This window comes from Malaya genurostris, chromosome 2 (genome assembly GCF_030247185.1).
Source record: "Malaya genurostris strain Urasoe2022 chromosome 2, Malgen_1.1, whole genome shotgun sequence".
Taxonomy (NCBI): domain Eukaryota; kingdom Metazoa; phylum Arthropoda; class Insecta; order Diptera; family Culicidae; genus Malaya; species Malaya genurostris.
In genome coordinates, this window is record NC_080571.1 from 314,956,015 (window position 1) to 315,028,103 (window position 72,089).

Genomic DNA, 72,089 nt, shown 5'->3' on the forward strand with positions numbered 1-72,089 from the left:
TTTCGCAACCGCAAGTCGGAACCAGACAAAATTCTACACTTACTTATGAGAACAACCGTTTCTGAGAAATTGGAGGTTCCGGTACTTCCGGAACCGAGAACGAAGAACCGATTTACCCTAAATAAGTATATTTGGTTATAAACTAACTAAACCTGTTTAATTGAAGAAATATACGGCTAGTTGAAAATATTTTGCTTGATTTTTCTGAGTCATGTATAAAAACACGCTCGTGAGAGTAACATGTTTATACTTTTCAGCCCGTAATTCCGTAAAAAAAAACTATCTGGATGAAAATTCGGTAGGGTTGTAGAGGATTGTCAGACCTTTTATTTGCTTGTGAACATGGGATGAGAGGTCTCTGATAAAATCGAGTGAACTTTTTTAATGTTTTTTCCACATTTTAAACACCGTGACTCCTGAACCGAAAGTCGAATTCAGATGGAATTCAATAGCTTGCTATGGGATTATAAAGGCCTTAAATTTGGAATCGAGAGCACTTTTTTCATTTTTTTTGCCAATTGTTCCCCGTTACTCTCCAACCGGAAGATCGATCCGGGTAAAATTCAATAGCAGCCCATTGGACCAAAAGATCTTAAAAGACCTTTCAATTGCTCAGCCCTCTGGGTCTCAGTTCCAAAGTCGGTTTTCACAGTGGTTGCTTAACCTTTCTGTATGACACATTTAACAAAGGGAAAAGAGCAAAATTTTCCGAATTGAATCCAAAGAATTCAGAGTCAATATTATTCAAAAAACTGTAGATACTTTAGTAAAATTGAGCAATTTAATTTGAAATATGGATAAAAATCATGTACCAAATTAAAAAAAGGTTTCGAACTGTGGTATTTCATGACATAAGACAAGAATTTTATACATGGTTTAGTTTTTTCTCGCCACCGGATTCCACAGGAACTGGTTTTGTACGGAGAAATGTAATAAGCACTGCAGATCTCCTTTTGGATCCCAACGAGATGAATACATTCTTTCTATACTAGAGCAAAACACTGTTGTGTTGGGAATCGACAGTAGTCCTAATTGGTTTATTGATTTGCGATTTCTACAAGTCTTATATTCATCACTTTCAGAATTAGAAACAGTATATCCATGCTTAAGTACAATTTCAATGTTTTTCAGTCTGATCTGTTCTCCGTGGGTGAGATACTACAAAATACTGAATACAAAACTACTCTATATTGGTGAAAATTTTAGCATATTTTCCGGTATAAATGGAATACAAAACATAGAGACGATGGTTGAACGAAAAGGTTCTCACAAAATATTCGCGTCATTGCACGTTTACAGTCAATAAGGTGGGTCTAATGAGAGCAACCCATTTGTCCAGTATCCAGAGCTGGTTCGTAATTGAATCCATGCTGTAGTATTATTATGGAAAAAATATAAAAATATTTTGTATAAGCAATTTTTGATGTTCTCATCTGTCAATGATATTATTGAGAACCGCATAGACTCAGGTAAACTTCATTCTAAATACATATTTTTCAATTAAAAAGCATATTATTATTGAACTCAAGTTGTATTGTATTTTAGCTACTCTGAACAAAACATATTACTAAAACATTTCATAATCCGAAGTTTCATCCGTAATTTTTTCACTCATCCCACACTGCACTGCTTCCAAAACGTTCCAGAACATTCACCACCACCCAAACCTCACACCAAATTTCCCTATCGTGCACCACCAAGTGCAAAAAATTATTCACCTCACATACCCACTACCCTGTTGCGCTGCTGTGCACCAACAACCTGGGAGCAGGTGTTCGGAAACAACGTCGCATCATCGAAGCAGGCTTTTACAAAACATATCATTAGACAAACAATAAGGGTTTTCCAACAGATTCGTTGTCGTCCAACGGTGGCGCGCTTTTAGTATTTTCAAACCGAGCTTGATAGGTAGCACGTCACCTCACCCTGGCGTAGTCACTCTGCGTAATCGAACCGGTTTTTTATGTCGTCGGTCGGTGTCCAGGATCAGGACGCTACGTGTCGAGCAACAGTTGAAACCGTTAACCCCTCGTTCGGCGTGTGCGTTATTAGCTATTGTGGCGATCCGCGAAGCCGGTATGGTATCTCACTTGTCGACTGGTTGCTTTCCGTGTCAGTTGATCAAAGCTGAAATCAATCCGATGGTTTTAGCGATTCAGAGCGAGAGAGAACGGGGTGGGGTAGCATATCTTCCGCACTGACGGAAATCGCATTATGCAGAACGAGGAAACGATGCGAAATGAAAACCCTACAAGTCTATTATGATTTCAATTTGTACGCGACGCCGTGGGTACACATAAACATCTCGCACCGCGGGTCGGGATTCAGCCCCTTGAGTTTACTGGATGTGATGTTTTTCTCTACACCAACGAATCAGTGAATAAAATAATTTGCCTCCGGTTGTCGGCTTACGATCGGGACTGGAACGATGTTCGAGAAAAAAATACGTATCTGCATTCGGCGGTGGTGGCGGCGGCGGCGTCGACGGCCACGGTGAAGCTCGTGCCCGACTAGGGAAACGATTCAATCTGCAGCACAAGTTACCCGGAGATTGCAGTGTGTAAATCTGTTTGTTACACTGTGCGAGGGTTGCTATTGCTTGTTGACAGATAACCGAAATGTTGGTTAATTTATGCTGTTGATAAAAAGTAACGGTATTTTACGAGTCTAATAAAAATTCTCGAATAATTTCGGTTAGACAACTTCCCTTGATTTTAAAAAGTAGTTAACAAATTATCATATTGCCAACTTATCGAATAAGGGTAAAATTATGTAGTTTTTGAACAATTTCAGTTATGGAAAATAAGTCATAAAACTTTGGATAAAACTTTACACACATCTTCATTGTTGCAAACCATTGACCAATTCGATTTAAGACTGAATTTTAAAAGGGGCGAATATGTATTTAGAGGAATTTTCTACACATCGAACCAAGAATCACGAAAATCACAAAGTACGTCCGTTGATCGATTGAGCCACAGAAGCACATATGAAAAACTGCATGCAAAAATACATTTGCTCTTGAGAGAACAAAACAACAGAAAAAACTAGCAAAACAAGTAGCTAGCCATACTGAAGGTTAGTGCAAAGCTTTGTCCAAATCTCAGCAATTCAAACAACCAAACCTATGTATTGCCTATGCCAAAAAATTGGGCCGAATTCATTTTGTTTCAAACAAGATATCGAAAATTCTGGTTAAAAACTGCAGTTTGGTTGTTTTAGACAAATGCTGGTTTCGTTCTGTCAGCACGTCAGCATAGACATAGATACAAACTGCTGTGCATATGAGTGGAAGATGAAACATACAATATGAGAAATGTTGGATGTTTAAGAAAAACATTTGTGGCATCAAACTAAAATGGCAATTGTCACTAAATGAACAGAAAACCTTTTTAAATATAATCAGTATCTAACGGGGAGAACAGATCGGAAAATTGACATGAGAATGCTATTATGTACACAGAAAAAATAATGAATTCTACTGGTGACAGAATTCTACAAACGATACAATTCACAACTACTTAACTTTTCATACGACGCAATATTCCACTTGCACAGAAATTTACATGCTCCAAGTGTAATTTGCACTCGGCTACCAAGTGCCGCTGTATGGATTTATATTTATCAATTATTCAATGAACAGATATGTGCTCTGCGATCCCGTCGAGTAACCGATGTGCTTGTGATCTAATGTTTCTCGGTTCAAGTCGCGCTGCTGCTATCGATCTTTTGTGTTTTATTTCATTCAAATTGAAGACATGTAATTTTCAAATCACACAATTTTACATGTTCTTGAATATTAATTTGTATGAAATACGACGCTCAATTTATGTGCGTTTTATAAGATTTTTTCGAACTGTGTAATGAAATTCGCGAAAATGTAGCTATTTACAAAATAAAGTATTTACAAATTAAACTAACCTGCATATAAAAACACATGAAGAGATAGCTGATTTGATTAGAAGAACCAAGCATACTTCGCTATACTTGGTCACCACGGCATTGACTTGCTGCTTTATTTTTCTAATCAATTTTTCTATCTCTTCACGAGTTTGCTATGTGCAGGGTAGTTTAATTGGTAAAACAATTTCACCGGTAAGAAGGTAGCTACGGGTTCGAGTCCCGTCTCTGCGGGATTTTCATTACATAATTGCATTCGCTTATCAAGGCTCTACGTTGTTTTCACTCAGATTTGTTTTGTGTGCAAACAACAGAACAAAATTCAACTTTAATAAAATGTATCAAAACAACTGATTTTTAAATTCAAATCACGGCTATAAATCTACAATATTTTGAAAACATAGTTTCGCAATTTTTATTCAAATCTTTCAGTTGAGTAAACCCTTTCACTAATACATACATAACTATAATGATTTATGCAACTAAGCAAAAAACGATTCAAAATCCTAGAAAATAACCGATTATTAATATTCCTGATAATAGTGCCATGACCCGATGATGATAGAATAGCATTCATCAATGTGCGGTCGCCCGTCAATTGACTAACACATGGATCAATAAGTCCCGAGACTAAAGCCGAGATGGCGCTCGTAGTAAACCAGCAACCACGTGTTTCTAGAGTACTAACCTTTTCTTGAAACGGGTCAAAATTTTAAGTCGATCCGACCAGAAACAGCTGAGTTATCGAGTTGGAGTAAAGTCGTTTTGTAGTTTGTTTAAAAAATGGATAAAACCGAGTTTCGTGTTTTGATAAAACATTGTTTTTTAATGGGTAAAACACCGTGCAAGCGAAACAATGAATTGAAAAATGTTATCCGGACTCTTGTCCATCAAAAGCAACGATTTTTCGGTGGTTCGCCGAGTTTAAGCGTGGTCGTAACGACACAAATGACGAGGAACGCTCGGGTAGACCTGTGGAAGCCGTTACACCGGAAAATGTGAGTGAAGTGACAAAAATTATAATGACAGATCGTAAAGTGAAGCTCCGTGAGATTGCTGAGATGACACAGATATCATATGGAAGTGTATTTACTATCCTTCATGAAAAATTGAGCATGAAAAAGGTTTTTTCCAAGTGGGTGCCGCGATTGCTTTCGATGGAACAAAATGCACCCTGCCACAAGTCGATGAAAACAATGGCGAAATTGAACGAATTAGGCTTTGATCTGCTTCCCCACCCCCCATACGCGCCAGATTTAGCCCCCAGTGACTACTGGCTCTTTGCTGATCTTAAAAAAAATGCTCCAGGGAAAAAGATTTGGCTCAAATGAGGAGGTCATCGCTGAAACTGAAGCTTATTTTGAAGCGAAAGATAAATTTTTTTATAAACATGGTATTGAAAAATTGGAAAATCGTTGGAACCATTGTATCACCCTAAAAGGTGATTATGTTGATGAATAAAAAAAATTTTGCGAAAAAATGTTGTTTCCATTGTTAGTCTCGGGACTTATTGTTCCATGTGTTATTTGTAACCATCAAAATCAATCACACTGTAATTCTTTCAATATAAAATTAATATAATTACTCACACGTGAAAATTGAACGCACCAAGAGTATTGAGTTGATAATTTTGTTCAATTGAATCTCTTGTACTTATTTTATTTATCAATCTTTTCAGATCCGTTTATAGTTGAGTGGTGTTGGATTAGATTATCTAAAGTTTACCAATGAAGATTAAGTCGCTAGTTTTTTTTATTTCTGAAGTTTTTGATCGCTATTTTCCGAACCGGAAAGCGGTAAAGCTGGAAGCAGTTTATGCTGAAACCAACTAACAAGACCATGAAATTGAAACAGTTTAGTGTTAAGAGATGGATCTCGATGAAATTTATAATCCTATATGATCATTTGAATATTTGTGGACATCGGCTTAGTAGTACTTGATAAATCGGTGTAAGTTCCATTTCAAAGTTTTTGATCCTTTTTTCGGGTACTTCCGGAACAGGTATGGCCGAAGTAAATTTGTTTAGCAAATTACTGAATAGTTTTAAAGTATTTGTTTCTCTAGCTCTTTATATCGAATATATTAACACTCATCGCTCTGTGATTCCGGAACCGATAGTCGATTCTGGACCAAATTTAATAGCAATGTATGAGACTTCGTGATATGAGGAAGAAAATTATATCGCTTTCCTTTCAATATAGCTTTTTGCTTCAATCCCTCACAGTCCTATCCAAAATATGTGACTATTTACTTAGATAGCTAATTATTTGCTATACAAGCTCAGAAATTGTTTAGTATTTGTTGTGTGCATTAGAATCTGCGTTCTCGCTTAAAATAAACGTTAAACAATCCACCTACCAGTGAAGTAAAACCAATATTTCAATCAATCCGAATGTGTTTTTTGCATGCATATTGTTCGGTGTATTTAGTTTTCATGACATTATTTTAATGACCGTCGTTTAAAGTGATGGTTAAAAATTTCAATCATTCATTTCCCGGTATTTTCGGAACTGCAAAGGGAAATTGTATGAAACAATAAAACTATTCTTCTGAATCTGAACGTGTGACAATCGATTGAGCATTCCATGAAACGCAGACACGTACCTACAGGGGGGTCCGTTTTCCCCTTCCGAAATCAGGAACGGAATTTTAAAAACATTATTGAATATTAACACATGGATCAATAAGTCCCGAGACTAAAGCAGAGATGGCGCTGGTAGTAAACCAGTAACCACGTCTTTCTTGAGTACTAATCTTTGCTTGAAACGGGTCAAAATTTTAATTCGATCCGACCAGAAACAGCTGAGTTATCGAGGTTGGAGTAAAGTCGTTTTGTAGTTTGTTTAAAAAATGGAAAAAACCGAGTTTCGTGTTTTGATAAAACATTGTTTTTTAATGGGTAAAAACAGATATCATATGGAAGTGTATTTACTATCCTTCATGAAAAATTTAACATGAAAAAGGTTTTTTCCAAGTGGGTGCCGCGATTGCTTTCGATGGAACAAAAACACCCTGCCACAAGTCGATAAAAACAATGGCGAAATTGAACGAATTGGGCTTTGATCTGCCTCCCCACCCCCCATACTCGCCAGATTTAGCCCCTAGTGACTACTGGCTCTTTGCTGATCTTAAAAAAAAATGCTCCAGGGAAAAAGATTTGGCTCAAATGAGAAGGTCATCGCTGAAACTGAAGCTTATTTTGAAGCGAAAGATAAATTTTTTTATAAACATGGTATTGAAAAATTGGAAAAACGTTGGAACCATTGTATCACCCTAAAAGGTGATTATGTTGATGAATAAAGAAAATTTTGCAAAAAAAATGTTGTTTCCATTGTTAGTCTCGGGAATATTGATCCATGTGTTATGGGGCTGTTCATCCTGCAGAATACACTGCAAAAAATGGTTTTAAAACTTTCGTGATGATCGAGACTGCACCGCCTCTGATAGTATCAAAACTACATCCAATAGAGGTTAAAACCGGACCAAAATAAACCGTTGGATCTCGCGCATTCTTATATAAGTCTAAAAAGACTAACGCAAGCGCACTACGAATGCGTGTTCGGGTGGATCCATTATTATATACCATAGATAAGAATGATTACCCGACGATGGACTGGAGTCAGCACGAGAGTTTCCCAGTGGGTCGTAAAGATCCACCCAGTTCTCCTGAAATAGCTTCTTCGAGCAATTATATGTTCTTCAAATCATCTCTGAGAAATGGATGTGAGTTTCGGGTTTGAAATTTAGGCCACTACTTCCGGAACCTGAAACCGAAACCAGTAAAGCCAAAGTAAGTTTGTATGGTCATCAATTAATATCCGAATCGAAATCGGAGTAAGGGAGGTATCTCAAAATAAATCTCATCATCATCAAGTCTTGTGAATTGTTCTGCTCTATAAATGGACGTTGAGAAATGTAATACAATAACCTGGACTCCAGTTTTTACGATGTTTATTGTCACAAGAAACATTACATTGCATTAGTACGCAGTATTTTCGAATACTGAGTTATACTTACAAATACGAATACTGAGTTATACTCACAAAGGTACTGCACAGAAAAAAATAATGAATTTTACAGGTGACAGAATTCTACAAACGATATAAATCACAACCACTAAATTTTTAAAATGACGTAATATTCCATTCGCACAGAATTTTACATGCTCCGAGTGTAATTTGCACTCGGCTACCAAGTGCCACTGTATGGATTTTTATTTATCAATTATTCAATGAACAGAAAAGAGCTCTGCGGTCCAGTCGAATAACCGATGTGCTTGTGATCTGATGATTCTCGGTTCAAGTCGCGCTGCTGCTATCGATTTTTTGATGTTTTTTCATTCGAATTCAAGACATGTAATTTTCAAATCACACAATTTTCCATATTCTTGAATATAAATTTGTATGAAATACGACGCTCCATTTATGTGCATTTTATAAGATGTAAAATTACAAGATTTTTCCAAACTGTGTGGCTGCGACTGGACTCGAACCTGATTTCTTATGCAATCCGTGCATACGCGCTACCATTTCGCCACAGCCTGTGAGAGACACATCTCTATCACACGACCGGGTTTGGTAAAGTGCAAATCGAACATGGTCTAAATCCTAGCCGACTCATGACCGGTATCATATGTCCAAACAGAAAACAAACACTAATCTTCTCGCTCTACACTTATTTTTCCGCTCAAGCACAGGGTAGGAGAGTACCTATTTATATTCACTCGCTACCTTCTCTGTTGTTCCAGTCGCTGTCGCATTTTCTATGAATACAAGATGAATCAGTATTTTTTTCTCGGTAGTCGGCTGCCCAGATCAACCAAATGCAATCAACCCATGGTTTAGAGTTAATGATTAGATATAATATGCCCAAGATACCTTTGAAATATATCAATAGGTCATTAAAATTACTTACCCGTTTTACAAAAAATCGCATTTGTTCACTTTCCATTGTCGAAGATAGTTTCATTTAGAAACGTGTATGAAGAATCTGATCGTTACGCGACCGCATTCAGAATTTATTTCACCTTTCGCTTTGTCGCTTTGCCAGTGGAATGAGTTTGCAAAAATCAGTACATTCTAACATACAACAGCAAACTTATTTTCCTAAGCATTTAAAAACATTTTTTCAAACTAACTTTTCTTCTTATCTAGTACTGATACTCTTTTGAAAATAGTGAGCAACTAGCGATGGAGTATCCTGCAAAGTCTCCTCGCAAATTGAGTTTTGTGGGATTGTTGGATAATTATGTTTAGTTTAGTTTTAGATAAAAATCAGTTTGGACAAGAAAAAGTTTTTGTTTGAAAAACTTTTTTTCCGTAAAATGGCTCATTTGTTTGCGTATGAATGTAGGTATGATAGGGATTGTATGTGCGGAATATAATTACCTATCTTGAGACCAGACATCATCATAAATGGAGTTGTTTTGCAAGTCGATTTTAAAATTCAAAATTCGATTTATTTCACTGTGGGAGAAGAGATATTGTCGGTATTTTTATATTAGAAAATGGACTGATTTTGTGAAAACCACCAGTACAATTTTTTTGTACGATTGTTATATCAAATAAGTATCGAAACGGTTAATTTTTTTTTCATGCACGCAGAGAAAAAAATCGTAAAAATAACCATATTTGGGTTTCACCCAACCAATATTTTTGTGGAAATAGTGACAAAAGAAAATCTGGTTTGATATTGTAAATATTGCTAATTGAAACTACAAAACATGATCGTTTATATTTCTCGGTGGATTAGTTTGTTTCAATAAACAGTTTGATAAAAATAACAAATATTTTACTTGCGCGTTCCTGTCAATCTCTTGACAAACAATTTCACAGTAAATTCAACTTAAAATATAGTTTTAAATGAAACGAACTCTAGGTGAAGTCAATAATTGCAACGCTTTGAATTCACGAAACCTTTTAGTTGAAATAAATTTCCTTGAAATTAGTTATTTCAACTAACGCTTTTGATTGTTGAAACCATATATTTTTGTTTGATTTCAGGAATAAAATAATTTCTTTCATACTAATTTAACGAAGTAATTTTTGATACTACTTTTATTTGTTTTCAGCTTCCTAATATACAATTTTTTTAAATTTTGCATTTTTTCAAGACTTCGGTGCTCCATCAGTCAAAATAGAGATCCTGCATGAAATATTTTTTGCAAAGAAAATGTGTTATGTAATGTTATGTAATTTTCAAAATCTTTCCAATTATCGATACATACGCTTGAATTATTGAAAATCCCTTAGTTAATTGAAGAAGCAGATAAACTTTTTCTATAAAACTTGTAAAAAACTTTATCCGCGGGAGATACAAAAATGCCCAGGATTATTATCGCGGGAAAAATGCTCTTGTCTATTGGAAATAAAACTATTACGGTTCATTTGAACAGTAAACTTAGTTATATCAGTACACAAATAAGATCATAGATAAATTAAACCTATTTTTTTCTTGAAATAAAGATACAGCAGGATTGAGTCAACCCGGATATTTCGATAACGTCAATTCAACTTTGGTTGACATGTAATAAATAGTTAATTTATTTCAACAACAAAATTCATTGGGAGTAAATAAATTTTTCGTTTGGTTAAACCAAAGTTTAGATTCAAATCAAGCAGTGAACATTTTTTATATTTAAGGGAGAAATTGGTTCAAAACAATTATATTCTAGCTTGAAATGAACATAAATCATATTAAAAATTCTACTAACTGTTTTGTTATTTTAAACATGCTCCATTTCTCTGCGTGTGAGAGGAAATCAGATGAATTTGCTTTTAATGCCTGGAAAAATTTATTACGCTGATTCAAGTCTCTTTAAGAGTAAATTTTTATATTTGGTAGAAGTCTTTGCTATAATTTCATCAAACAAATTTCATTAATAAACATTGATATACAAAATTCAGTCTAAGTGTGTTTTACACAAACATTGTCCGGATAATTTGTTTAGTACAATAATTTATAGCAGCCATTGACCTTTCGTTAATGTGAAAGCGATCACCAATTACTCTAGTGGTTTGCCCAGAATATGCTTCCCTCGAAAAATCAACCTCTCAATTACGGGGCCCATTCGAAAGGGGCCTCTGGGCTAAACCAACGTACGTGACGTTTACTCCCGCAATCGCTGATTAACTTCCCGTCAAACGCGATACGGCACTGCGATAACTCACGCCATAGCTCGGCCTCCCCCTCACCGACAATGTATTATTGAACTGCAATTTCGACAGCAAACAAAAACATCCACTAACCGAAATCTCCATTCAATAACGATAATTATCATCGTCCTCCCTGCAGGTTAAGAATTAATTGCAAAACAGCTGCACTAACTCGAGTTCCATTTACAAGCGCGTTCCGGAAGCAGCTACGCTCCGATTCGACCGACCAGAAGCCGACCGACCGACCGACCGACCGGTGGAATTCATGCACCTCCCTGGGTTGCCGTGTTTGTATGCGTGCGTCATTCAAGTGAGAATTAATGGTGCTTTATGCGCAATAACGAATCAAATAACATCATCATTACCATTAGAATCCACGGATAGGCACTCGATGGGAGAAGGCAAACAACAAGGGCGAAAAACGACATTTTAACTGCTTCCAGTCAAATAATGCCTGCCGCACCGGAGCCGAGAACCGACACAAAAATCACGCTGAAAATCGTATAAATTTTCTTGGTTTAAACGATCCGTAGAAATTAAGAAGAAGAAAAAAATAGTCCAACAACAACCGTCCAGTAGAACTTTCAAACGACAGAACAAGTTTTGAGCTGAAAGATTTATATAAAGTTGATTTCCTCCACATTCCACATTTCCAACCGACTGTGAGCAGCTTCGGGAGGAGGGAAACGGGCAGCAAGAAGCAGCGCTCCATTACGGGAGGGCCGTTTGCTCGGAAATTATACCTTTCCCGAAAGGAAAATAAAGAGAAGAGGCGCAAATGTGCCTTTCAATTAAAGCTAGACCGTATTGTTGGTTGGCTGGAGAGTGCATTCGTCGTTGCAATCGAAAATCAACCCCTCAACCGTTTTGGCGTGCAATGCAATGCGAGTCGAAACTGAAAATTCACCTTGATTTTCAATTATTGCACATGAGCCGGCTGCCCGCATTCGACCCCGGGGGTTGAAGCAGACGACAATATGGCACACATTTTTTGATTCTGGCATTTGAGTGTTTGATTCCGATGGCGGCTGGTTGATGATTTCCGATTCTCTTGTTAATTTTCCTTTTTTTTTGTTGTTTGGGCTCTGCCGGCTGCCGGTGATCCTCCCTATTTCGGGGCAGCATGTGTAACCGGTGCTTGCAAAAAAAAAAAAATTGAAAATCCCAGTAGGTACCGGCTGTGGAGGACCTGGGAGTGTTTTATTCCGGTGTTTTATGTGATATCTGGCTTCGATAATTGATCTGGACTTATAGATATAAAGTTCTTTTCTGTGCAGCTTGGGATTCTGTTCGTTTTGTATTACTGGATTGCAGAACAAATAAAAAAAAAACATCATTGATTCAGAACGTAGGGCAAAGCTTCTGAAACGAGTATTCGACTTATGGTGGGTTAATGGTATGGAACCGAACATGTGTAAGGACGAACGTAATTTTTTTATACCAGCGTACAGACGCATACAGACATGTAGTGATTTTTTACGGGAGAATAGGAAACGATCGGTCAGGAAAGAGTAACGTTTGCTTGGCTGAAATTGAATTGGTGTGGCGAAATATAGTAAAACTTTTTCTAGTATGTGATAGAATCTAGTTGATTTCGGCATACAATTTGAATATTGCATTTTTAAAGTCAAATATTTTTCTGTCCGGTATGAGATGGGTATTATGGTCCAGATTTTCTCAGCAAAACTTCGAGAAAAGTGTGGGACAATATTTGTCGCACACACAGACATTCGCTCAGTTCGTCGAATGGTATATGGTATTCGGCCCTCCGGGACTCGGTTCGAAATTCGGTTTTCACAGTGATTGTATAGCATTCCTTTATGAGAAAATCTTGTGATTTTACATCTTATAACATGCACATAAATGGAGCGTGTTGTTTCACTCAAATTTGTGTTCAAGACTATGTAAAATTATGTGATTTAAAAATTACATGACTTGAAATCGAATGAAATAAAAAACAAAAGATCGATAGAAATAGCGCGACTTGTACCGAGAAACATCAGCTTGCTAAGCACGACAGTTATCGACTGAGCCATAGATAGAAGCACATATCTGCTCTATGAATTATTGTTGCATATAAATCCTCACAGCGGCTAATGATAGCCAAATGAAAATTACACTCGGAGCCTGTGAAATTCTGCGCGAATGGAATATTTAGTCTGTTGACAAGTTAGATTGTTATGAGCTGTGTCGTTTGTAGAATTACGTCACCTGTAAAATTCATAATTTTTTTCTGTGGGCAAAACACAAAACGTAACTCAGCCAGTAGACATTTCTATCCAAGTACATTAGATTTATCCCTTCGCTCGACTTCAATTCGACTAGATTGTACCTGGAAAGTATTTCCTAATCTACACGGTAGCGATCATTTACCAATCATCATCTCAATTAGCAGTAACAAATTCTTTGTTAATTCAGTTAATATTCCAAATGATTTGACAAAAAATATTGACTGGATTAAATACCAAAGTAGTATCTCAAGTACCTCGAACTCAATGGAAGAGCTCCCCCCACTTGAAGAATATGACTTCCTCGTTTGTTCGATTCTGAAGGCCGCAGAACAAGCACAAACCAAACGATTTCTTGGTCCATCGTCTAACAGAAGGCCTCCAAACCCTCGGTGGAACAAAGAGTGCTCAGATGCTAAACACGCGAAACAAAATGCTTTCAAAACGTTTTTAAAACGAGGAGAAGGAACTCCTCAGAACTGTGAAAAATTCTTGACTTTAGAAACCAAGTATAAGAGCATACTTCGGGCCAAGAAATGTAGCTATTGGAGACATTTTGTCGAAAGTTTGTCAAGAGAAACCTCAATGAACACTCTTTGGAATACGGCCAGACGAATGAGGAATCGTAACGTAGGAAATGAGAGTGAGGAATACTCGAATCGATGGATATTTGATTTTGCGAGGAAAGTTTGTCCAGATTCTGTTCCTACGCATAGCATTATTAGGGAATCTTCTCCAAATAATGGTTCCATTGATAGCCCCTTTTCAATGATGGAATTTTCCATAGCACTCATGTCTTGTAACAATAACGCTCCGGGGTTGGACAGAATTAATTTCAACTTGGAGAAGAATCTGCCCGACCTCGCAAAAAGACGTTTGTTGGAATTGTTCAACAAGTTTCTTGAGCAAAATATTGTCCCACCTGACTGGAGGCAGGTGAAAGTTATCGCCATTCAAAGGCCGGGAAAACCAGCTTCCAATCACAACTCATATAGACCCATTGCAATGTTGCCATGCATCAGAAAATTGTTCGAAAAAATTATTCTACGACGTCTCGACACTTGGGTCGAGACGAACGGTTTGCTGTCAGATACTCAGTTTGGTTTCCGTAGAAATAAAGGGACGAATGATTGCCTTGTATTATTTTCGTCTGACATCCAAATTGCCTTCGCTCAAAAACAACAAATGGCATCTGTATTTTTAGACATTAAAGGAGCATTTGATTCAGTTTTCATTGGTGTTTTCTCAGACAAGCTTCACCAACATAGACTTCCACCGGTTATAAATAATTATTTGCACAACCTTTTGTCGGAGATGTGCATGTATTTTTCACATGGCGATTTGGCAACAATCAGAATTAGCTACATGGGTCTCCCGCAAGGCTCATGCCTCAGTCCGCTTCTGTATAATTTCTATGTAAACGGCATTGACAGCTGTCTAGTAACCCCATGTACACTAAGACAATTGGCAGATGATGACGTGGTTTCAGTTACTGGACCCAAAGCTATTGATCTGCAAAAATCATTGCAAGATACCTTAGATAACTTGTCCGTTTGGGCTGTTCATCTGGGTATCGAGTTCTCTGCGGAGAAAACAGAAATGGTCGTCTTTTCAAGAAAGCATGATCCCGCGCAGCTTCAGCTTCATATGATGGGAAGAATTATCCAACAGGGTTTGACTTTAAAATACCTCGGGATGTGTTTCGATTCCAAATGCACATGGAGAGGACACATTAGGTATCTGATAACAAAATGCCAACAAAAAGTAAATTTTCTTCGAACAATAACAGGATTTTGGTGGGGTGCTCATCCGCAAGATCTAATAAAATTGTATCAGACAACGATTCTTTCAGTGATGGAATATGGATGCGTTTGCTTTCGTTCCGCTGCAAACTCTCATAATATCAAATTAGAGCGAATTCAATTTCGTTGTTCGCGAATTGTTTTAGGCTGCATGCATTCGAGACATACAATGAGTCTTGCAGTTCTGGCGGGAGATCTTACATTGAAGGATCGTTTTTGGGAGCTTTCGTCGCGACTGCTAATAAGATGTGAGGTACTGAATCCCCTGGTTATTAATAACTTCGAAAGGCTAGTTGAGCTTCAATCTCAAATAAGATTCATGATAGTATATTTTAACCATATGTCACAGGTAATCGACCCTTCAAGTAATATTCCTATCCGTGACAGCCTCCTAAATGTGCCTGACTCAACTTTATTTTTCGATACATCCATGCAGCGCGAAGTGCGTGGAATCCCGGAACACCTACGCTCGATGGAAATCCCAAAAATATTTTCAAGTAAGTTCAGGCATAATGACTCTGAGAAAATGTTTTTCACGGACGGATCACGAATTGAAGAGGCTACTGGGTTTAGTATATTCAACTTGTTTCAACAATTAATGTTTCGGCTTCATTCAGGCTTCAAGAACCTGCATCTGTTTATATAGCAGAATTAGCAGCAGCTCATTATAGTTTGAGTATAATCGTCACATTATCTCCAAACCATTATTTCCTCTTCACAGATAGTCTGAGTGCAATTGAAGCCATTCGCTCAAACATGACTGGCAAGACTGAACCGTTTTTCCTGGGCAAAATAAAACAGTGCCTGAACGACATATTGAACAATAATTATCTAATCACTATAGTCTGGGTCCCGGCTCATTGCTCCATTCCTGGCAATGAAAGAGCCGATATTTTAGCCAAACGTGGTGCTATTGAGGGTGAAATTTATGAGAGACCGATTGCTTTCAACGAATTCTATAGCTCGTCTCGCCAAAGAACACTTTCCAGCTGGCAAGCTTCTTGGGATAAAGATGATCTGGGTCGGTGGATGCACTCAATTATTCCTAAAATATCGACAAAGGCATGATTCAGGGGACTGGATGTGAGTAGAGATTTCATTCGTGTGATGTCCAGACTCATGTCCAATCACCACACGTTAGATGCACATCTCCTTCGAATTGGACTTTCTGAAACTAATCATTGTGCTTGTGGCGAAGGTTATCGCGATATCGATCATGCCGTTTGGACATGCGTGGAGTATCGTGATGTCAGATCTCAACTAATAAATTCCTTGCGTACTCAAGCTAGACTATCCAATGTCCCAGTTCGCGACATTCTTGCTTGTCGTGACCTTACATACATGAAACTTCTTTATCATTTCATTAAATCCATTGGAGTTCCAATTTGAATTTTATTTTATGTTAGACTGTTTTCTCTTCCATGAGTTCAACCAATGATATGATATTGAATAAAAGTGATGAACTGATACAAACAAACCTGAAATAGTTCTAAGATCATGTACAAAATAAATGTATTTTATTTAATGTAATTTTTCGAAAAGACGCATATTCGTGGGAATTTATTCTTGGAAAATATGGAAGTTTTTCGAGTGAAATCAAAAAAAAACTCTATATTTAACTCTCTATGTAGCTATCTGCAATAGTCCAAAAATACTGCATTTTTAGGAATCAAAAGTTGATTTGAAACAATTTCTAGACCTATATCGCTTCGAAACAATTTCTAGACCTATACTGTTACAAACACTACAACGCTTTGGTATCGAAGGAGTAGCATATAATTGGTTTGAAAGCTATATGTTTGATAGAACTCAGAGAACTGTTTTCAACGATGTTGTGTCTAGTTTCCAGGGTAATTCACTTGGTGTGCCACAGGGTAGTGTTTTAGGTCCGATTTTATTCATTATGTACATAAATGACATGGAGTGAGTTTTACGGTTTTGTGAAATAAATTTGTTTGCTGACGATACTGTTCTATTCATTACAGCTAAGGATTTGGATGAAGCGGTTGCACATTTGAACGAAGACTTACATTCTCTGGCTCAGTGGTTAAAATTCAAACAATTAAAACTGAATGTCGCAAAAACTAAATATACGGTTATTTCTTCTTCAAGCACTGGACATGAAGCCAACATTGAAATTGATGAAGAGATTATTGATCGCGTTAGAGAGTTGAAGTATGTTGGAGTCATAATTGATGAAAAGCTAACATTCAAATCTCACGTTAACAACATCATCAACAAGGTTGCCAAAAAGTACGGTGTATTATGTCGCCTAAAAAATGATTTACCGACCAGTGGTAAAATAAATTAAATCAATAATCTCTCCTCACATTGACTTCTGCTAATCGATTCTGTTCTTTGCTAACAACTTCAAATTGAATATGACTGGAACTGGATATGTTCTCTTTTATTTTTGAGAGCTTTAGCATTCTACGTGTCGAGTTCGAATCTTGACTTCGTAAGATTTGATTAAAGATTTATTGATTATATTTCGGAAATAATCGGGAGCGGAAGTTGTTGATGGAATTGGGCTTGGCTCTGCTCATCCGCAGTCTCGTTACTCCATCGTAGCTGATGTTTGTAGCGATGAACTGGTCCGGTGGGAAGGGCCAGGTGAATTACTGTCTGATACTGACAAAGATATCGGGTTCGATTTCTGATTTGTTCAAGGATCTTCCCGGGTAGGAAATTTTCTTGAATAACCCTGGATAGTAAATCGGAAATTTTTGAATGTTTTCTGGTTCTTAGTTGTACTTTAGAAGAAGAATCTATACCTGCTGGATTACCCAAGTCGTTTTATATTTAGTTAACTGGTTAAAATATGTGACCGAAAGTCGGATCTGAATGAAATTTCACAGTAGTTTTTCAGACAATATGAGCTTCAATTTAAATTGAAATTTGTGAGAATCGGTTCAAGCATCGCTCTGACAAATCGAAGTGAGTCCTACTTTTGAAGTTGTTCTTCACCCCTTTTGGTGTTCTCGGAACAAGAGATGAGGACCAGTACTGCCGAATTAAACTTATCTGCTCACAAACTTAAATATCTGCAAACTAGTAGTATTTATCAGTCAGTTTTATGGAATTTATACTTGTTTTTGCCATCGTTCGTGAAAAATACTCATAAAATTTAATATTTTCCATTCATCGCGCTTTACTTCCAAAACCGAATGGATAAATAATTTCAAAACCTTTTGTTTGAGTTTGAGTTTGTAAAAATCGGTGAAGCCCATTTAGTTTCAAAAGTAAAAAACTTTCTGAATTTGGTTCAAAACTGTTTCAATTTATAGGTTATGCTTAACGCTCGTATATTTTTTTTGACAAAAAACAGTAAATTTGGTAAAAAAAATTTAGAAAACACAGTACATTGATTTAAAAAAAAAACAGTACATTTCACAGTACCCTTTTCTTTTTCTAAAAATAGTGAATAAAACCGAAAACAAAAAAGTTTGATCAGCATCTTCCGAGGAAAACGGATTGAAAAAATAACATGCGAATAAAACTATGTAAGGAAAACCACGAAAAAACCACCGCAGAGACGGGACTCGAACACGTAGTTAGCTCCTATCCGGGTTAAATGTTTTTGCCAATTAAACTATCCTGCATGTAAAACACACGAAGAAACAGTCTAATTGAACAAAGGATGTTCAGCTGTGCTGTGCTGTTGTATTCGCATATCATTTTTAAAATCTGTTTTCCTCGTTACATACTGATCAAATGTAAAACTAGCTCAATACGACTCTACGCCTTAACAAGACAAATCGTTTAAATCAAATAATTATAAAATGATTTATTTTCATAATCTATTTCTTTTATTTCGTTTTTAGGGCATTTTCAAGTTCGACAAAAACTAAAAAAATGCACGAAGTATTCATCAAACATTTTTTGAGAAGTGTATGATTCTTCTTGGTTGAGACATTTTTATATTTTTTTTATGAGAAAAATTTCGCTCAATTGTTGTGACGCGCTCTGAACAATAATGATTAATGATAAAATTGTTGTTTGCATGTACTTTCATTCACATTCGCTACGTGTTGTCACTGTCTTTTCTGACGCTTATTTCTACCACAAATCAAAATTTTATGCGTTAAAGATGTAAAATGTTTCATTTATTTTTAATGTGAAAAAGACAGTACATTTCAGTGTAAAAATACAGTACAAATTAAAATACAGTACATTTGAGGGTAAAAAACAGTACGCAGGGTTTAGGTCGAAAATACAGTACAATACTGTAAAAAAACAGTACGGATACGAGCGTTAGTTATGGCCAAACGAACCGATTTCAGTTAAGTCGATTTCAAGCTCCCGGTTCCGGAAGTACCGGATATAGTAGTCGAAATCTCAAAAATGGAGCTTTCTTCATTTTTTCAGAAACATCTAAGTAAATTTTCACAAACTTAGACTTAAAGGGGTCAACGTATACAAAAATTGACTACTTTTTACCTTTATTTGGATCTCATTCCCGGTTCCGGACACAGCAGGGTGAGATGTCTTTAAAATTTTAAACCGCGAAAATGCGAAAAAACGAAGAATTCCTATTACATTGCGTGAAAACTGTTTAAAATTGAAAAGGTTATGGTCATTTAGGGATTAGCCAAATTTCGTGCTAGGGCACATAACCGGTTTTACTATTTTTACGTTTCGTCTTTGACTCATCAGTGCAGAGCAGTTCAAATTGAACTAGGAAACTTGAAGAGCGTAAAGTTTGAATTAAATAATTCTATGTTTGCAGAATTCGTAATTCGACGCACGCAAGAAAAACGAACACCTTTTTAATTTTCCGAATATTCCTGTGCTGCCCTGAAGTACCCCGTCCAAATTCACAATCACCTGGCTCAGCTGGGCCACAGAAGTAACTACGGTGTATCACAAGCACCTTCCGGCAATAGGTATATGCCGGGTCCAGCTATGATTCTCACCGTGAAAAAAACAACAACAAAAACTCTGGCAATGTTAGGTAATTTCCCACGAAATATCCCATCCTAGGATACACAGAGCATCCTAAATCGTACACCATCGCAGTCATTGTTCCGGATGCCCCTCGCCAATAGTTCCGAATATGCGCAGTTTCTAGTCCCATTGTATTATCCTGGCAGTGCTTCCCCTTTTCTGTCGACGAATTGAAATGTGTGTTGGCTTGGATGGCCCAAGAAAAGTTGAGTTTCGTTTCGAAGCAGGGGAACATTATGGGAAAGAGCCTGCCAATCCCACTGTTATCATTTCTACTACCAGCAGCAACAGTAACAGCAACAGAGTCACCACCACCGGCATTTCGTTCGTCCTTCCTACAATGGCGCGAATCTGCGCACCACGTGGTGGTTCCTTTTTTCCCACGCCACCCGACTGCCGGACATGTTTGAAAATCCATGCGATCGAGCAGGATTTTAATAGCACATCGTCAATTGAATAATTAACGTCGATAGCGGCATCTTCAATCTTGCCGTTTGTGAACGAAACATCTGGTCGACAGCTTGGCAGATTCTTCTTGATAAAAATTTGAAACTTTAGCAGAAAAGTCGGGAAAGTACTGATTTCCTAATTCTCAGTAGGTTTGTGAATAATTACACCCTATTAGGTACCAAAACAAGGTGCGAAAGGGACAGCCCGCTTCCACGGTGAGTTTGTGTGTTTTTCGCACCTCGAGGCGCCTTCCGGAAGGTAATAGGTGAGAAACGGCACGATAAGCGTATTGCTTTATTATGTGCCTTCCTTTGTTTTAGCGTTGTTCTGTTTTCCTTCGGTTTCCGTGGAGGAGATGCCATTGATTGGATTTACCCATACCGAACAATGCGTTTGGCCTGTGCCGGACTGGGAAAATCAAGGCGCTTCGAGAAATCCCCATATGTTGGCACTGTTATGGTAATTTTTGAGGAAGCGCATCTTTTTTTTTTTTGCTTCGATCCTTTCTGGAGTCCCCAAGGTTAAGGAATATAGTTGAAAATGAAAAAAAAACAGAAAGCAAACAGAGAGAGGATAATTGCTTAATATCCTTAACCTTCCATAAAGTTAAATTTTTATGAATATATTACCTTTGGTCAACTTGGATCGTTGAGGCTAAGCGCCAGAGCGTCTAGCAACTCATGCCAGATGTGTTGCACAGTCGGCCACCTCCCGGAGGATCCTCTTCCTGCCTTCTGGTTCGGGGGCGTTCAATATCCGTACAAACAAACTTAACTCACCGGCGGGTGAAAATTACGTCCTCTCATCCTAGTCCTACCGGTTGTCTCGTTCTCTCTCTCTCTCTCTGTTTATTTCGCTTTCAGTGCATGATTCGTCCTTTGAGAATTTCCGAAAATTTTTATTTGTGGAAAAAACACGATTAATTTAAATAAATTAGAATGTATGTTCGAGTAAGTCCGGGAAGTTCCGGGCCGCAAATGTCGAGGAATTCCCTATCGAAATTCGGGAGCGTAGAAAATGGAAAAACGGAATGCCTGTGATCGCCAAAATTTCGAGTCCGTTGTGAGGCGTAAATCTCGGGGAGATGGGTAAGGATTTCTCACGGGTAAAAACGTTGATTTTTGGGAAATTTCCGATGTGTTTACCCAGCATATTAGGAAGGAGGCCAGATGTTGTACCGGCGATCGTTTTGTTGTTTGTGCTAATAAGTTTTAATTGAAATGCGTTTAGTGGGAAAGGTATGGGTTTTAACTGATATGCAAATAGGCGCACCTTTCCCAGCTTTGTGAGAAGAAATCATGGAATGGAATGGGAACTGGGAAGTGCTAATATATGTTCCTAGAATTTTCTAACGACACCAGTATCTTTTAAATTCTTAATCAACTATCATGACTAATAGTTCTGCCCAGTGTTGGTGATTGCCGAAAATTTGACAGAAGCTTCTTAATTTTTATCTATATTGTATACAACATTTTCAATCCGGTAGAAGATGCTACAAGAACTCGAGTCTCTCAATGCATGAATCGCTAGAGAATTTTTCTACATTTCTTCGCTCCACTTGATACTCTGAGTACTTCACGTAAAAATACAGTCTGATAATGATTGGTGCTGTGTGGAATTTTCCAAGAGAGAATCGCAAGTTGACAATTATCGCAGAAAATCGAGTCGATGATTCAACTTGATGATTCTCATACTAGGTTGCAATATTTCAAAACCCTTGTATGGAGCATTCACATACATTTTCATAGGCACAACTTATACAAAGGTTATATGCATATAGTTAGAATAAACGGCAATAGTAAAATGATTCTATCGCAATTATCCACAGAATCGAATCGCGAAACGAGATTAAGCGACCGTTTGTTGCTTCAGAGAGAATCCCCACAGCAGCGAGCTTATCTTTGATTCTTAGACAGGTCATCGAGAGAAATTCGCTCTCGCACTGGTGTCTATTCTATGTTAAACGAACCATACCGGTTTTTGGCACTTATTCAATCGTGTGAAGAGTTGCTAGTGAGCATTATTTGATACGATAAACACCATCCTTGGTTCTGCGTATATTATTTTTTAAAACATAGTTCGTATACTCGCTTCATAATACTGTTCATTAATGAAGTTGGAAGTATCATATATTAAATGGTTTAATTATAAACGATCGCTTCTCTGAGATGCTGGAACCTTTACTTTGCAGCGAAAAACATTATTACTTATGATATGGAATGCAATTTGGTATTTCCACCTTTAAATTTTCAAAGATTTATAGATAACTACGATCATCACAAAATTCGATAATTGCTTATCACTGCGACCCTCTGAAACAGTCAAGTTATTCAGATGAAGGGAATACTTAACAATTATGCCAAGTTTTCTCAGAAACAACAAGATACACTAAGTTTCAGGTGATCTACGGGGAGGGGTGGGGTTTAATATTATGACCCAAATTAAAGAATTTTGTAAATCTCAAAACTATAAGCAAATGATACTTATATCGTTTTTCATTGAGAACACTCGTGGCGTGTTTTGCTCGATTCGTGCACTTTTCGTGCAGTCGGGCAATCCAAACAGGTGCACTGTGTTTCATTGATTTGCACCGCACGAAAAAATTGCACTTTCGGGGCAATTCGCAGGCAACTATTTTGCACCCGATTTCTTCTCAGAGCAGCAAGCGTGCGAACGAAACTTTACAAAACCGTTTCATTGATCAACTGTCGGGGCAAAACACTGGCACCGAGCAAGTGGAATCAATGAAAAACGACATAAGTCATTTCCGGTGCATAAATTTGGTATAGAACATTTCTGTACACGAAAACAATATACCGAATTCTACAATCAAATTATTATATATTAGAAGAGATAATGACGTGGACTGGTTTTTCATGAATTCATAGCTCTCTGAAAATTTGAGATGTGAAGCTCAAGTGCGATTTCTGCAACGTTAAATCTATCTAATTCTCAGGGGAATAGAAAATCACACATAATCGATTAATTATTTAATAAATCACCTTCTTGCGTTGTTCTGTTAAAACACTGCAAAGCATTTAAACTATTACTACATATACACAAGAAAATTGCACTTTATTCAAAAAAAGAGTGTAAAAGCGACTACTAACTTGAAATGCACGTGTAAACGATAACATAATTCGTTACCGTCAGATTCTGTATGAATTTCATTGGAATGCCACATTGTTTTTCATATGGATTTCAACTGAATCCAGTGTTTTTCACAGACATTTGTGCTGTACTCATTTCCACTAGAAAATTAAGTTTTTAACAAATGTTGTTCGATTCAATAGCGAAACACATCACATCCAACGAAAATAGACATCTAGTCTAATTTAAAAAGAATCTAGACTTGCATCTTAGTGAATTTGTACATGGAATCCTAAAAAAATTACTTTGTTTTAGGATTGGAATGAAAAGGCATATTAAATTTGATATTTACAAACGTCAGATAGAATATGGTACCTCGTGAAATATCCTTAGTGTCACATGAACTATCTTGTCTGCTTAGTGGTTTAAATTGAACTGGTAGGCGGAGATGGCTCTTCAATTTGAACTGCTTAAAGCAATGATGAACAAAAGGCGAAATGCGGAGAAATCTATCGTAGCTATTTTATCGGTGTAGAATTTTCAATCGATTTTACTTTGTCACATTTAAATTCTAATATACACTGGCACGTCACTACACTTTCACTAGGGTTGCAGTATTCATTAGTTCATACCAATAAACTTATAAATCGGATAAAGTGATGAAGACTACTGGAATTGCTATATAAATTGTAATTATTATTGGACAGTAAAATTCAATAGGGACAAAGAAAGTGAAATTGACTTTTATATCGTTTTCTTACATGTACTTATCAAACCTGTTCCAAAAATACCCATTCTATAAGGGTTTTCAAGAAGCATTAATAAACCGGAAGTCGCCATCTTGGAATTCAGAACCACCTCAAACATCGTTTTCCGGCATCTGCTCATCAAACCAGTTCCGAAAATATTGTAGTAATTTCCATGGAATATACATGAACCGGAAATGATTTTCATTGTATGCAAAAACCTCTTTTTACGAAGTAGGTTCGTAAAAAAAGTTTATGTTACTTGGGATTTGGTTCGTAAAAAAAGATTACGTAATTTAAGATTTTGTTCGTAAAAAGAGTTACGTAAAAAGAGGTAACTTAAAAAAGTTAACGTAAGCGGAGGTTTAAGTGTATTCACCTCGTAAATAATTTTACAGTTTCCGAATATAATTTACACTTGGTTACCCAATGCCGCATTTTTTTATATTTTGAAATAAATATTTATTGAAATATGAGTTAAAATTAAATTATTAAGATTCAAATTGGGTGTTCAGCCACAAGTGGTGAGATTTCAGCCCTATTATATAGATGATTTGGTTATTACCATTAAGACATAATTTGCTTCCGCAATTCTGAGATTTTTGTGTAGGAAAAATTCTAAACCTACTTGTATTGCGTAATGGGTAAAAGGAACTTATATACTAACTTATTAGCTAATACAGAGAGCGAATCAATTCAATTGAAGATTGCATCAATTTTTTTTCGGAATTTGCTTATAATATTATGTGACATTACATATAAAGGTTCTATATTTGTAAGTCTGTGTAACTCATTTGTACTAAACCAGGGAGGACGCTTCAAAATCATTTTCAGAATTTTATTATTTAGCGTTTTATTCCTGGTGGAACAACAACTTGACCAAATTGGTACTGCATAAAGCATATCTGGTCTGAAAATTTGTTTATAAATTATTAATTTGTTCTTTAGGTAGAGCTTAGAATTTCTGTTTATAAGAGAATATAAACATTTAATATATTTATTACACTTTGCCTAGATTCCTTCAATGTGATCCTTGAAAGTGAGTTTTTTGACATACGTTAAACCTAAGTATTTTGCTTGATTAGAGCATGTCAATTCCAAGCCATTCACTTTGATAATGTGATTATTAGAAGCTCTTGGCTTATAAGAAAAAGATAAATAATTGCGTTTTGCTGCATTTGGTGCAATTTTCCATTTTGGCAGATAATTACTGAAAATATTTAAGTTCCTTTGTAGGCGACTACATATCACTCTTAGATTCCTACCTGTGGCTAACAGACTTGTGTCGTCACAGAATAGCGATTTCTGACAACCAGCGGGTAGATTTGGAAGATCAGAAGTGAAATTATTGTACAAGATTAGAGCTTCGCTTTAAATTCTAATATCCACTGTCACGTTACTACACTTTCACTGATGTTGCAGTAACCTCTAGTTCATACCAATGAACTTATAAATCGGATAAAGTGATGAAGACTACTGGAATTGCCATATGTATTGTAATTATTACATCTTAGTGAAAGTGTAGTGACGCGATAGTGGACAGTAAAATTCAACACAGACAAAGAAAGTGAAACAGATTCTTAATGATAGTTCCCAAACCCAATGATTGATTTAAAATGACTCTAAAAATAGCATGGTGGATTCTTGAAAAATTATACATGTAGACTGTTATCAATGTTTGGAAGGTTTCTTACGTAATAAACGAAAGACAAAATATTTTCTAAACTCGACTCAATACTACACAAATCGATAGTTGTTATCCTGGTTCCCGGTTTTCGATTAACGACGGAAGATTATAGTCATATGCTCAAAATTGATCTTACTCACTGTTTTCAGAGATTGTAGAACCGATATTCCCAATCTTGGGGTCAAATAATAGGTCTTATGGTCCTACCAAAAATTACAGCATATTTTCGGATACAACAAAATTTACACCGTTGTTTTGAGTACGATATTAAAATCGTATAAAAACTTCAAAATTTGAATAGAAACAAGTAGAATTTGCACGTCATGTTAGTTGGTGGCCATACGAACCGACATCGATTATACCGGTTGTCGAGATCCGGCACTGGAAGTACCTACAATAGTGGAACTTACTTCATTGCCTCGTGTTTCATTCTGAAGGTTATATTAGTTAATGCACAAATAATCCCTTGATCTTTTTATAGAATCGACGAGAAACATTTGGAATAGAATACCACAGTATTATATTTGCGAATATGATTGATATGGAATCAGGAATCAGAACAAATTGGCTCAAATGGCACGTTCCCCTTGATATTTGGAGATTTGTGCCTTGCCATCAATTTGTTTTTAGCATCATTTTCCCGATATATAAGAGGGAAGGATTGAAAGGAAATGGTAAGGGTTGGACTAGGAGGATGGGAAAAATTGACGACACAAAAACACATAAAAGCAAAAGTAAATTCTGCACCCCTAAGGGATGCTGAACAATCTGCTGAGGATCACATTTAGTGGAAGCAGAAGGAAATTCTGAACCTCTACGAGGTCCCGAACAGTCTGCTGTTTATAAAACCTCCAACCCCCGAGAGGATTTAGAGATCTTACAAAAGCGACACCATTCTGCACTCCCGGAAGAATGCAGAACGACTCGCAGTATGTACGAGCAGAAGTAAATTCGGTACCCCCCAGAGGATGCCAAACAATCTGCCAAACCCTATTTAAGGTTAATACAGAAGGGATTCATTCACTCCAGGAAGAACGATGAACCCTTCTGACTATAGCTCCTTACCACATTGGGTGAGAAACGAGAGAATATCCTTCAATTTTAGCTCCGCATACACAGACTCAACCATGTATGGAGAACCAAAAACCCGGATACGTAGCTGCCTCAATGCGGGACAGTTACATATCAGATGATATGAAGTACCATAATCGCATTCACACAAATCACACGAATAATACTCAGCACGTTGAATAGTAGCCATGTGATAATTGAGTTTGCAATGTCCAGTCAGAGCTCTGACCAGAACACTTCAATGATACTTGGAGAAATGCAGTAGACACTTTGACATTTTCAGATCTAAATCTGGTAGAAATGCTTTGTCTGAGCGCAAGTTTGCAAGCTGCGCCAGTAGCTGGCATGTTTGGATGCAGCCCAAGAACGTATCTTGTGCTTTATCCAACTAGTTGAAAGTGGTAAAGCTGGTTCAGGACCAACGAAATCATTCGTTGCACCAGCTCTAGCCAACTCATCAGCCCATTCATTTCCAGTAATACCAGAATGGCCGGGTACCCATAAGAAGTAAACAGCATTTGAAATGCTGAGGTCTTCAATTTGAGTTCGACATGCGATCACTAGATTCGACCGTGAGTCATTCGAACTGAGTGCTTTTAAGGCTGCCTGACTGTCAGAACAAAAATAAATTCGTTTACCAAAGATCCTCTGCTGAAGGATAGCTCACATTGAATGTTTTGAAAGAAACACTGCATGTGAGAGTTAGGTCACTAGGAGCGAGTAAATACTCATCCCACGTAACCATTTGAGACCACAAGCGAGTGTGGCTAGTAGCATAATCTAATGGGTTACTGTTCCAAAGCCCTGTAACCTTAAGACGATATGCACAAGATAATGCTTCTTGTTTTAGGAACACATGTAGTGGTTTAATGCACAGTAGCGCCTCTAGAGCAGCAGTAGGAGTTGTCGTGAATGCTCCTGTCATCGCCATTAGGACCATCCTTTGGAGATGATTTAGCTTTGACTGAACTGTCGCGACTTCTCCTTTCTGCCACCATACAAGACATCCATATGCTAAAATTGGTCTAACGATAGTTGTGTAGATCCAATGAATATATCTGGGTTTGAGTCCCCATGATTTTCCAAAAGCTCGTCTGCATTGGCCGAAAGCCATGCAAGCTCTTTTAATCCTGAAATCAATGTGAGCAGACCAATTCAGTTTTGAGTCAAGAATAACCCCGACGTATTTAACTTGATCGACCACAGTGACTCCTGAACCAAAGAACTGCAACGGACGAGCTCCTGTAATTATCCTACGATGAGTGAAAAGCACCATTGATGTTTTGCCCGGATTTCTGAAGCTATTTCTGTATAAAATGTTCAAAACGACCAATGTAACAATGAGAGATTCTCTTTGTTTACTTTCTCTTTCGATTATTGCGAAGCATAACTAAGAGTGCCGTAATAATCAAAAGAGAAAGAAAACAAAGAGAATCTCTCATTGTTACATACGTCGTTTTGAACATTTTATACAGATTTGTTATGTTACAGGGATTTTTCAATGTTATATGGTTATATATTTCAATGTACACTGAAGTTTTTTTTTATGCGAGTTTACGTACCGCATAAAAAACCGCATAAAAAAAACCGCGTAACTCTGAAAATTCGCATAAAAAAAACGCATAATTCTGAAAATTCGCATAATTCTGAAAATTCCGTTGTCAGTATTAAATTTTAATCAAGATAGTACGATTATTTAAGACCAGCTGAAAGTTTTGAGTAATTTTATCGAAATGAAATACTTGCTTCATATAGCTTCTCTCCCTTCACGAATAGATTGAAGAATTCGATCAATATTACGATAAGTAACAAATTAGGAAAAGTTTCAATTTGACGCAAAATCAGAACTCACAATTCGAGAGCTAAATGCTTGCTGGCACATTACCCACCGGATGAAATATTGATGCTAAAAAGCGAATTTGTCAACTAAGACAAAACCATGCGCATCTCCAACGCGTCTTAATTCTTAGATTCCTAGTTAAATATATACCTCATTTACAAAGTGCGAATAATGTGATGTAATGAATCGTGAGGATTTGATGATGTTTGCAGCATAACAAGCGAAGTTGAAAAAGAAACTTCTTTTACCGGACGTGGAATGCATCTGAGGTGAAAACCGTAACTTTTGCACGAACTTCGTATGGCTAAATATTTGGTTCGTTGGTAAAATATTCTTAGAATATTTTCGCAAACAATAAATGCTGTCATTATTACGGTTATGTGCCCTAGCACAAAATTTGGCTAACCCCTAAATGACCATACCTGCATCGGCCAGAAATAGTCGAAAACACGTTTTCGTTCGGCACGTCAGAAAAGACATTGCACTTCGTTGCAAAACAAAAAGTGTTCTGTAAGTAGCAGAAACTTTACGTCTGCTTAGCGGTTCAAATTGAACTGCCGAGTTTAGCACTAAGCAGTTCAGTTTGAACTGCTCTGCACTGATGAGTCAAAGACGAAACGTAAAAATAATGAAAACGGTTATGTGCCCTAGCACAAAATTTGGCTAACCCCTAAATGACCATACCTGCATCGGCCAGAAATAGTCGAAAACACGTTTTCGTTCGGCACGTCAGAAAAGACATTGCACTTCGTTGCAAAACAAAAAGTGTTCTGTAAGTAGCAGAAACTTTACGTCTGCTTAGCGGTTCAAATTGAACTGCCGAGTTTAGCACTAAGCAGTTCAGTTTGAACTGCTCTGCACTGATGAGTCAAAGACGAAACGTAAAAATAATGAAAACGGTTATGTGCCCTAGCACAAAATTTGGCTAACCCCTAAATGACCATACCTGCATCGGCCAGAAATAGTCGAAAACACGTTTTCGTTCGGCACGTCAGAAAAGACATTGCACTTCGTTGCAAAACAAAAAGTGTTCTGTAAGTAGCAGAAACTTTACGTCTGCTTAGCGGTTCAAATTGAACTGCCGAGTTTAGCACTAAGCAGTTCAGTTTGAACTGCTCTGCACTGATGAGTCAAAGACGAAACGTAAAAATAATGAAAACGGTTATGTGCCCTAGCACAAAATTTGGCTAACCCCTAAATGACCATACCTGCATCGGCCAGAAATAGTCGAAAACACGTTTTCGTTCGGCACGTCAGAAAAGACATTGCACTTCGTTGCAAAACAAAAAGTGTTCTGTAAGTAGCAGAAACTTTACGTCTGCTTAGCGGTTCAAATTGAACTGCCGAGTTTAGCACTAAGCAGTTCAGTTTGAACTGCTCTGCACTGATGAGTCAAAGACGAAACGTAAAAATAATGAAAACGGTTATGTGCCCTAGCACAAAATTTGGCTAACCCCTAAATGACCATACCTGCATCGGCCAGAAATAGTCGAAAACACGTTTTCGTTCGGCACGTCAGAAAAGACATTGCACTTCGTTGCAAAACAAAAAGTGTTCTGTAAGTAGCAGAAACTTTACGTCTGCTTAGCGGTTCAAATTGAACTGCCGAGTTTAGCACTAAGCAGTTCAGTTTGAACTGCTCTGCACTGATGAGTCAAAGACGAAACGTAAAAATAATGAAAACGGTTATGTGCCCTAGCACAAAATTTGGCTAACCCCTAAATGAATAAATGCTGTGATTGCTGTGATATTTTACTTTATAGAAAATTTTTTTCTCAACAAATCTTTTCATTTTCAGAAGTTATAAAATTCGCAATCCTGGACACCAGCAAAATTAGCAACACTTACATTATAGGACGCTTTGATTTTTATACATATGGGTGCTTCTTAATTTTTTTCTAGCATTATTTTAAATATGTGAATCAATCAAATCAAATGTCTAAATAAGCGTGTCACTTGAGCCCTTTTTTCTGACTGAGCTGCTGTGGTGCCCCAGATATACAATTTGGTCTGCTATGCACTGACAAGTTTAAAACGAAACGTAGAGAAAACTTAAAAAAGATTATGTGTGCTCATGTTAAACTCAGTTATTATTAATTAAATCCTTAGAAACCCAAAATTAGATGCGTAGCTCGGCAGTTTCAGGCAAACTCATTCATGAAACCACTTCGTTGAAACCGCATGGCACAATGATTTTGGCGCAAAGTTCGCCCCATCCGAAATAGCCAAAAGCAAAATTACCGCCAATTTTCGACAAACATTGTAAATCACCGCGATCCGAATTTGAATTCCGACCTGCAATCCCAACAGGAAGTTTATTACAGAGAGTAAATGTTTATCTACCGGCAATTTTGCATGTCAAAACTAGTTTCGTCGTATGATAGATCAAGTGTTCGATAGGCAGTTTGTGTCGTCGATACATGATAAGACTCAATAGAACCAGTTCGACGCTACTGGAGGAAGGAAAAAGGGCGCGATTAGTTTTCCTAGTGCGTTCATACTGTGTTCCGTGCGACGATGCGACACCCACAGCAGCTTGCCACAAAACGACCGTTTTCGTTCCGGTCGAGCAGGTGACTGGCCTGACGCATGGACATTTGATACGAATCCTTTGTTCTGTGCGAGACAGTTTGTCCACTGCGATGGTGATGGTGGCTATTTTTTTGGCTATCCGAGATTGAAATGGAGAAGCAAATAAACGCTGACAAGAACCGTGCTCCGGTGCTCGGAGAGTGACAAAAAGAAGTTATCAGCTGACGAACAGTCGCTCATGTGATCAATAGTGTCAATTCTTGGAAAATGACCGTTACCGTCAACTGCTCAACTGTCTATTGGAACCAGCGGCAGCAGAAACAAAAGCAGAAAAGGTCCCTTGTGGTTTCTTTTGATTCGTGATCCCGTCCGGGGTTCGAAAGGGACGAGTATTGCACATTTCTTTCCGAGCGATGGCAGCTTGCAGAGAAAATCACTGCACACTCAGCGCGGGATTCTAAGGATCTTCGACAGACCGATAGAGGCAAGTGACCTTTTGCTCACCGATGAGGGTAGCGAAGAAGATCCTTTCAAGAAGCAAGCAAAAGGTGCTCCGGGTGGAACCCCTCTGGCATTAAATCGCACTCAAAGGAACACGGCAGCAGACTGGGCCGAGTCGACCAGGCGTAGTCTTGTTTTTGGGCAGATGTGCAGGATTCAATTTTTTTTCGCTTCAATTACGGTACCGTAGCTTGAGCTACTCTATAGAAAGGATCTGCACCGGCTATGGTCGTCTTCGAAGCTAGAAAACGCGCCTAAAGCGCGTATGTTCAGCGATATTAGGTTGCAAGGGATAGATTCTGGCGTTATCTGTGGGAGGGTGCTGAAAGGGATTCGCACTAGAGTCACGAACTCCGGAGCAGATGAGTACACAAATGCCGGAGCGTGCCCGGCCGGAAATCCGTTTTTATCTCAATGCTATTTTAGCAAGTTTGACTGCTGATGCTGGGGTTAGGATAATTGGCTTCACTTTGAAAAGTGGCTTTTTAAGAGACTAGAAATTCGTTTCCGAATAGTTAAATAACTGTTTTCCTCAGTTTTAATTTTGCATTAGAAAAAAATCGAATTCGTTCAGATGTTTTATTTTCTTCTAGCTCCTGCAGCAGATCACACTAAGCAAACAACTGCAGATGCAATCGAGAAAAGCAGTTCCTAATTCCATCAGCAGCTATTTGCTACTGCTGCTGCTGCAAATCATCATCAACCTGGTCTTCTGCTGATGCATGATCGGGACGCCAGACAGCCGCGCTGGCGCGCTGTCTTGTTTTGCATCGTTGCAGAAGCCAGACGTTCTGGGTTCTGATCAAGAGGGATAAACGTCATCGACCGCAGCGAATGGATGAGCGAAAAATACAAGAGAATCAACAAGAACCGAACGATCGTCATCGATTGAATGAGAGTGGCTTCATTTAGAAACATGTTTGCTCTTTATATTTCAGCTTGTTTTTATTTTTATTTTTTTTTTCGGTACAGTTTGCCCCGTTTACCTCTCCCTTTGTTATGGTTATTTCGTTGAAGCAGGATCCGAAATTCGGTTTCATACGTCACGATTCAACAAAACGGTGCTTTTGTGTTTGCTACAGTTTCGGCTGCGTGTCGCGTTGTCTGAGGTTCGTTCGATCACGATCGGCTTTTATTCTTAACGGTTTTTATATTTTATATTGTGTAGTCAGCGATGTTATTTTTTTTTTCGTTCTCCTTTCGAGCCCTTTGTTGTTGATGATGCTGCTGCTGTTACTGCTTTAGCTGGTTTGATATTATGATCATACTTGGCACCTTTCCGATCGCACGTTTTACTTTCGATAACATGCTACCGATTGGACTAGGTTAGGGAACCCCTCCCCCCCCTCTCTCTCTCTCTCGCTCTCTGTCGCTCGATGTACGAAGCTTTTCATTAGACTGCAAATTCATGCTTGATCTCGATCGTGAATTCGGGCATTGGTGAATAACGGATGTCTGTTCGTTCAGTGTGGCATATGATGGTTATCTAGGAGACGATCAATCTGATTCCGTTATAAGAAAGAATTTCGACTATTCAGAATGAACATTTTGCAAAACATTGATTATCTGCGTTTACGTATAAGTTTTTTTTCTTTTTGGGAAGAATTCTGTGCTAAGGGCAGTTTCATCAAATCAACCAAACTGATTCAGGGTTTTCGCACAATGCAACGGGGTATGAGAAAACTCGATATAAGAATCAGGTTCGAAACTGACTCGGATTTCAGCTTAACGGCGTTCAAACTAGGTTCGAAACTGGTTTCAAAGAGTGGATACTGAGATAGATTGGACATCAAGTGAAAACAATATTAGTGATCATTTGTCCATAATCATTAGAAAAGGAAATACTTTCTGTTTGAAGTTTTGCAGCATATCACTGTATTTTCCAGTCATTTCTGCAGTGCATGATTTTAGTCTAAATAAAGAGTAGTAATACACTCCCATATATGATCTTCATATGTCACTACGTGAAGAAAATTCACTTTCCAATTTTAATATGAATAAGATCCCTATGAAACATTATTTATTCGTTGAAATATTTTATTTCTAAACGAGTATGACTGTCAGTGACATCTGTGCGAAGTATCATGTCAAAATATTCATTGGTATACGTTTGCTATTCTATCCTAAGTATTAAAAGTGCAATCGGCGATTTTTACAATGAGTGAAATTATTCAACAAAGAAGCTCCATTAAATTCTGTGTGTGGTATTAAATTTCTAGTACCAAAACGTTCAGAATGTTGCAAAAGGCCTCCGGTGATAATTGTATGTCGTGAGTAAGTGTTTTTGATTGGTGCAAGTTGTCCAAAGAGGGTCGAGAACACGTTGACGACGAACCACGTCCAGGACAACATCAATTGAGGATGAACACGTCAACAAAAATCAAGGAATTGACGCTCAAGAATCGACAATTAACAGTCAGAATTCTGTCACATTGTACACAGAAAGAAAAGATGAAACTTATACGACATGTAAACCGATAGTACTATGAAATAGACATCAGTTGAAACGAAAATCTGATCGAAAACCATGATTGATGTAAAATTACATTAAGATTGATTTAGTTTTCCATTGAACAAGACTGTATATTTACAAACCACTTAGTTTTGTAATGTAACTCTCCATTCAATGGCCTGCTATAAATATGTGCATGAAAATAAATGTAAATTCACAAAATATTTTTATCTGTGTAGTAATCTTTTAGTAAGTTAAACTTTTACTGAAATTCAGACGTTAAGAAGTCAGAAAGACTTTACCGATATCTGTAGAAATGACTTGATGTGTAGAAAATTATACACCCAAATAATTTGAATTTTACTAGTGACTTATCTCTCATACGATGTAATTCTTAAAGCCCTAATTTGTTAAATGATGGACAATTTGTAATGATTTAGTGTTAGATTAACATGCATTTTATTAGTTTTGACTGTAACTTGCATTCTGCTAGCGACTGTATGCATTTAAATGCTCCTTTTACCAGCCAAGCAGATGTGTGCTTCTGTGGCTCAGTCGATTAACAGACGTTCTTTGTGATCCAATGATTCTCGGTTCAAGTCGTGGCGGTCGCTATTAGTATTGATTTTGCTTATTTCAATGAATTTCATGTCATGTCAGAATGTTTGAGACACTATATTTAAGGTGAAATGTAGCGTCATAAAATGCGCGCAAAGTTTTATCCGCTTCCGTTGAACGAACCGTCGCACAAAGCGTACCAAGAAAAACGGACACATAGAAACAAGAACTTTTTTCAATAATTGAGCGCAGTGGGCTTACCTCTCGTTATATTGGCTTGTAAAAAAGACTGGACGTAATGGATTTTTGAATCCTTCACACTTTGAATATATGCTAATTCAATCGTTATTGTTAGTGATTACTCTTACACTAGAGCTATAAATCATGAGTAATTATGAATTACTGACATGAGGTTATATGTATATGTATTGAATAACTTGCTAACCATGTATATGCCTGAGCTTAGTAGCAAGCATGGATTCTTCTTCAAAAGAACAATTGAAGACAAGAGAACATTCAAGTATTTTCGATATCTTTGCCAGTAGTTCACCAGGCCCTTCCCGCCGATGAGATAGAATTTACGTAAAAGTATTTACTTGACTCGCATGAGTTCATCTTACCATGCAGTTAAAATTATTTAGTGAATCTTTTCTCAAGCACTTATTTGGGGCACGAAATTGAATATAAAGTTATTTCGTAGTTCCTTATTATTCAATCGATTTTGAAAGCAAAATCAAGCGTTGATTCATTGTATTCATAATAATCAAAAAACCAATGAATTCCAATAAGTTTTCCATGCTGACTGGCTCGAAGCTGACCCTCAATGTTTATCACTTTGTTTGTATATCAGGTTAATGAACGATAATACTTGGCTTGTATTCATTTCATTCAGTAGCTTGTCAATGTTGAAGTTTGAGTTTTGCTATAAAAATTGCTACAATCTAAAAAAATACCTGTTTTACGATATTACACAGCCAAGCATTATTGTTTCAGCAACATCAATGCATTGAACTCAACAAATAAAAAAAAAATGCAGAAAAGTTTATGTAAACTTTGTCAATTTTCGGTTGTTTTACCTAAAATTTTATAATTTTGAGTTGCATTTTCAGATTATTTGTGAAATTCTGCTACAAACACTACTTTTCAGTTCTAAAATCATCCCCGTGGGACGGAACAGTGATCGTTTATACATTTCAAAAACCAATTACGGCTCGGCAAAGAAAAATTTCAATATTCTAAGAATACTTAGTTATGATAAATTTGATTTCGAAAATTTAAGTGTTTTTGGTTTTTCGAAAATCGGTCTAGTTTTTGAATAATTGAACAAAAACGCGATTTTCGCATTCCGCTACATTTCATCTTAAGTGTTCTTCCACGTAAATTTTCATGAACTGCGACTCTCCGTTTAATGTAAGATTTATAATACGATGTAAAATCGCAGGGTACAAAACCATTGCTTGACTGCTTCTACGATCCTACTTACACTAAGAAACCTTCCCGGTCGGTGCTCGAACATACGACAACTGGCTTGTAAGACCAGCACCCTATGCATTGAGTTTCGATGAAGTGAGTTTAAATTATCCGATCGTAGTAGGAATGTATTGACACATGAAGAAAAATCTGGCCTACTTATTTCAAATATTTTTTGTTTGTGTCAGACATCATTTTTTTCGCTCATTATAACATAAAGTTTGGTATAACCAATCAGATTTAAAGTTTAGCTAATATCACATCCACTTAATAAAACCATAACTTCACATAAACAAAATTAACCGTAAATTTGTACTCATATTTTATTAGCAATAATTATTAAGACGACTAAAGCCAAGCTTTCGATTACTTGTTTTATTCTACGAACTGCATTCATAAGCAGCGCTCAGTTAAGAACTGAAGCAAGACACCAGCAATCTGTTTACCGAGCTTCCGGCAAATTGGTATCGTTGCTTTTGCCGATTCTGGAAAGAATGTTCGATTGCACGGAACACAAACTGCAAACCATTTCGAAATATTAAGGCTTCGAAAATAATCAGCTGTATACATTGTAAACTGCAGTTTTTTCTAAAATTTTAATCAAAGTCGGTTTTGTCTGTATCTTTTTTCGCCGTGATTGGTAAAATAAAATTTTAATTATTTTGATTACTTCTATGAATAATGCTGAAATACACACTTTGACGATTAAGGATGATTCCAACTCCGTAATAATGGTATAAGAAAATGAACAAAGAAACGCTTTGATTGTAATTTCGTAAATATCGAAAAGATATTTAACATAGACCCCAAAATCTGTAGGTGATATTGAATAATGCTGCACAGAAAAACAATGGGAATTTGAATTTTTTTAGGCCTTTTTCATTACGGTTCCAACACTTAAAAATTTAATTCATCCCAACACAGTTTTTCACATACAGTTTTTATCAATCGAATTATTGATCTATATTCATAATAGCAATGATTCATTTGTTGTTTAAGTTTAAACATTTAACTAGGTTTCCCTGTGTGGTTTTTGTTTTACTTAACCAGATATATCGATAATCAATAGTCATTTTTAAACTTCTGAAATCAGGAATGTTGGTATTGAGAAGTTTCAGTAATAAATAAAATGCATGTTCAAATAATGAATACAATTTCAAATTTCTAGGTTTAAATGTTATATTGATACATTCCAAATGTTACACTCATTTTCGGTTTTATGAACTGTCGTGCTTACCAGCATTTGACCGTTATACCGAAATAAGTAAATTAATGACAATAATTTACCGACATATTGGTAAATAACTTTTAGACAACCAAAATTCTGTGAATCATCAAAGTAGCCATTTTGCTTCTTGTTTTTTTTTATTTAATAATATAATTCTGAGGGCTTTTTCTAAATTTATTTAAAAAAATCATAATTTCATTAGGTAATGGGACGTAGTGATTCACATCTGGCGGATCCAGCCTTCAACTGACGATCGGCAGTGGTAGGTGCGTGTCATCTAGCTGTCGTTGGTACTATCGATGTTGGCCCCATCCTTCGGTCCGTGTGAGCCCGCGAGCCATTTTGCTTCAATTCAAAACTGAGTGATGTTAATAAGTGCAGTTTTAAAAATGTAAATTACATATACCTATGACTTATGCGGAATCAGTTGTAATTAAGAATTATATATAAATTTGTTTAGATGGGTGCAATATTTGACGATTATTCGTGACAAAAACCCACCAGAGTATCGAAACGCACATGAGATAAAGACCCTCGTAACGCTAATCGTTTGAGATATATTTTCTCTCTTCCGTTGTAACCGGACTCCGGTTCTCTGAAGTGTAAATTAATGCAAATGCTTACAAAAACTGATAAGTTAGAGAATTTCAAGCTGATTTTGATAATTTGGTGAGCAATAACTCGCATGCAAAAAAACGATAATTCAGTGATATCTTTTCAAAAACGACGACAATCTTGAAGTCTTCCAAAACCGAAAATCTCGGTGAATCTAGGGTTATCACCTGGGAAGCAACCCTCGCCCGGCAGTAATTTTGGAGAAAAAGGTCCTGCTGTTGAAGAGAATTGCTTTATTCAACTTTTCTTGTTATGTCACAAATATCATAAAATCGTTGTGGTGTAATGTAATGTAATTCATTACAACATATTATTCGCCCTTTGCTAGGGGTGTACGTTTTTAACTATTAGGGATCTGATTGCCAGGTCACTGGCAGATTTACGATGCGCGAGAGATGCACATGATTTTGTCTGAGCGGACTAATTGTGGTCTTGGCATCAATTTTTCATCCGATGGGTATTCTGATAGTTAGTGTAGACATTTCCCAACTAATCAAAAGTAGTAATAAAAGGGACTGATTTTGCTTAAACCGCTTATGGAGTTCATTAATAGCATTCTGAGTAACCCATTTTTTAACGAAGTATCCCCACTTGACGCAACAACAAAGACGAACTTCTAAGTGCTTCTAAAATACATTGTTCAGCTTCTATGTAGCGAGAAAGTGCACGCGAAACTTGTTCTGTACTTTCGAGGTCTCAAAATTTCCTCGTGTACTTTTAAGCAGCAATATAGTGGATGTTTTAAGTAATTGTGGAACATTTGATTGCTTTGGTTAGCTCTGAGTTCTGATTTCTCATCAGATCGTTCATTGTTCGAATATTCCAATCCATTCCGGAAGGAAAGAGTACCCAAAATGTGAACCAAGTATGTTGTACTTTGTTTTAATAAAATAACTCAAAATCAATCATCATTACTTCAACAGGTTTTGAAAAACCGTAATATTTTGATTAGAATTTAATACAGATATTTTAAGATTTTTTTTTTGCAAGTTTCTTTTAATGAATCATCATACCACCTTTACGAAATGCTAAAACATTCTATGGTGAACTAAAAATTGCTAGGTACCTTATATAATCTTAATATTGGATTCCCGTTGTGGTTGGCATATTTGTCACTCGGGACTTAACTACAAAAGAGTTGACAAATTAAATCAGTTCTTATGTTTTATCATATATCTTTATCGGGCGAACGATAGGAACGAAAATATATCAAATTCTGCGTGTAGTTTGCAGATGCTTGGTTGTGTTATAATCAGATACTGGTAAGATTGAACATACAACTAAGAGATTTTTCACCGACTTGACTTGTGGATGTGATTGCCTTATACGCAATCACATCCCAGAATAGGTAAAATAATAAAACTATTCCATTGAATGGAGAAGATAAGTTAAGCTTAGTTAATGATTACTTTACGTTATAACGAATTACGTCATATGAATCTTCAGGCAACCCTATACCTGTCGGATAAAAAATGACCTAGAATTTCTGTTTTTTTTTTTAATTTACTGAGATGATTGCCAAGCACTCGATTGTTCAAATCTAACAGTTTTGTCAAGATTCAGGAAAAAGTCTATGTGCGGCTAGGCTAAGGAAGTCGAACATCTAACAGAGTGCGCAATCCAATTCTACCGAATTTGATATACTCCAAAGACAAACATGTAGTCAGAAATATTAGTATTGATAATTTTATTATCTAGAAAATTAAAAAAATGGATCTGTACTGCACACTACTGCGGCCAAATCTAGTTTTTTTTAACAAAATATTCATGTTAAGAATTCGAAGAAAACGGCACGTAGAATTTGATGGTGTTAGCGTTAAATTATAACTTTAGTTCTCGATTTGTTTTTGGCATTTCGATGCAAAAATCACACTTGCCATTTCTGTATTGTCTAAACGATTGCTTTGACGCAAGTTTAAAAATGTTAATTTGAAGACATGAGAAATATCTTCAACTCCAAGAGCAAACGAAAAATTTCCTTTGGTCAAAAATCAGTTTGAAAAGCAACGAAATGTTCCCGGAAATAGCATTACACTCTTTCAATGAAATAGAATAAATTCTTCCGTTCTGCATTACACACGACCAGCCAATGCCGTTTTTTTCAACCCTCGCCGCTTTCATTTCCGATAAACAGGAAGAAACTTCCTAGCTTTCGAGCCTGTTTTCCAAGTGCAGAACTCATTGCGGAAGGGACATTTTGTTCCTTTTTCCAAAAACGTTATTAATTGCTAGGATTATGCCCGGTGCAGCTTGACAGTACCACAGTCACACTAGGACCATACATTCAGGTACCGATGGCTACAAAATCAGAACACCGTCCTTTCGAAACACTCACACATGTCCTGTCAGCGTTCTGTTTTTTTTTTGTTCTACTGTTGTTGATCCTAACGCTTTTGTTGTGGATGGTGATACACATACGCATATTGCACAAGAATAGCTCCAGCTGGAACCGAAGGATCCGAAAGGGAAAGCAGTGCAGTAGGTAGAACCGGCTGCAAATGTTTTACCGTTCGTTCCACACGCATTTTGTGCAATAGGCCCGGTGCGTTAGGAAATTTGTCACATTTAAAGGGAGAAGGCAACAGGAAAAAAATTCGGCTCAGGTAGCTTCCAATCTGAACCTTTTACGTTCCTCGGAAGGGCCACCCGGGAAACAAAGGTGTGCTCGTCGCGACACCTTTTGATTCGAAACAATTTTGGCGGAAATTATCTAAATTGAATTTGTCAGCGAGAAACAGCGAACGAAATACGTTTCGACCAGTTGGTCCGATACCGGTTGCGACACTTCGATTCCTTTGGAACGTAAAAGTTTTCCACGAGCGATTGCCAGAGATCAGTACAAACGTTCGAACGTTCACGTTCAAACTGGATCGCGCTCGGCAGGATCGCCGTCTCCCAGAGAGCAAACACCGGTGCTTTCGATTCGCGTTCCGTCTTCGTGCCACCAGCGAGAGCTCGAGCGCGAGCGAAGCGTGACCCGAACCCACCAGGAGAAACTTGTTCCATAACAGTTGTTTCGCGGTCCATATTGTACGCCGTACCGCGAAGCAGCGAGAAAAACAAGGAGCTAAAAATAAACGAAACTAAACACCGGTTCCCTGCACCCCAACAACAACAATAATACAGCCATTGCAGATAGTGCACCGGGTCTCGGACCAAAAACCGTCCGTCCGTCCGACAACCTGAACGTAAGGACAGGCGACGAAGAAGTGGATGCATCCGAATCCCGCGACCCGAACGGTTGGTTTTCCCCTACGGAAAAGCCGAAGAGCAGAATTTCACACCTGCGGAGCATTCTCCCACCACTGCACCGAACGCAAGCCGAAGCCGGCTTGGCTCCACCCACTTTCCATGATCATTACCGTATTCCACTTTACACACTGACTGCACACACCGACAGCGTCGATCACCTTACGCCGAGCGATCATTGGTGCAAAGGCACGTGCTCAAGCGGAGCGGCCTGCTGGGATGCACACACATACAGCACATACAGGCAATGCGATCGGGTAGTCGGAGACAGCTGCAACACCTGGCCAGTGCTGCTGGTGCTGGTGGCAGTTTTGTGTGTTTTTGCTTTTGGATTCTTCTTTGCCGAAGGGGAAAAACCCGAACGCCTGCTAGTTCACCGACTGTCGAAGGGGAAACACGGGGCCGTTCGGCTTAGCTACAAATAGGAGCACCGAAGAGGAACCGAACATCATTCAAGGCTCACACGCCGTACAGACAAGAACAGTAGAAACGTAGAAACGCGCTTTCGTTTCGAGTTTTTTCATTTTAATTTCAATTCCATTTTCGTTCGTTTCGTTTTGGTGGAGATTTTCGTTCTCGGGGTGTATTGTGGACCCGCTCGTGTGCGTTTACGCCAAGTGCAGGATTTCAGTCGATCGTTTACGTTCGTGGTAAAAGCATCGTAGGAGTAGCACGAGAAAGCCGAAGATCAGTCGAAACAAATAAACAAAAAAAAGGATGAATTGATTAGTGATCAATCGTAACGTAGTGAAAGCAAAGCAAAAAAAAAAACAGGACAATCACCTATGTGGAATACCTAACAAGGATTAAGTGAAACTATTAAAAAAAAAAACACTAAGTGCATCGAGTTTGCAGTTGTGCAGTTTAGACTTTATCGTGAAGGACACAGTGAATTATGCCAACATCGATCATGCAGAAGAACTACAGCCATTGTCCGCTCAAGAAGCGACCAGTCTTTATTGACGAGGAAGTGAAAAATGGTAAATATCTAAGATTTTATTCTGGAATTGTTAGAGCTGAAAATTGTTTTCTGTTGACTTCGAATTTTTAACGGTGGAAATAGTGATTAACGTTTTTTTCCTTGTTTTCTTCTTATTATAGATTCCGAATCCGATATGGAACCAGAAAACCTCAGCACCAAACCGGAGGATCTGTCGATGAAGAAAAAGAAAGCTCGATCAGAGTCTCCGGTAACTGTTGTGATCAAAGCAGAGGAAACCTTGCCAACACCACCGCCATCGTCTTCTCCCGATCCATCGGAAATCAAATCTCCCATCTCCGTTCCTACGCCGATCTATGGATCACACCCATCGATCTACTATCCTGCCCCCCGTTCCCCAAGTTCACCGGCTGAGCCACTGCACAATTTCTACAAATCCGCTCCGAATGTGTACTCCGGTTATCCACACTTCTCGTATGCAATGCCATACCCAGCCGATCTGTACAATCTGTACCATCACATCTCGCCACCTCGCTCGGAACCACTATCGCCATACGCTCAGCGGGACAGTTCCGTTTCGCCACCACATCCGGGACACTACACCCGCCAGGAATCGATCTCACCTCCCACCATGGTTCCGGCATATCCGGCCACGGAGTTGCGGTTGAATCAGAACAACAACGTCATCAAATCCGAATCCTACGCCCGCCAGCATCGCTACATGCCATACAGTCTCAGCCATCATCATCAGCTCATGATGCCTGTAGAACATCCATCGCTATCGCCTGCCTCAAGCCACACCTCGTTCAACTCTTACCTTTCCTCGAACCGGTCACTTTCGCCGGCCCGATCGAGCCCATCGGATGACTGTGAGGAAAACAACAACACCAACTCATCGCAGTCGATCCTCACCGAGAAATCCACCTCCAGTTCAAACATCCTGAAAGTGAAAAGTGAAAAATCTAGTGACAAACCAAACGGATCCGGAGCACCACGCTACCAGTGTCCGGACTGTGGCAAATCATACTCGACCTATTCCGGGTTATCGAAGCATCAGCAGTTCCACTGTCCAGCTGCCGAAGGAAACCAAGCCCAGAAGATCTTCGTTTGCAAGGAGTGCAACAAACCGTACAAAACCCTCGGTGCTCTGAAGATGCACATCCGAACCCACACACTTCCGTGCAAGTGCAACCTATGTGATAAGGCATTCTCCCGGCCGTGGCTGTTGCAGGGTCACATTCGTACCCACACCGGCGAGAAACCGTTCGTTTGCAAGCTCTGTTCGCGGGCCTTTGCCGATCGGTCGAACCTTCGGGCTCACCAGCAAACCCACGAGGATGTCAAACGATTCAAGTGTCCAACCTGCACCAAATCTTTCTCGCGGTTGCCGCTGCTAACGAAACACAACGAAACCGGATGTCCGGGAATTCAAATGCCAGGATCACAGTCCAGCCCGAGCTCACCATCCCATCACGAAGAAAAGTACATCCCAACGGTGTTGTCCCATAGCAACATCGCCGTCTACTAGATCCAAGTTGCCGCGTTGCCAATGGAAACGCGAAACAACGGAAGTGCCTTTTCTGTCGCCAATCATACAAACACACACGCACACACATAGTTCACCGCAAAAGACTGAAACTCATTGCCACCGCGACCGTCTGAAGTTTTTCCTTTTTCCGATGCGAAGGGAAAATTTCGACTACAGAAACAAAAAAACCTGTGCATAATAATGTTCTTCAAAGTGAAGAGTTAGAGTTCGTTTGTAAATAGTTTATTTATTCAACGAGATAAGTTAAATCTATTTCAGCAAGTTTTTTAGTTTCCAGAAAATTACCAAAAAAATAAGTTCGTGGCTTTTTTTTCTCTCTCGAGTGGTTCAAAAATTGCCGCCACGAATGTTTGTTTTTAGTTTTCGTAAGTTATTTATTTTCTTTTAATCGGAAGAAACAGTTTCGAGTTGCTGCTGGTCGGTTTCCCATCGGTTCTGCGGGACCTTCGGGGAACATTCAAATTAAACTTTGAAGAAAGTTGCTAAGCTAGTCAGTTAGTTTAATTCTTTTATTATTTTTTTTTTGATTTCATTCTCCTACAAGCTAGTATGATTTAAGGTAGTATTTCGTGTAAGTGACAATCAGAATTATTTCAAAAAGGATCTCAGTTGTATGAAATTCCTGCAAGTTGAAAGCCATTCAAGTGAATAATGTGCCTTTAGAAAATTTCGATGAACGTTTGGTGGCAAACCACCGGAAACTGATGCATTTCAGACAGCCATTTACTGTTCTGTGTAAAACAAATACATGACGAACTAGAGTTAGGAAACATTTTTTTTATATACGAAGTAAAGAAACTAGGCTCTCTATTGGTATATACAAAATCAGCCACTACCAATTGTACATTTCATGTATTTTTAAACACTGTCGCCCAATAAGAAGAAACGTAATATATTTTGTTTTCATTGTTTAGTGATTAAGATTTTTTATACAATAAGAAATTTGTATCTAAAACGAGAAAAAGAAAAAAAAAACAAAATAAAAAAAATAAAACAATCAATTTTCATACGAAAAATTAAATTTCCTGTTCTTTTCATTGCACACTGCGCACATCAATTCCTCATCCCTTCCCATTGTCTTGGCACTGGTTCGGTTGCAGTTCGCCTCGTAGTTTCGGTCTCCGCCTTGTTTCGGTTGTCTTCGTTAGTTAAGCTTTGCACCTACAATTCTTTCGCACAAGGGTAAACTTCCTTCCTTCCGTTTCCTTTCTTTCTTCGGGCTTCGCCACTTCCCTGGGCCGTACGGATCGTCGGGATTGGCTTGAATTGCACAGGATTTCCTTCCTTTTCATTCCGTAGCATACCCAGGAGGACAACAAGTGATTTGCCATTGTGGGTGATTTGCATCGGAGGTTACAGCCGCCTTTATGATTGCACTTGCGTTCAGTGCCCTGAGGAAATTCCTCATATTTTTTTTGTTGTACGTTTTCTTCTGGCTTCCTTTCTTAGGACGTTTATTTTTTGTTGAATCGTTCATTGAAGTGTAGATTTTTTTTGTTGGCAGGAAGGTAAATAGTTGGAAGTTTATGGCTCAGGTGTACAGGTTATTTGATCGCAGCCCGTGCTTCCTCTTTTTTGTAAGTCCTGCAAAGGCGAATAATGCCTCGACAGTAAAGTCGACAGAAGAGGAATCATATTACTTAAGGTGATTTGCTTCTTTTTCGTTCACCGATCTGCACCGATTTTTCGAACCAGTGTAGGTGACCTATATCTTTAGTAGAACTTCAGAGAGAGCATGATCGTTTGGTTTTGCCAGATTATAGGATTACTGCTTGAAACAGGTGGAAGCAAATGAATATTAGAAAATTGTCTCTGGGGCTTAGATAATAATAATTATTATATGTACTTTATATTTCGCCTTTGATTCGTCACTGCTTAACAGTTCATTTTAAACGTGAAGTTGCACTAACGAGTCGAAGACGAAACTTAACAAAACTATAACGGCTATGTACCCTAAGATTAACCCCTAATTGATAATTATTCTGGTTATATAAAATTTGTCGAATACAGAATATTTTAAATAACATATGGTAAACTCATGTCGTGTTTGCTTGAGAAAACTGAAACTTACTCAGGGTAGTTTCATTAAACAAACACTTTTCACGAAATTGAATTGGGTTCGCACTTAGCAACGGGATTATGAGCAAACCCAGTATAAAAATCAGATTCTAAACTGACTCTTTTTTCAGTTCAATTACGTTGAAGCTAGATTCGAAGCTGGCTTCAAACAAACGGTTTGACAGCAGTTAGGGTGGAAACTGGGTTAAGTTTGGCATCAAGCGAAAACAATATCAGTCTTGAATTTTATATATTTTATCAAACCATAATTGCCATGAGCCAATTAATACGCTTTTTGTGTTGTTATCTTTTACAGAACATTTAGGAAATGTTCAGGTTGACAACAATCCCGGCAACTGATGAATCAATGAACTATAAATGATCAAAAAAATACTTTTTATTCTACACTCTTAGAAAAAATTAAATTTACGCTTAACGTAAATTCAAGTATGCCGTAATTTCTTCGTTGATGGCACAATGTTACATCTATTAAATTATAAAAGAAAATTTTGCGTCTGTATCGATGTAAGCTTCAGCTAAATGAACTGCGAAGTTGACTTGACTATATCTTTACATGTCTTGAATTGTGAACTTAAGTAAATCGCGACACTCCTTTAATGTGCATCTATAAAGATGTAAATGTGGTCGTCAAATGGTGAGATAACTAAGTCCTCACAAGTCCCTATCTCATGCCTCCCCGAGCGTCTATGATGACATTTGGTCAATAGAACGGCGTCGACTGGGTGCTATCGCCTTCTGCGTTAGTAGCAGAATGAGAGGGTGCGAAATGGCATGTAGGTTGAAGCCCATCCTAAAGTGCAGTGTTTATCATAGTATATTACAACATATAATTCTGTTGTTTATTACATCATGTATTATTATTATTATTATTATTATTATTATTATTATTATTATTATTATTATTACTATTATTATTATTATTATTATTATTATTATTATTATTATTATTATTAGAAGAGCGTAACTTACACTGCGACATTAACTGTTATATTGTATCATAGCATATTATTTCACATATTATCGTCTTACACTATTTTATGTTATTATATACTATGTTGTATGGTATTATACTGCATTGCATTATATCATATTATATGGTATTATATTATATATATTATATTATATTGTATTCTATTATATTATGTTATATTGTTTTGCATTATGTTGTATTATATTATATTATATTATATTATATTATATTATAGGGTTTATTATGAGTAGTACTACGTTCCTCTGCGCAAAATATATATTTGTTTTCCTTATAAGTTATCATTTTTAAAGTAAATTTTAACTAAATATCAAGGTCGTCACAAGGTGAGCTTGGTCCTCACTGGTTCCTGTTTTATGCCTACACGTATATCTGTGGTGACAATTGGTCGATGGAATGCGTTGATGGCAGAATGAGAGGATGAGAAATGACATATAAATTGAAGTAATATAATATCATAGCATATCGCAACATATCATTTTATTCATTCTATTATTTATTATATAATTCATTGTACTATATTATGTTGTTTTTTATTATTATTTTCATTATTATATTTATTGTTAGTATTATTAATTTGTCATCAATAATAATAACATATATTATTTTTATAGCTGTGGATATTATTATTGTTATTAGAAGAGAAATATTTTACTTCCTGCAGTATTGCGAAGATAGAAGAGCATAACTGACACTCTACATTAACTGTTATTTTATATATTGATTTATAATATATTATATTGTATGACATTGTATTATATTATATTAAATTAAAATATATTATACTATATTATGTTATATTATATTATTTTGTAGTATTTAAGTATTATTATTATTATTACTATTATTATTATTATTATTATTATTATTATTATTATTATTATTATTATTTTTATGATTATTATTATTATTATTACTATTGTTACCATTATTATAATCTTTATCATTATCAGCTAAATTTACATTTCCATACTAAACATTTCACTTTACACATATATTATTAAATTGTATCATATTATATTACGTCATATTTTGTGGTATTATATTATATCACATTGTACTATATTATACTACATTATGGGACAATGTTTGGTATTGTTTTATATAGTATTGTAAGGTATTTTTTTAATACACAATTAAAAGTGTATTATATTGCATTGTGATGTATTACATTTTTATATTTTATGCATAATAATATTTTATTATATTCAGTGTCGTATAGTGAACAAACTATATTATAATATATTATGGTATATTTTACTATATTATGTCACATAACATTATGATACTATTATATTCATCATTAAATATTATAGTAGACTATAATACACTGTACCATACGATTTTGCACCGTTTTATACTATATTGTATTTTATTGTATTATACTGCCGGAAATTATATTAAAGTGTATTATGTTACATTATATATAATACTATGCTCAAGTATATTGTAAGGGAAGAGGGATGGGAGTGCATCAGGGTATCTTACAAGTGAATGACTGGATGAAGGAGTGAAATGTCAACCCGATTCACAGGGGAAAGCTGTGTGTTTTCCCCAGAAGGTCTGAAATGAGTAAGACGCACCCTTCTAACAAACAAACCATCAGGCAGGTTTAAGCTGGTACAGCGAATTCTTTTATTATATGGCCGGATGTTATTGCTGGAAGGCGCCCATTTTGGCCTTCTTAACAGCAGTAATATGAAAGTTATCTGATAATCAAATTCGGATCTACTGTAAGTCTACCTGCATCCACTGGTAATGCCTTGAACTGATGGTGGCTTCACACATACATACATACATACATACATACATACATCTATAAAGATGTAAATGTTTTCTAAGTATGTAGATTATATTCGGTAACATATAATTATATTATATTAAATACACATAAATATGTTTCTTGTGTTTTCGTTTTGTCTTCAACTCTTCGGTGAAAGCAGCAAAAATTTAGGGTTTTAGGTTTTAGTTTAGTTAATTTTGCAACTAACCGATTAGCACTGAACTAACTCTGTACAATTAGCTTTGTTTGTATATCGATCCATATGTTCGATTTATTATAATTGTCAAAACTTAAGAAAACCTATAGAGTAGAGTGAAGTCGTTATGTCCCATGTGGACCATGTGATGCCTCTAAAATTGATTGTAATTATTGTGAATGATTTATATATTCATAGTACTTACTTTTTTGATAACCTTAATGAATGAAGAGTTAATAAGAGCTCCACTCGCCTCTGCGAAAAACTTCATACTCTTCCGGATTGATTTCCATATTCCCAGATTGCATGCTTTCAGTACAAATTGGTTTAGGTGGCAGCTTTATTTAAATTTTTTGATACAAATTTATTCCGATTGATTCGGGTAGTTCACAAAAGCGTACTTCAGTGCTTGAGTCGCATATTCGGCAACATTGATGTGAAAGCAAAATAATCAGTAATAATTTATTTGAACCTGATCATTAGTCGCTTTCCGAAGATATTTAGCGAATAAAACATGAGATTTTTACAGTACGTCACTTATATCGATAGACAAACGGAACCGAAAGTACAGCATTTTGATCTTCGAACATGATTCACAACTGAATAGTAACTTTCAATCGAGCCTAGGATTGTTGAAATCGCACAATTTGAAAAAAAACCTGGAGTTTTCGAATTTTGCACATATCTTTAAATTCAAAGCGATGACTTACCTGTTTTTATACATAAAAGAATTGCATTTGATGCCATTTACAACTTAAACACTCTCTCAAAAGAAGAAGAAAAATGAAAAGGCGGACATACTACCATCTTCTGAAGCCTGCTTAAAAAAAGTAAAAAGAAAGCCGTACCCGTTGTTACGGTTGAGAATTCATGAAAACTATCATTTTTTCTTCTCATGAAGTCATGATAATAACTTGTGATTTTACGATCAGAATGAACCAAATCACGAGAAATAACTCTTCTCCTATGAACATAGATAATGGTCGGAGTATACGTTACTTGTGGAATTTATTTCATTAGAAGCTAGTAGCTTTCGAGTTGAAAGCAATTCCATAATTATATTGTTTTAAACTACTTACAGCAATAAATGCTGGAAGAACATAAGACCCATATACCATTTGAATCAGTTCGTCGAGATTAGCAAATTCGTGTGTGACAAATAATTTCACTCAATTTTTTTCTGAGATGACTCAACCGTTTTCTATAAACTCACATTCATATGAAAAGTCATATGCTCCCAAACAAGGTTATTGAATTATGTTAGGTTCCAACCTCTGGTTCCGGAACTACAGGATGATATGTGAAACGAAATTAAAATTGTGTAACTCATTTTTCTCGTAGATGGCTGAACCGATCTAAGATTTAAATGAAAAGTTTTAAGATGCTATAAAACATCTTGCTTTTCAGTCAGATCTAACTTCCGGTTTCTGGGATACAGGGTGATTAGTATAAAAATGTCCATTTCACATAAATTTATCAGGGGTATCGGATTTGTAGATTTGGATAGTCGATAACCAAATAAACTTATTTTAGTTTTAGTGGTATTCAGTTTTCGATTCGGAAGGTACCCATAAAGTCCGATTCGTGAATAACAGGATGATGAATTTTTAAAATTCAATTCGATATAGAAGATGACAATCGAAAAGCTTTAAAGTTCGACTCAAAATTATTGCAATTTTTTCGTCATATTGAAATTACAGGGTAATGGGTGATTGAAATCTTAAATAGCCGCTTAAAACGGCGGTCACTAAAATTATGTCATGAAAACTAAAACACCGAAGAATATTCATGACAAAAACACATGCGGATTGATAAAAAAAGGGTATCATCTCACTGCTAGGTGGATTAAGCACGTTTTTCTTTGTAAAAGCCTATGCACGGACTAAGCCCGACTACACATTGAGTATAGCAAACATGAAAGTAATGTTTAAAAAAAATTACCCAAATGTATTCTTGAATGCCAAATTTGGTCGTTCTTAGAATAATATTCCAAAGCTAGCGTATGCTGAAGTAAGAATTCGGTTGAAAATTTTGAACATCATTGTTTAGTTTACGACCCAGTTTGTATTGATTTATTGTATTTGTTTTATACTAAAGGTATAATATTTGTAAAAGAAAGGAAATTTTTCAAACAGTTTAGTAAAAATATCATATCGTTGTTTATATCAACAATATTGGCAAGATTTCGATATGAAGTTTAGATGATATATTGAAATGATTCAAAATAGTTTGATTTAAACTATTCGTTATATGCAATTCGAGTTGTGCTAATAACTATTTTGTTGTTCGAAGGCATTAAAAGTACAGGTTCCGCCATGTAACTTTTTTTTAACATGCAATAAAACACAAACGGTTCATCCGATATCAAAATTTATTTTTTCATATTAAAATACAATCCTTCCGGTAATTTCGACTGATAATTCGATCTTCGAAGACTGTGCGCAGAAGATCGATCGTAGCGTTGGATGTGTGGCACGGAGCGCCGTCTTGTTGGAACCAAATGGTGTCCAAGTCTTCCTCTTCAAGTAACGGGAGGAACCAATCGCTAATAATGGCGCGGTAGCACTCGCCATTGACCGTGGCGGCGGCTCCTGCCTCATTTTCGAAGAAAAATGGTCAAATGATGCCGTCAGACCAAAATCCGCACCAAACCGTCACTCTCTGAGGATGCATCGGCTTCTCCATGATAACGTGCGAGTTTTCCGTCCCCCAGATGCGACAATTTTGCTTATTAACACACCCGCCGAGATGAAAATGTGCCTCATCCGAGAAGATGATTGTTTGGCCAAAATCGACGTCTTCTTCAAAATAAAACTGCACTATTTTCACGCGTTCCTCAAGCGTATACATAATCATTTTTGTTCAGCGGAAGGATAAAACTAAGTTTCTGTCAAATCAGAAGTGACATCAAGGTTACCAATGTCGAAATAACCGCTGGTTCGAAATAAAGTTAGATGGCGGGCCCTGTATTAGTTGAAGTTAAAAATTTCAAAAATGAACAAATCACACGTGAACAAATGTTCAAACAGAAAGTGCAAATTTCACAAAAGGAATGTAAACCTTTTTTAATACACCTAGTGGTGTAATGATGCCTTTCTCGTATTACTTATATTTTCAAAAACATTACTAGAAGATCCTGTTAAGATTCTTTTTTTTACAAACCCGAATTAAACATTCTTTGGGTATAAACTACCATAGCCCTTTCTATTTGTAAACAGTAATGTCAAGTTAATACAGGCAATGTGGCAACCCTGCACGCTATACGCAATTGAAAAAAGCACGCTGTGTGCTAGGCGGTTGCGTTTTCTTCTTCTGTACCGATGCGTACCGATTTTGCATTATTTTGTATGACAGTTTGAATGTTTCGATACTCATTGCCCTATAATTTCGGAATCGAAAGACGGATCTGGATGAAATTGTACAGTATTTATTGAGACACAGAGAGCTTCAATTTGAATCATGATTTGAGAAAATAGGTTTAATCCATGAGTTCCATTTTTGAAACTTTTCTTCACTATTACCGGTGATTTCAGTTCTGCCAACTAGATGAATTCAACAGTAAATTTTATAAAAATTTGCACCTCGCCAGCCACCAATTTTGAAAAAATTCTCATGAAATTGAAATTTTTTCACTTATCGTGCTGTAATACCGGAACCGAATGTTCGATCTGGATCAACTTTTCGGAGACTTTCTAAAGAATTCAAAGACCTTTTGAGTGCGTATTTTCTAATAGGTTTGCACATATTGCCTTGTAATTCGGATCGGGATGAAATTCAATTGCGACCTTTCATTTGAATCTAAGTTTGTGAAAATCGGTTCAGCCATCTCTGAGAAAATCGATTGACATTATATGTCACATTCATACAGACATACATACATACACACACAGATATTTGCTCAGTTCGTCGAATGGCCTCGGTTCAAAAGTCTTTCTATATGCTCTCCTCATGAATTTACGCTTCAGTTATATTTGTAATCTTTTCATATTCTAAGACATAACACTGCTGCAAATAAACAAAAATACGTAATGTTATGTTATCTGACAATTTATCTATAGATTATTTGAAACTTTTTCGTGCCGACAGAAATTATTGTTTGTCCTCAGGTCATTTATTAATATGCGTATGTGCTTCAAAAAATTTCTGCAACCATTTTAGAACTTCTGCATCGGAATTGAAACCTATAGAGAGACAGTTCTTTGGAAAAAGGTCTTTTCTGAACAGCGTTGTCAAATTATTTTCAACATCTGCTACCGATGGATGGTTTTCATTCATAAACAGCTTCAATTTTAATCATTTATTCAGTGGTTCAATCACTAGGTTGAACAGTCAAGCAAATTGTAGATGAATCGTGTCTGTACGTATCACATGAGATTGAAAAAAATCATCGTTTTTATATCAAACAGGTATAATTAAGCTAATTGGTGGATTCAAAAAGGGTTTTGAAATTTAAAACAGACACTCCTCGAAGGTAAGAATACTTCTTATACCGAGTGCTATAATTCTTAAATGTCTCGAACCGTTGCTCTAAATTCCGGAAGTGATTACTCAAAAATAATTTTAAGTTGTAAATTTTGTTTCAACAAACATAAGGCGTTAAGGAGTGTGGGCAAACCGAATTAAACATTGATCCTTATAAATAATCCTGTTGATAATTTGAACAGCATATTGTTCTGAAATTGATGTTCAATGTAGTTTACATAATTAAATTGTTTGAACGACTTATTTTGTTTTAGGCATTAAATTGTACAATCTTCACGTGTTTCTACCAAGTATTACGAAAACGTCAGCAATTTTTTCCTGATTAGATTTTCTCTTTACTCAGTCAAACAAGAATAATATCCGTCGGATAGCAACCGTCTTATCCAATCCGATCGAAAACTTGCTTCCAGCTCAACTTTGAACATTTACAATTCGGATACGGTCGGTTGTTTAATTCCGTCAACGGCGTCACATGATTTGCTCTTTTTAGCCGGTATCCACGTACGAATATTCATTTCCAAACACCATCTGTTGACCTAAAAAAATATCCCCGGGTACCTGCGATGGCCGTTTTGTCAATTCGGAACGGATGGAAATTGTATTCCACCGATCATCGCGATTGCCAAAGATATTAGAACCAAATGGAATTTAGATTTCGCGAAACGCGAATCGTAACTGTATTGCGACTGAGGTGAATCGATAAAACTCAATCGGAGCTATTCATGAGCCAAGCTGTTGAAATCGGTGCTCCGTATTCAAATTGTTTCCGGCAGCACAACACTGGATTTACCCGTCGAATTTCCCCATCATAGCGTACCGACGGGCCTTGCATTGCCATGTCCTTCTAGGGCACAGGGTCCTGCCTTCGCCCAGGTAGCACAGGATTCCCGTGGCAAATTTCCCATCGGCAGTGCTTATTTCTACTGTAAACAGTAATCAGATGCAGGACAATGGAATTTCCGTCGAAAGCAATTATTTGGTGTGAATACCCATCAGGATTAGCAAGTCAAATTTTCTGTTGCCCACCTTCCTTGCTGGAAGGGATGGGGCAGGCGCAGGCAGACGCTTTGGGTTTTTCTGCACTTGTCGTTCCGGACATTTCCGACAGCAAGTGATTTATGGTGCCCAGGGGGAAACACGACGACAAGTGGATTCTACCTAGGTTTGGTTGGGATTCTTTTTCTCGTTCTCGATTTGTGGTAAATCCGATAATTTGGTCCGGAAATGTGTACGTACTTTGGGGAAAACCTCTAGTTTTTCTGCCAGTTGTTCAACAACCATGAACAAAATTGATTTTGGTTCGACACAATTGTATTTGATTCCATCTTTTAATATGATAATGCTTTGTATATCAGTTTATACCGACGATTTTTGACACGTGCGCCCGAAATGTCCAGCTAGCAATGCAAGCCGATTGACGTGTAAATGAATGTTTTCGGTTCGATTACGTCTAAATCATTTAATGTCTTCGCTCGTGCACAGCTTCGCGATCCTAGAAAACTTCCAAGTACGATATCGTTTGCAAAATCCATCTATTGTACACATTCTGTGCAGATTCTTGAACTCGCTCACGTACGCGCAACCGTGCTCTTTATCTCGCGGCTAGCCTGGTGGGCCCACTTCTCACGAGGCTGCCTCAGAAGTGGCCAAGATTACACCATCAATCTTTGTTTCTTACCCCCACCCCCACCAACCAGCCCTGAAAACTAATCCGGTTCCATCATCCCCTTCCCGTCGGTGGTGATCGGTTCGAGCACGGTAGCATTTAGAAAGCTACCGTCCAGAAACCTGCTCGGAACGTCGCGAGTACAGGCGGCGGCACTGGCTACGCGATGCCACCACCGTTGCATCGCATCGGTCCGGTTCGGGATCGGGCGGTTGGTCCAAAGTACACCGCATCCAAGCACTGTCTGGATGCTGGATACTGGCTGACTGGCGTAAGGTGAGGCGGTTTTCTCCGAAATGAAGCCCCGGCCAAGTACTCTCCTTTTAAGCTGTCGAGTGCCTTCCTCAGCGGTCCCAAGAGTGCTTGTTATTAGTTGTACCACGCGTAAGACCCATTGTCCGAACATGTGTTTTGTTTGTGATGCTGCTGCTGATGATGCTGATGTGGGCTGGGGCGAGCGCTAAATTTTCAAAGGCCTGTCGCGCCCTGCCGCGACCGGACCAAGTTGATGAATCAAAAGCTCGAGAAGTTCGCGTTTGAAGAGAACTGAGCCGGAGCGCTTTTATTTCTATTGCTCATTTACACTTACTTTTTTAGCATTTCTTCGGAAAAGACTGGGTTTCGTTTTGTCCGTGGCCGGGTTTGGTTTGGTCCAGCGTAGCGCGGCGCTCTGCTTTATGAATTTATGGCACTTTATGGCAGCATCAAGTGTGTAGCGAAGTAGCCACTGCCTTCGTTTGCTGGGAGCATTTCATTAACACTCTCAAGTGTTTTCTATCTCGATGGTGTGGCCGCGTTTGCTGTCCTTCGCATCTCTCTATGGAATCCATAAACCGAGGTGGCTCGAAAATATGACTAAAATTAATCGCATCGCCCCGTCGTGCAAGGCAGGGCCCAGGCAAAGGCTCGAGAGATGCTGATGATGTAGAGTGTCTTCGGCCGGATGAGTTATGGACCCATTTCTGGTGGGACACTGGCTGGATGAGTTTACTACTGTTGCGTGATGCAACCTGTCCGGTTCTGTCCGGGTGGTACCGGGTGTTATGATGTATGCGCTCTGGAATTTGAGCCGATCACCTAACCTAAGACAGAACCTATGAACGTGACCTAGCAGCGAGTTGGACGGCCCCTTTCGCGATCAAGCCTCGGAAGGTTTTGAGTTACGTACTACTGCATTTGCTATCAACGGTATGGTGTTGTGTGCCGTGTTGGAAATCCTTAATCAGTTCTGCACGATGGACGGTGGCATCTGTGCTTGAACTGAGTGAATCGTGGTCATCCCAACAACATGAAAAACCACCTCTATTTGAAGCGTAACCCTTACAGCTGCCCCATCAGTTTCAACAGAAGTAAAATTCTGATTATTTTTTCCATGCAACTTTGAACATAAGCGGAGGATTTTTGAAATGAAATTTATGAAATGTTTCAATGCGGAAACGAAAATTACATTGACTTTGAAGGGAGTTGTTTAGCTGATAGATATCTCTTATAAAATGTATGCCAAGAATTAGTGATTCGGCTTAATTTTTACCATAAATAATATGACTGATGAAAAAATCTTGTAATAACAACTCATAAGATAAGAGCGTCGTATTTCGCTCAAATTATATTCAAAAACCATTTTTAGAAACCATTTTTAATTCACTTAGTGGTGCAATGATGCCTTTATCATATTACTCATACCATCATGAATATTACTGAGAAGTTTGAAAAACTGTTCATTGAAAAGAAACAGGAAAGTTTGTACGAATACGAACCAAATCACTCTATAGTTACAGAACGAGAGGTATTATTCACAAAGAATTCAGGGATTTTATATAAAACCGTAAGACTTTTCCTTTGAATCTATAAGTTTGTGGAAATCGGTTTAGCCATCTCGGAGAAAAGTAAGATAGATCCTTTTTGCAGTTTTTGACCCTCAATTTCAAATACTTTCGAAACCTAACTTAGTGGGCCGGAACAGCCGAAGTTGGTTCGTATCACCAGCAACAAATATGAGTTAAAAATCGGAACAGTTTCGAACCTAATTGAAAAGAAACTCTCCAACTTCAGTAGTTTCGGAACCGAAAGTAGGATCCAGATGAAATTCAGAAAACCTAAGTTCATGAAAATCGGCCGAAGCATCTCTAAGAAAATAGGAATTAGAAAATTTGTTTATAAATAAACAATTTGTTTTTTAGACAGAGCTTAGATTTTCTGTTTATAAAGGATATGAACATTTAATATATTTATTACACTTTGCCTGGATTCCTTCAATGTGATCCTTGAAGGTGAGTTTTTTTTCAGTGAAGACGTATTGTGTTTTCTTCTTCCGTACCAGCACGTACCGGTGCGTAATCGTCATTTTATATGGCGGTTCATACGCTGAAACTCATTGCCCTATGATTGCGGAACCAGAAGTCGGATCCGGATGAAATTTCACAGTAGCTTTTGAGATAATATGAGCTCTAATTTAAATCAAGATTTGTGAAAATCGATTCATAGTGCTAAAATCGTTACTTTCGGAGTTTTTCTGCACTATTTTCGGTGCTTTCGGAACAGGAAATGGGTAAAAGAATTTAGCAGTCAATTTAATGGAAATTGTACCTGTTTTTACCATCGTTTGTGAAAAAATGCGATTTAATTCCGAAACCGAAAGTAGGATCCGATGAAATTTTTAAAGTACTATAAAACCTTTCATTTGAATCTTAGTATGTAAAAATCGGTTAATCCTGAAAAAAGTGAGTGCATATTTTTTTTGCCTTTCTGTATAGAAATGCTAGAAAAACCAACTTTAGAACGGAGTCTCGGAGACCCATAGTGTTATATACCAGTTTACTCAGCTCGACGAGATCGGAAAATGTCCGTGTGTAAGTGTGTATGTATGAGCTCTTTTGAACGAAGTTTTTCAACACGCAATTCTCAGAGATGGCTTAACCGATTTCAACAAGCTTAGGCTCGTTTAAAAGCTACTATTGGACTATTGATCAAGTTTGATGATCAAATAGCTGTAATTTCTGGTTCCGGAGATTATGATGGTATAAATGACGCAACCGATAAAACACGTTGTTTTTTACAGCTCTAATATAAATAAGGGTGCCAATATTTTGGGATCACCTCTAATTTCGTAAAGCGGTAGTGTTCAAATTGTTAAGCACCTCGAAGAAAGTCCCCATGCAACATTTGAGCTAAATCGGATATGGGAAAGGGATGCGACTCGGTGGTTCAGGTTTGAAAATTTTCGATCTTGAAAAATCATCAAAGAAATTTATGCCAAAATTCTTAGAATTGCATAAAACGTCGAGATTTATTGCCATCTAAAAAGAATTTTTTGTTGAAAGACCGACTTTCTGGAACTTACAGAAATTCTAAGAAGTAGATCCGTAGAGAACGCAGAAATCCGAGAGCATGCGTCAGTGTTGGAAATTTCCACATCAGGCTTGTCGGACTCACATGCGACTTTTATTGAACGTTACACAGTAATGAACTTCAAACACAGCTATCACATCACCGGTGGCGCTTGTTGTGAATTTACAAACGAAAGCAGAACATCACAAAAAAATTGTTACGAATATATTTCTTGAGCGCGATTGATGATGATATATTAGCAATTTAATGTTCCAACTTCCTAAAATGGCTGTTCGTGATTTTTTTGATTTACTTTCAAATTCGAGTATTTTCAGATTTCAGTATGTATTTGAAAAGTAAGTTTTTATACTAATGTTGTATTAAATCCTAGAACTAGTGTTAAAATCCTATTCCGTGTTTCACGATTGATTGCCTATTTTTCGAATTTAACTCAATAGATGAGAGATATAATAAATAATGATTTATTAATAATAACAATAATTGCATTTTTATTATTATCGTGATTGATCGTGTCTCGTACACAACGCTGTAGTATTTTTTCCTTACTAAAGAGTGATTTTTTTGCTGGTATCTTTTTGGCAACACTGTTTTTGACAGATTACGCGTGAATCGTGTCTTGTGTCAATGTCACTCTTGTTCAGTTTGGTCTATAATTTAATGATGAATCGTGGTTTTCTGCTCATTTATGGTTGAATGATCATTTATGGTTGAATGAATACGTCAACAAGCAAAATTGCCTCATATGGAGTGAAGGAGTGGAGCTACAAATGTATCCTGACACTGTTTGGTGTGGAATCTGGGCCGGTGGTATTGCTCGTGAAATACAGGTGTTTTTCTTTAAAATAAAATCCTAAACCTCATAAAAAATCACCCCTTTAGAGTTCATGGTTATTCAACGGTAACAAAATCCTTTATAAAAACAAGGAGCTGTCTTTTTCTTATTTAGCGTATGTTGTCAATTTAGATTTTTCTCTTTCGCTTCAAATCACAAAACAAACAGTAGCATATATTATATAGATTTTACCTAATTCTAGTGACATATCTTTGTTCGCAGTTTACTTTTAAATAAACTCAATAACAAATAGTATGTAATTTATATGACAAAAGAAAGGTGTGAACATTCCAGTTTAAACTTGAATTTTGCTTCGTTGAAGAAGGTTTCCAACGATGAGTGATCATAGTATTATACTATTTAACCTGTTTCAAGTCACCAAGTGGTGTCAGGAGGCCTTTCGCATACCAAGCATGTTCTTACATATGATAATGCTGTATTTTTCTATACAATTTTATTCGCCTCTCGAAAGGAAATAAAAAAGTATATTTGTGCATCAACTTTTACGACCTACCAAATGAACCAGTTCCACTATTTCCGATACATTTGAAACCAGGACAGTCGGTTTCGGTTTGTTTGGCTTTCTACTGAAATTGAATATCGATAGGACTAGTTTTGAAAATTTTCAACGTGCTTTGCTTTACCGCTTTAAGCGACAGTATAAAATTTTTATCGCTTTTACCATGTAATTCCGAAATCGGTAGTCGAATCTGGATGAAAAACAAATGTTTTCTATGATACCATAAAACAATTAATTCGAACCTAAGTGTGTAAGAATCGGTCACGCCATTTCTGAGGAAAGTAAATGTGTACTACTGAAATTTTTGCACTAATCACCCTGTAGCTTCGAAATCGGAAGTCGGATTTAAATGAAATTCAGAAACTTTGTCTTGGACTTTCAGTCGAATTAGACTCTGTTAGGGCACATATTTTCATTTGCAAATATCAATTTGCAATTCCGGAACCGGAAGTTAGATTCGAATGAAATTCAGGGACTTTCATTTGAATCTTTAAAACAGTTCTTCAAAACAGTTCAGTCATCTCCGAGAAAGGCAAACATCTAGACGGTGATAAAACTGATTATTTTGCTTGATTAAATGCGACATCCCGGTTATGACGCGCCGTCACTGTTTAACTGGATTAGCTTGAAACTTGCTCCTTTTTTCATGGTACCGTACAGCACAATATTAATTGAAATTATGAAAGTGTCATACCGATATGAATTTACAAAAATTGGAAATTTATTGTGATTTTCCTTAAGGAGTACGTACATTTTATTTGGCACGTATGTCACAGATCTATGTATTCATATATGCAGAGCAACCAGTTTATCAAAGTTACTTGCACGATTGAGTTTCAAACAATCTTTTTTAACAATAATTAATTCCCAAATGAATGTTAAGTCTGACTTTTTGGATGAAATATCAGTTTTGATCAATTTTTCACCAATTTTTTTTTTATGGAAAATTGCTTACATTTTATGAGAGTAGATTTCAATTCCTTTATAAAAAATTAGCAACAATGCATTTGTATTAGATTGCGCTTTACAACTAAATTTTTTCTGTTACGAAAGCAGTTTCTTGGAAAAATAAATAGTTTTACGACAACATTCCATATCCATTGCCTTTCGCGTGTTAAATTAAAGGTTTCTATATGCGGGTTTTCTTATATAAGGTACGTAAATCTTTATATCGCCACAATTTCTGCAAAAGGAAATCCATATAGGAATGTGTTTGTTGCTTATCAAATGTGCTAGTGGAAGCAAGCTGAAACTGAAATATTTTTTCTCGAGCAGTTTTACGGAAAACGGAAGAGTTTTAGACTAAGATTTTCGCCTTCCTTGAATTGCAATTTTAAGCAGAATGAACTGATCGGTTTATTTTTAAACCACATGGAAAATTTATTGATTAAAATCAGCAACAGAAGCGCCGGAATCTGTTTTTACGCACACATTGTTGACATTACTCATAAGCTTGCGAAGAGTCTTGCTCCTTAAAACTGATTAAAAAAAACAAATTCTGCATTCGATGCGCACGCCTACTGCGATTCTTTTTGGTTTCGCAAGCACTGAGAATAGCAAAATGCTCCAAAAGGAAACTCGACACTTCTGTTTCTCTGGGATGACAAATCCGATTTTCAAAAACTTAGGTTCAGATGAAAGGTCTTATTATTTAAGCTTATATTGATTTGTAGGGTAAGGGCTCCCTATTTCATCTCATTTGTAAAAACGTTACCTTAAAAACCTGATTTAGCCACTAAAATCACTATGATTTTATCATATTCCTGCTTAATTTACCTTGCTTCAAACGGAGGATTGATTCACATTCCTAGGAAATTAAAATAATGTTGAAAAAATAAGCTAAAAACACTTCTGATATGTTCACTACTCTGCTCCTAATTCCATCTCAAAGGATTTTTATCCATCCTATCGTTGGTTCTTTATTCATCCTTTTAATTAGTAATGGCGACAGCAATCAAAACAAAACATTGCACTATTACACTCTCAGGCTCAAAATGTTTAAAAATTTTTGGGTCGTTTTCGTTACCTTTCGTTTTAAATATAAAATTTTACTGTACAGCTAATTTGGTAAACTTAACAACAAAACAAAATTAGAATTGTTTTTATTTATGCATTAGCCTATCTAAAAACAAAATGCAGAACCAGAGATGTCATTTATACAGATTTATCTGTATTGTATAGATTTTTGCGTTGATTTAAATCAGAGTATAGATTTTATACAGATTTCCTAAATGTAATACAGATTTGTTTGGTTCATAAAAAGTGAGAAGTAAAAAATTAGACCTTTCTCTGTGAGTATTACCATTACTATTTGATTGCAGTAATTCTTTGAACGTTCATTAATCAACGGACAAATCGAATGTTAAAATGGAAATCTTCGCAGATATGAAGAATTATCTTTTAACATCATTTTATTAGTGAAAACAGCTAGAGCAGATATAGACTTTTTATGCAATACATATTCTCTATGAAAATATCTGACATCTCTGTGCACAGCCGATGAATCACAGAGTTATGTTGACATATAGAGGAAAGAAACCAGTGCTGCTGAATTTTCCACAATGGTTAATTCATTAGTATTTAACACGCTTTTTCTGGTAATATTTGAAGCCGAAATATTTTTTTTGTACTATAAATATCAATAATATAATTAAACTAAATTCGCGGATACCAAGAAAAATATTTGTTGATGATCATTTGAAGAAGAAAAATAATTTTGTTTTGTAACATTATGAGAAAACCTGGCAACTTTGCGAAACCAAATGAGATGAAAACAAAGCGCAATCAAGTGAACTAAGTGAAAAACTTTCATCTCATATTTTTTAGAACTTTTATTGCTTGTCGGTTAGCTTTTGAAGTTTTTAATCGTTAATTAAACAAGTGGCAAGTGAACATTACTAATTATGAAGTCATCCAGCATTCAATAGTAGTGTAATTGTGCGAAATAGTGATCATGTTTTGAGACGAATCGTTTAGTAGATATTCAGAAACATGACGAACTGTAAATCTTGAGACGAAAATGTGTCCTAAATCGAAAAGTAAGTTTGTTTTAAATGAAAAAAAAACGATCACCGAAGAATTTAAAACCTTTTCTTCCAATGGAAAAGTGTGGCAATAGTTTGAATAATCATTTTAAAACATTTCACAGTTTGGTTCAGGTACGTTGTAAGACATTATTCATGTTCAAAGTAATGAGGTGAAGGGATGGGATGGAAAGAGGAGCTCAGATGAAATAGGGAGCCCTTACCCTATTTGAAGTCTACTTCCGTTTCAGTAATTTTAGAACGATTAGTGTTTCAAATGTCAAACCGTCATATGAGGCGACGAAACGAAAAACGTAAAAATCTTTAAAATTATCAAAAATTTGTAAGTTTTTCTAGTAGATTGTCATGAGAACCATGAGCCTATCGGTTCTGGGTTAGATTCCAGAAATACCGGAAGTAATGATAAATATTTACATAAACGATAGTGAGAAATACCACAAGATGGATTAAACCAAGTTTCATCATATTGTTAGTCTTTCCGCGATTGCGAAAGTCATCGAAATTACCGACTTTTTAATGATGTTTCATTCGTTTACTTACTAACTGTTTTGACATTCCCATGTATTTCGCATCAGCAGCCTACATTAACTTGTGTTCCTTTTCTTTATTCTGTTTCCTTTATCTTTTTTTGTTTTTCGTCTTCGACTCATCTGTGTTTGAACAGTTCATATAGAACACCTGGTTCACTAAGCAGAGGTAAAATTTTATCCTTCCACAATTTAAACTATTGCATCGTTACTGGAAACAGTAGTTCGTTAGTAACGTAACATACCTAGAGTAAGTAGAGTATCTAGAGTACGGAAAGTTACATTACATCTCAAAAGCATAAAAAAGTGCTGGTATTCGTCCCAAGATGGAAAAACCTTCCATATTGTACGTTTTCATTCCGTATCGTTTCGTGGCTCTCTGCATACTAAAATTATTATTACAAAAAATCAATTTTTCATACGTATATGGTGTATAGAAAGTCATAACACTCAGAACTATCAAAATTAAATTGAAATTGAACTTAGAACGGTGGAACACCTTTTTAAACAGTAACAGATTGTATGGTCAATCTTTTTTACAGTTTTGAAATTATTATAGCGAGAGCAATCAATACAGATCTTGAGCAGTCATAATTGTGCATTACCAGAGCAACCATAAGTAACTTGTTTTAAAATATCCTTAAGTGTTCCTCACGTTTCTTAAGTGTTCCTCAAAGTTGGGTACCGTCCAATGGCTTGTACTTGTTACAGCACAACTCCAGTCAAGATCATCGGAAAATATCACGTCACCATGATCCGATCTGTCACCGATAATTGACCCTGTGACTGAGACGTCGCGTCAGTGTAAACCATTCGCGACAGATACGAATCGTTCGGCTCAAGTACCCGTTTCCCGTCTGGCACTCCTGACTCCTCAGCAAGCCGGCAGTAGGCCAGTAGCAGATCAAACGAAATGCATGAATCATAATTCGGAATGTTTTTCCTTAGCGACGGCGGACATCGAAAATATATCGAATCGATCAAGCTGCGTAATATATGCAAATCGGTTGGTTGTTTTGAAAAAATCATTCCTCCGTCCGACTGGCCAGCCTCTCCGACCGATCCGATTACCATCCAAACCGTCTACTAGTCGGGGGAACAACGGGAGCTCCGAACAACTATGGTGACGACGTTCTACTCAATGCAAAATATGCAATGCAGTGACTTGTTCGGTTGGAACGAAACGGAAAATTTTCCTGCAGTGACAACCGTTAACGAACCGTGATCACCTGAACCGCCGAAGGTCTAACGCTGAGGAGGGTCCCCACCGATTGGGACTGTAGACTCGCGGCGGGGATCACACATACACGCGCAGACTCGGACTCACACCGGGTTTGACAAATGAAGTATGAAAAATAAATTGTTTCAATAATTTATTAGTATGATTTATTGCTGAATCGAGTCACTGGCAGGACAGGACCAGTCTGCCGTGCGCTCGTCGGCCCTCGGACCGGCAGTGGCAGTGACAATTGGGGATCGCTTTCAGTGCGTGTGGCTAATGTACGGTTGTTGATTGCCGTTGACATTATTGGTAATTAGATGACGAATGAGACAGTCATTGAGCTGTTGGGTAAATAGTACTGTTTTCTGAAAGCACTTTGACAGATACCTTCAAGTCAAAATATTATTCCTCTGCTCAATATATCCGCTTTATTGGTTTTGAATGGTTACTATCAATATGAAAATATGAAGTTTCAAAGTCGAAAATGTCTGGGTCCCGGCTCATTGCTCCATTCCTGGCAATGAAAGAGCCGATATTTTAGCCAAACGTGATGCTATTGAGGGTGAAATTTATGAGAGACCGATTGCTTTCAACGAATTATATAGCGCATCTCGTCAAAAAACACTTTCCAGCTGGCAAGCTTCTTGGGATAGAGATGATCTGGGTCGGTGGACGCACTCAATTATTCCGAAAATATCGACAAAGGAATGGTTCAGGGGACTGGATGTTAGTAGGGATTTCATTCGTGTGATGTCCAGATTCATGTCCAATCACTACACGTTAGACGCACATCTCCTTCGAATTGGACTTTCCGAGACTAATCATTGTGCTTGTGGAGAAGGTTATCGGGATATTGATCATGTCGTTTGGACATGCGTGGAGTATCGTAATGTCAGATCTCAACTAATAAATTCTTTGCGTACCCAGACTACCCAATGTCCCAGTTCGAGACATTCTTGCTTGTCGTGATCTTCCATACCTGAAACTTCTTTATCATTTCATAAAGAAAATTGGAGTTTCAATTTAATAAAGGACCCTTTTAAGACTTAGTTCTGATTCCAGCTGCGACCATGAGTTCAACCAATAGCTAAATTGAAATAGAAATTATGTAATGATACAAACAAACTCAAAATAGTTTATGAAATTATCAACAAAATTTCATTTCAGAATCCTGTGGATATGAAACGTCACTCAAACGGATTGTGGGAAAAAGCTACCCATATATCTAACTCAAGTGAATTGAAAAATTTGTAAAAACACTTTCAAAGTATATGGAATATGTCAAAAGCATCACAATCTCGTGCTATTAGCATGTACAGGGTCCGCCATGTAACTTTTTTTTAAACATGCAATAAAACACAAACGGTTCATCCGATTTCAAAAATTATTTTTTCATATTGAAGTACAATCCTTCCGGTTAATTGTGGAATATAATTTCATTTGAATGGCTGCCTCGGCTGGCCTTGCAGTACGCCATACGGTCGGTCCAGTTTTTTAGTACATTTACATAGCTTTATTTCAGCTATGGCTGCACGAATGTTGTCCTTCAAGGCTTGAATTGTCTCTGGCTTGTCCACATAACACTTATCTTTGACTGCCCAACAAAGATAATGGGCTAACGGCGTGAAATCATAGCTCCGAGGCGGCCAAACGACATCCGAATTTCGACTCATAATTCGATCTTCGAAGACTGTGCGCAGAAGATCGATCGTAGCGTTGGCTGTGTGGCACGGAGCGCCGTCTTGTTGGAACCAAATGGTGTACAAGTCTTCCTCTTCAAGTAACGGAAAGAACCATTCGCTAATCATGGCGCGGTAGTGCTCGCCATTGGGCGTGGGGTCGGCTCCTGCCTCATTTTCGAAAAAAAATGGTCCAATGATGCCGCCAGACCAAAATCCGCACCAAACCGTCACTCTCTGAGGATGCATCGGCTTCTCCATGATAACGTGCGGGTTTTCCGTCCCCCAGATGAGACAATTTTGCTCATTAACATACCCGCCGAAATGAAAATGTGCATCATCCGAGACGATGATTTTATGGCAAAAAATTTCGCACACATTCCGCAACATTACCATGATTTTCAAAGTAAAACTGCACTATTTTCACGCGTTCCTCAAGCGTATACACAACCATTTTCGTTGAGCGGAAGGATAAAACTAAGTTTCTGTCAAATCAGAAGTGACATTAAGATTACCAATGTCGAAATATCGCTAGTTCAGAAAAAAAGTTAGATGGCGAACCCTTTATTTGACTCTTCAATAGTACCTAAACAGATTATGAACAAAAAATGCGTTGCTGCTGGTATTTTAAAACTAAAGCAATATCTCCTAATAAATATGAAAAAAAATATTACCATGAAAGCTGCAGAGCCTAAAAGCCTTTGATTAAAACTACACATATGGATGACATAAAATTTATTAGACTTGCAACAATAAATTAAAAACACATGATTTTTTTTATTATAATTACAAAATTTCATCTATAAATTGTGTGCAAGAAAACGCTTGAAATTTTTTTTTACTATTTTAAATGAAGTGGTAACGAATCGGCATCTTGATTTTAATTTCAGAAATGTGTTCATATTAATTTCGCCAATTTGTTCTGATTCCTGATGATAGGATCTCGATCACGTGGTCGAAAGCAATACGTAATGCCACAGTTCAGTCGAATCGATTTAAAAAATAATCGTTTCGGGCAACTCGATTCGAGACACATAATGCCAGCCCTGGTTTCAACGTTGTTGAACTGAAAATCGAATCAGTTTCGAAGCTGGTTTCTATATCAGGTTTGCTGGATTCTCCGTTGCTAAGTGTGAAACCAACAAAGTTTCGTGAAAAGAGTTTGTTTGATGAAACTACCCTGGGTCAGTTTCAGTTTTCTCAAGCGAAAACTACATTAAAATGATTCTTGTTGTTACTGCCAACACTGCTTTTCCATTCTACGGCTGGTACACGCTTAAAAATAGTTTCTCAGAAATTAGTAAGATCCCACTTATTTACAGAAAAAGTGGAACAACTCTAATTTACAGTAACTCTTTAGTTACTCAAATTTGAGTTCTTCCACTGAAAACGATGTTTGGGTAAAATCTACTCATTTGCTGAGTAATGCTTTATTTGTACATGTGCCAAAAATAGACTAACTAGCACTCAAATTTTTAGTGAAATTTTATTCCACATATACCAAAATTTCTCCTTTTCTCAGTGTATTATATTCAAATATTCAGTAATTGACACGCAATATTTAAAATAACCCTACTGTATTTATTTATTATTCCATTTACAATTCATTTCTAACTTCGAGACATCATATCAAGTGTCGGTCGCTTGGAGTAGTGTGTCAATCCAACACTAACATACATGTTAGTAGTGCTCAAGCACCAATCAGATGCTTTTTCCTCATAAATGACATTTGAGCATATATGTTTCCATTCCGAAGCACAATACGGAGCACTCCTGGACACAATATCTGCGTCGATTGCACAACCAAAAGCACAGTTTATCATTCCGGTTTTTGCAGACGAAACACCGTTTTTGTTAAGCGACTCACCCTTGAAATATTGAATTTCACTAACGAAAATTAAAACCTGTTGAAACAAATTATTATTACACCTTTTAGACTGATCTTGCGAATAATAACATGAAAAAGAATTCTTGTGTTAAACTCAAATTTAGAGTAAGAGTTACTCATCATCATTGATGCTAACTACTCAATTTTTGACGTTTCCATGTATCATTTGAAAATGAGTAACTAGTACTCAAACTCTGAGTAACTTTTTCTAAGCGTGTGGTTGATGTTTGGCAAGCAGAGATGCTAGGTTCACAGATTAATCTGTGTTTCACAGATTTTCAATATGCTGCATTGGTTTTAAAAATGACAGATTTCTGGATTCGACCATACACTTCCAAAAGTCTTCAATTTGCTAGGGAAAGCACAGAGAAAATATATTTTCGACAGAGCGCTTGAAAGTAGAGAGACCTGTTTTTTGCTCATCAAAATGATTCCGACCAGCAGCGATTTTGTTGGGAAGTGTGCACAGAACTTACACAGACTGTTTTTGGCTTGAATCACAGATTTTAGACATTTTAGACAGATTTTGACAAACTTTATGGATTTAATCGATGTTAAGTAACCCATGTTGCATCAATTCGAAGCTTATCATATTAAAGTAACTATTGCAGAAAGGTTTTTCAAAGATATTACAATATTTGGTGGATATTTCTACAAAGTAGGCCAAAATACCTCCGTTGCAATTTTTGCTTATATGAGTTTATTTTTCTACTTTTGCATTATAATCCCATTACTTTGTTCTATTCTTTCGGACTTCTTTTACCTAACCCAAGCAAAGTGAAGGTACTGTATTACGATGCGGAACTTGACCGTCTGTTTCAACAGACTTTGCAGCCGACTCGTAAGTATACAGGACTATTCAATGACCAGTGCTACGATCCTTCGAACACTAAGAATCCAACATACGAAAACTGATTTTCTTGACCCTATAATTTTTCACGTCCTTACAGTTCTGTTTTGGTATTAGTTTAATTCTTTTCGACTCTTCTGCGTAACTGCACTGGTACGTTTTGTTTTATCCTTATTGTTTTATATTCGTCTACTCTTCTTGTTTGATGTACTCTTGATTTTCATTTTTTCTCATATTTAGCAGCTAAGGCTGCTTTTTCTATTGTTCTACTATTATAATCTTATAATATTTTGATTATTTACACTCTTTTACTATTTTACTACAACTTATCGAAAAGTATTAAAGGAATTTGTGTGATTTTTATAGTAAATGACATGAGTGATTTCTGGAACCTTTATCCAAATTTCATCGAAAATATTTTATTATTTCATACGAAAAAAAAACTTCCTATTTTTCGACAACAATGTATTTATTCAAGATTTTTACCTTTTTTATAATTAAATTTACAGATTGCAAATTTTTCTTCAGTTTTGTTGAAAATAATTAAATTGAGAGTGTCTCGAATATTTTTTACTTGCATGATATAATTTACGATATAACTTCTAGTATAGGGGTGAAAATGTGAGCAAATACCACAAAAATCATATTTTTCTTTGCATATAGAAGTATTATTCAAAGCTTTATCAATTGAAACAATTATAAATTCAATTATGGCGGTTGTGACCCAAGTCACAAAATAATCTGTTACCAGATGCCAGAGTTTAAATACCTTTCATTTACAGTTATAAAAAATGTCAAGTGAAAAATGGCCCGAAGCTGACTTTCGACTACTTCTCTACTCTTATAGTGCTTTTTTTTATTCTACTCTTGATACTTCTATTCTTCAATTTTCGTAGATTTCTTCGCTTCTAATCATTTTCTTTTGTCCTTTTTTTGTCACTGCTCTTCTACTGTTCCCGCATTGGCGGTTCAATACATAGGGTGCTGGTATTACAAGCCAGTTATGGTATGTTCGAGCTCTGGCCTGGCTTGATTCTAAGTGTAAGTAGAATTGTAATGGCAGCCATGCAATGGTTCTGTATCGCTATGAATCGTCTGTTGAAACGGAAGGTCAAATTCCATAAAAGGAGTGTAATATCAAATCTTGATGGCATTCACCAAGTTTATTCTACTATTTTATTTTACTAATCTTTCACTCTGCCAGTCTTGTTGTCGTGAATACGACTTACTTTACTATGGGGCGCCTCTTCCAAATTTACCCTCTGAGAGAGTGATAAGTTTTTGATCGTGAATATCTCTTGTTGTATCTAACGAATCAACAAAATTTTTGCTACATTCCATCGGAAATATGATCACAATTTTATGATAAAATTTTCAGTTGTGTGACACAATCTCAAATAATTTAAAATTAAACTTTTCTGAAATGTTTGGTATAAACGAGTATCAAAGAGGATATTTCAGGCTCGTTTGCCTTTCTGGTATTTTTAAAGCCCATAGCTCAGTGATCTGTGAAAGGATTTATATAATCTAACTACCATGAGAATTGAAATTTTTCAACTTAAACGTGTATAGCAACAGCATTGAAGTATTTCAATAGTACACTATTGAAAAACCTGTTTTAAATAACCTTTATCAACACCAGCCAATCAGAACGCGTTCTGTGGAAGAGAACAAAATATCTGTTGCTGTACAACAAATCGTTCGAGAAAAATGTTCCGAACAGTGCTTAATATCGTAGTGACTTCCATAATTTGGTCCTGAAAGGCAAGAATGAATCCCGTACAGCTTTCCTGATAGTTTCTTTCGATGAAATGCAAATCCAAAATGAAATAATCGACATAAAAATTTTATATGCTGCTATTTTTATAGCCGTTAGGACCGCCCATTAGTGTAAAAGCTACAAACGAAATCACGTAAAAAGAAACCTCTTAACAAAAATTGAATCAGTTTGGATTCTATCGCCACTGCGAGCAACAGCGATTACGACAAGAGCGATTACGTCACAGCTGCTAGTCGTTCGCATTCGTGAAAAAACAACGGCAAGAGGACAACGGTGGGGAACATCACACAAAATCAGCCGTTCTAATGGCTCTAAAAGTTTTCTAAAGAACTATTAGGATTTCTTCTTCACAAATAGAAGGTAAATATCCTAAGTTTAGTGCAAATCTAGAATAGTTTGATTGGATTTGTGCACTTTTCGCTGTGTGAAATTTACAGTAATCGAGATCAAGTGAAGTCTTCTTTGTTTTTGCGAAAAATGTGAAAAAGGAGAATGCTTGCATAATTCATACAATTGATCAACTAATCGATTTATTCGGAAGTGTTAAGGAACATGTCAGTTGTTTTCGTATTCACGACATCCAGTTATGTCTCTGACATTATTCACCCGCCTTTTTCTTTTACATTTCTACTCCTTTAATACTGTACCGTTCCATTGTTCTAATCTTGTACTCTTTTACTATTTTCTTACATTCTTCTGTTATTATGCGCTTATACATTTTTATGGATCTAATCCGCTACTTATCATTTTTTATACTCTACTCTATTTCTTATAATTTTCATTATTTTTTGTTTGTACTCTTTCATTTTATGCTGTCATGATTTTTTACTTGTTCATCCCTTTTCTATTCTGTCTTTCAACCTTTCTATTTAACTTCTCACCTACGAGTTCTTGTAGTAGTTTTTGTTTGACTGAATTTATGATGTAGGTCGCGCTAGCAGTTCAACATAAACTGCTACGCACTGATGAGTCAAAGACGAAATGTAAAATTAAAGTCAAAATGGATATGTGCACCTGTATAAATTTAGGGGTAAAGAAATTTTCGTTTCTTTCTCTTTCAAATTACCAATCATCTATGGTTTCGTTCTTCTGTTCTTCTTTTTTACCACTTGTGTTTTCTATTTTCACTCCCACTACTCTACTTTTCTAATCATACTATACCATTTCTATACGATTTCTATTCCCCCGCTCTCGT

At 36.9% G+C, this 72,089-nt stretch overlaps 1 protein-coding gene across 1 annotated transcript; it reads left to right on the forward strand.

Moving 5' to 3' along the window:
* Window positions 1-41,985: 41,985 nt before the first annotated feature.
* Window positions 41,986-44,925, forward strand: LOC131431181 (zinc finger protein SNAI2-like). Its single transcript, XM_058596744.1, has 2 exons — window positions 41,986-42,501; window positions 42,623-44,925. Exons 1-2 carry the CDS (start codon window positions 42,417-42,419, stop codon window positions 43,987-43,989), a joined length of 1,452 nt encoding a protein of 483 aa, XP_058452727.1. The 5' UTR covers window positions 41,986-42,416; the 3' UTR covers window positions 43,990-44,925.
* Window positions 44,926-72,089: the final 27,164 nt, after the last annotated feature.

What these genes read in the sequence shown, in the direction of transcription:
- LOC131431181 (XM_058596744.1), top strand. Translation starts at nt 42,417, where the DNA reads ATGCCAACATCGATCATGCAGAAGAACTACAGCCATTGTCCGCTCAAG. An exon ending in TGACGAGGAAGTGAAAAATG is followed by an intron (nt 42,502 to 42,622) that starts GTAAATATCTAA and finishes TTCTTATTATAG; the next exon opens with ATTCCGAATCCGATATGGAA.